Source organism: Phodopus roborovskii, unplaced genomic scaffold (assembly GCF_943737965.1).
Source record: "Phodopus roborovskii unplaced genomic scaffold, PHOROB, whole genome shotgun sequence".
Classification (NCBI taxonomy): domain Eukaryota; kingdom Metazoa; phylum Chordata; class Mammalia; order Rodentia; family Cricetidae; genus Phodopus; species Phodopus roborovskii.
This window is the reverse complement of record NW_026126480.1, coordinates 53,376,859-53,437,806: the sequence shown is the minus strand read 5'-3', so window position 1 is coordinate 53,437,806 and position 60,948 is coordinate 53,376,859. Positions and strand designations below refer to the sequence as shown.

General features: G+C 49.6%; 3 protein-coding genes across 5 annotated transcripts; all 3 read left to right on the top strand.

Moving 5' to 3' along the window:
• The first annotated feature begins 1,332 nt into the window (after nt 1-1,332).
• Grk2 (G protein-coupled receptor kinase 2) lies at nt 1,333-21,022 on the top strand. The gene is made up of 21 exons (XM_051193573.1): nt 1,333-1,679; nt 13,111-13,187; nt 15,185-15,258; nt 15,380-15,481; nt 15,583-15,657; nt 15,809-15,870; nt 16,461-16,512; nt 16,803-16,894; nt 17,252-17,351; nt 17,435-17,513; nt 17,599-17,729; nt 17,947-18,041; nt 18,110-18,217; nt 18,422-18,488; nt 18,771-18,871; nt 19,628-19,694; nt 19,772-19,867; nt 20,121-20,283; nt 20,381-20,517; nt 20,607-20,720; nt 20,799-21,022. Exons 1-21 carry the CDS (start codon nt 1,567-1,569, stop codon nt 20,961-20,963), a joined length of 2,070 nt encoding a protein of 689 aa, XP_051049530.1. The 5' UTR covers nt 1,333-1,566; the 3' UTR covers nt 20,964-21,022.
• Nucleotides 21,023-25,575: 4,553 nt separating this feature from the next.
• Ankrd13d (ankyrin repeat domain 13D) lies at nt 25,576-34,537 on the top strand. Its single transcript, XM_051193574.1, has 15 exons — nt 25,576-25,845; nt 26,395-26,530; nt 26,620-26,744; nt 27,413-27,458; nt 27,539-27,682; nt 27,849-28,038; nt 31,270-31,336; nt 31,737-31,818; nt 32,026-32,087; nt 32,183-32,313; nt 33,210-33,367; nt 33,478-33,594; nt 33,685-33,848; nt 33,929-34,020; nt 34,255-34,537. The coding sequence occupies exons 1-15, from the start codon at nt 25,756-25,758 to the stop codon at nt 34,466-34,468; spliced, it is 1,818 nt and encodes a 605-aa protein (XP_051049531.1). The 5' UTR covers nt 25,576-25,755; the 3' UTR covers nt 34,469-34,537.
• Nucleotides 34,538-35,596: 1,059 nt separating this feature from the next.
• Nucleotides 35,597-43,656, top strand: Ssh3 (slingshot protein phosphatase 3). Of its 3 annotated transcripts, none has more exons than XM_051193568.1 (14): nt 35,597-35,884; nt 36,342-36,382; nt 36,920-37,151; nt 38,804-38,919; nt 38,993-39,064; nt 39,250-39,315; nt 39,432-39,620; nt 39,707-39,800; nt 39,979-40,107; nt 40,221-40,267; nt 40,917-41,063; nt 41,305-41,505; nt 41,595-41,868; nt 42,745-43,656. In XM_051193568.1, exons 1-14 carry the CDS (start codon nt 35,819-35,821, stop codon nt 43,021-43,023), a joined length of 1,953 nt encoding a protein of 650 aa, XP_051049525.1. In that variant the 5' UTR covers nt 35,597-35,818; the 3' UTR covers nt 43,024-43,656. The 3 variants fall into 3 exon arrangements, with proteins under 3 accessions (XP_051049525.1, XP_051049524.1, XP_051049523.1); XM_051193567.1 differs by having other exon boundaries at nt 35,598-35,884; nt 36,345-36,382; nt 42,730-43,656; XM_051193566.1 differs by having other exon boundaries at nt 35,598-35,884; nt 42,730-43,656.
• Nucleotides 43,657-60,948: the final 17,292 nt, after the last annotated feature.

The window sequence follows — 60,948 nt, the reverse complement described above, 5'->3', positions numbered from 1 at the left end:
TGGGGGGCTAGACAGCTCGTGTTTGGCCTTTAATGAGCAGTAATCCCATCAGATCTGGATTTGAGAACAGCCATTCTGGTCAGAGCCTTTATCAGCAGGGCAGTGGTTATAGGGATCCTGAGATATGAACAGGTCAAAGGATTCTCAGGAGGCTGTAGGGATGAAGTAGAGAGGAGGGAGGATGAAGCAGGAGTCAGGGGAAACCAGCCTGGGTTTTGACTTGGATGTCCAGGGATATCATCCACTAATAACTGCCCCCCCCCAATTTGATTTGTATGGATCCAGAGCAGTGAAGAAGTGTAAAAGGGGTAAGGCTACTTGTTTTGCTAGCCTGTGACTGGCACAGGAATCAGTTCTAAGTGGCCAAGGCTGGATTTGAAGTGCCTTGGCAGGTTGGAAACCAGAAAGGGGCTCTAGAGATGTGTGTGTGGTTTAAATTTTCTCATTTGTTTGCTTGAGATAGGGTCACTGCCTGGATTTGACCTTACAGAAAGACACCTGTCTTTGCTTCTCAAGTGCTGGGAGGACAGAATAGGCAGGAGTTGGCTACGATAGAAGGAGGCACATAGAAGGCCACCAAGTCTGAGGACCTGAGTTCCATCCCTAGGGATCCACGTGGTTAAAAAAAGAGAGAGAACTGATTGTCAAATTGTCTGTCCTCTGACCTCCATGTGTGCATAAGTAAGAAAATAAACAATGGAATTTTTAAAAAGTTAAGCTCTCAGCAGAATATGGTTTGGTAGCACACAGCTTTAGTCCATCTCAGCACTTGGGAGGCGGAGGCAGGCAGATCTCTGTGAGTTAGTGGCCAGCCTGGTTTACATAGTGAGTTACAGGACACCAAGGACTACATGGTAATACCCTGTCTAAAACAAAAACGAACAAATAAAACAAACAAAAAACAAAACAAAACAAAAGTCTGGGGTCAGAGGTGTTTATGATGGTATGATCCTAACAGAATGTTCTGAAATCTGAGTCTGGGATCTTGGTCGGTGTGAGGATTCTTGTTATAATACACGGTCTGGGGTCAACGACCTGCTGGGAGCATGGAGTCTAGCATCCTAAGATGCTATCCCCGTTTATGGTTATGCCTTGGGGTCGTCCAGGGAGTCCTGGGTGCAAGACTCAGGTAACAGCCCAGGACTGCCTTCCGCGTCCCGGACCCGAGAGGCGCGGCCTCTAGGGGGCGCTGCCGCCCGCCTGCCGGCCGCCCGCCCGGCTCGGCCCCTCGGCGGCTCGCTGGCGCTGTGCGCGGCAGGCGGGGCCGGAGGCGGCGGCGGCAGCTCCGGGCGCGGGCGGGCGGGGAGGGCGGGTGGTGGTGGTGGTGGTGGTGGCGGCGGCGGCGGCGGCGCCCCGACTGCAGTCCCGGCGGGAGCGGAGCGCGAGCCGGGCTGGGCCCGAGCCGGCGCCATGGGGCGGCGCCGCCTGTGAGCAGGCGACGAGCGGGGACCGGACGGGGCGGCGGCGGCGCCGAGGCCGACAAGCCGCGCGGGCCGGGCCGGGCCGAGCGAGCGGGAGCGGAGCGGAGCCTCGGGCGGCGGGAGGAACAGCGCCGCCGCCGCCAAGATGGCCGACCTGGAGGCGGTGCTGGCCGATGTGAGCTACCTGATGGCCATGGAGAAGAGCAAGGCCACGCCGGCCGCGCGCGCCAGCAAGAAGATCCTGCTTCCAGAGCCCAGGTGAGGCCGCCTGTGCCGGGCCCCACGCGCCGACCACGGTACCATGCCCCGGGGACCCCTCTCTCCCTGCCGTCCCAGGCCTCGGGGACCCCCCTACTCCGGCGACCCTGTGCCCCAAGGACCCCACTATCCGGGCTGCCCCAGGACCTGGGGACCCCCATACTCCCGGATCTTCTGCCCCGGAGACCCCACTACCCGAGGCGCCCCAGGACCTGAGGACTTCCCTCTCTGCCGCCGCAGGCCCGGTGCCTGCGAGCCCAGAGCGCCCCAACTCCAAGCTCCCGGCCGCGCTCCCCCGGCCGCGCTGCCGCTTCCTGTATCTCACTGCCCCGCCTGGTCGCTGTCAGCCCCCTCTGCTGCAGCTGTTTTCCCACCCTGGGTGCTGGACTCTGCCCTCCACCCTTTGTGTCCCCTTCCCCAGATCTGCCTCTGTTTACCCAGTCTATTGCTCCTGCTCCCAGCACCACCCTCTTTGGTGTTCCACTCCCCTCTCCCCTCAGAGTGGGTAACACTTTTGTTCGGTTTGTGGGGGCGAGTCTGCAGACTTTTTTGGAGGGGACAGTGCTGTGTGGTGTGTGTACCATCCCTCGGGGCTGCGCTCAGGTGAGGGAAGTCCCTTATTCACCGTTTTCTCTACTTGTGGTGCCTTGTGGGTACTTTTGACCGGGGACAGCCCATCCTACAGCATCTGGACCATGCTGCCACCTCTCTGCAAGACAACTGATGTCATTGCACCTGGTATCAAAGTTTAAACTGTTCAGGATGTGGGCACAGAGTCGGGCAGGATGTGAGAAGTGTAGCTGGGGTTTGTCCACTATTATTGTGGCCAACAGACTTATCTTCCCATTGGAACTTCACAGGAGACCAGAGAGTGAGACAGGTGTAGTTTTGTGCCCATAGAACAAGGCGTGTATGTGTGTGTTACACACAGCTTACACTTGAATGACTTGTTTAGTGTCACCCAAGTATCCATGTTGGCACCTGGCCTCCACATCAGGGCTATCTTTTGTTCACTGTCTTGACCTGAAGGGTGACCTGGATGTCCTGCATCTGGAAAAGCAGATGTGTCTACTACCACATCAGGATAGGGTGCCTTATGGTGGGTGGGTGGGTGGTGAGGTCAGTCCCAGTAGCTTGTCATGCCAGCCCCTTTAGCAGCCAAGAATTGGGCCTGACTTCACTGCCAAACTCTTATCACAGGACATGGGGCAAGTTCTTTTCCTTTCTAGACGTTGATTTTACATCTGTGAAATGTGGGCAGTATGAAATAGAGGCCAGAGGGTGGCCCCAGTTGTTGGAGCAGGGTTGGCAGCTTATAGGGATGCTGTTGTACATTCACCATGCCCCTCCTGCAGTCGTGGCTGCTCACTGGGTTTCGGGTTGACTGAGAGTCAAGCCCAGTAGAGGAAAAATTGGTCTGTGTTTCGAAGAGGCCGTTGGGCCCCCCTTTTTTCTAAGACATTTGCAATCAGATTTCTCAAAACAGGAACTAGATGAGTGTCAGCTAGGGCTGTCTAGGAGCAGCAGCAGTTAGGACGAAATGAGTTCAGAAATGACAAAACTTTAAGGGAAGAGAAGGGGGAGGCATGCAATTAGCATCTCGGGCAATGTCTAGCTCTCCTGGGCAGCCACAACCTTGAGAGTCTTGTGCAGGTGTAAGGTCTGCAAAGTTTGAGGTGGTGCCTTTTTTGAGAACTCTCCTTATTTGGATAATCTTTCCCCAGAATGCATTTCTCCTAATGGGCCCTGCCTTGAGTCGCTTCTGCAGGTGTTTGAGAACCTTGATGAATGAGCTTTCCCTTTACTCTTTCATTTGGTGGTAGTGGTGATGTGAGAGCAATGAGAATGGAGATTTTAATAATTCATTATTTATTTTGACATCTGTCATCTGAGTTGATCCAAAAACCAACATGTGAAGTTGGCAGGGCCATGCCTGTGTGGACTAGTTGCTCAACAGTACCAGGATGGGGTGATAATCTGTGATCACAATGGAGGCAGGCTGTGAGTTTTAGGAATCAACGATACCATAGGCGTTGGTACAAGGAAATCATCAGTATTATGTTTTTGAGTCAGTCACTCAGTCTGGATGGTGAGGAACCTCTTAATTGAACATTGGTATGCTCAGGTCAGGGAAGGACCCTGAGTCACCCTGCAGTGGCTGTGGACCTAGGCATGCAAGCCTGCTATGAAGGAAAGCAGTCACCTTTGTGATACATGTTGTGCATTCTCGAGGCATATGTCTCTTGCCCTTGAAGGTGGTTATGGCTGTGTCTCACGTTTGCCCAATTTGCGAAGTGCCCTGTCTTCACAACTCTGGTATGCTGACCCAGCAGGTGGTCCTGAGGCATGTCAAACAAAAGATCTGGGATTGGATTGCAGGTCTTTGGGGTCCTGGCCATAGTACTCTCCCTGTTTGCTTTGTCTCCTCCACCCACTCCCATGCAACTAGCTGGGATAGGACAGCAGGCACCCCCTGTCTGGGAGCTGTGGGTCTGAGGTGGTGGCCTGAAAGGAGCAGGGCAGCTTCTGATACCACCAGCTGTCACGGTATACAAGACCCAATCCTTTTGCCATTGCTGAAACAGAAACAGGCTGCCCTGGCTGAGCTAGTGTATAGAAGGGTAGCTACATGCCAGGAACTCCATCATATACAGGGTCCTGCTTCCCCACTGTGAAGTCAAGGTTAAGGAGAGAAGCAGTGGGGTTCGATCCTGTGCCAGTGTGCCAATGGAAGTTGTTCCTACTTTAGGGTGGGCCATCTTGGCAGCCTGTCTGTGGCTGGTGCCCAGGGCTGTGGTTTGGCTGAGCTTGACATCACAGCTCTTCTTTCCCAGGGCTGGGGAATGGGAACTGTTGGGCATAGTGCCATTGTAACTTGGCAAAGGGACCGCCCCTTCTGTCACCTAGAGGATCTGGGGAAACAGACCCATTCTCCGACCTTCTCACAGGAGGGGGTTTTGTGTGGACAGAACATAGGGGTCCTGGCTCCTCACTCCTGCAATACTGGCCCACATGAGCCCCAGGCAAACTAACCCTGCCTCAGTTTATCTGCTTTGGTAAACCAGGAGGCTAGTCCTTCACCAGTGACCTCCTAGGGCTGTGGGGCTGTGGGGCTGTGGGACTGTGGTCTGGGCCTCACCCTGCAGAAGCTGTTGCCTCTTTCCCAGCAGCTGTGGCAGTCTTATAATTACCATCATTTGCTTAATATGACCACTGAGGCCCTGTGTAATTAATCCCAAGCAGGGCTCCTGGTTGAAGAGCCCTGCCTGGGCGGTCCCAGGAGATGTCTCTGCTCTCCCCAGTGACAGTGGCAGCCCCAGCAGCAGCATGTCAGAGCTGGGTGCCTCTTGCAGTCTTCTGGTTCTCTGGGCTATTTCCTGGTCCCTCCCCCACCATGAGCTTCCTCCACTGCTGCCCGCCCCTTGCTTGTTTCCCCCATCTCCTCAGACCCTGCTACTCTTCCTTCTCTGCCTCTTCGTTCCTGTTAACTCATTACAGCCAGGACTTCCTGCCTGGATTGGTGGGGGACAGAGTGCTGAAAAGACTTTTGCTCTTCTTCCTCCCTCTACTTCTCCATCACCAGCACAAAGCTTGCTGCTGGCAGCTTTATGCCTTACCAGAACATTCCACTCCAGTAGCAGCAACCCACCCCCTCCTGCCCCTGAAAACAAGATTATCTTTCTGCAGTCTATCCCTGCGGGCCTTTGAAGCTGCTGCTGCTCCCTGGGAATGGCTCTCTGAGATGCCTTTTCCCATCTGTCCTCTCTGGAGCAAGGCTTTCATGGATTTGCTATTAAGTTGCTCAGCTCTGCTTGCTTCTCTACTGTGCACTCAGTGAATGGATTTGAAGGGAGCATGAGCGTCAGAGGTTGGGATCTGTGCACAGGAATCTGGGCTCTGTCAGCCTGGGAATGATGTGTCCTATTAATGCACAATCCATGCTGGTAGTAAATCCTGGATGACGTCAGGCGCAAGCACACACTCTGCAGCAGCTTCTTGTACCCAGGTTGCTGTGTAGGGAGCTGAGAGCCCTGGGGGCCCCAGGAGTTCCAGCTGCCTGCACATGGCTGTTGTTCTCAAGATATTACGGAATAAACAGCAGAAGCTGAGAGCATGTGATGATTTTTGAGAAATGCACAACCTCCATCATTTCTGCTGTTTCTCCCTGGGCCCCTTTCCTACTCCCCACTTGCTCCTGAGGCCATTTCCTCTTCTGGACAGTTACACTTAGGTTATTTCGGGCCCACTTCAAATGAGATCCTAAAAGTAAGGCATTTGGCAACAGCATTTTTCTGTAACGACATCTTGTCTCGCATCACTGCTTACTGAAAAGGGTGGTTTGGTGATGCAGACGTGGGTGTTTGATGGTAAAATGGGGGTCACTTTTCTGAGGGTGGAAGTTGCCCTGGAATTGGAAAGGGAACAACCCCCTTCCAGGGATCTCCAGGCAAGGACTCCTAGAATTGTGTTTTCAAGGCACCCTAATAGGATGTCTATGCCTTATGTCCTTGTAGGCAATAAGGTATAGGGTACCTGTTTACATCTTGTTTGTGAAGGCTGGTGTCTTCCTGAACATCCTGTAGGAGAACCTGGGAGTCTGGGGCTCATTGTACATTGACCATGGGCTGAGGGTCAACCACTGTTGTCTTTTATTAGCCAAGGGTTTGTATGGACATGGTGGCCACAATTGGTCTTTTCCTCTTTGGTAGTGGCCTTGAGCTCTGAGAACATTGTCCGGCCCCAGGGAGAGTCATCAAGAAATATTAATAAGAAACCCCAGGGGACTTCCTCCTGCTGTTGCCACCTCTGTGCCAGGTTTCCTGGAAATGCTGCCAGAGAGTACTTGAGCTGCAGCCGCAGCTTGTTAACTGTCCCCTATCAAAGTGTGGCAGTTCCCAGTGTGGCTGTCTGAGACCCGCCAGCCTGGAGGCCAATAGCCTCTACACCAGCTTCTTGGGGTATCACAGCATCAATGTCACTGTCACACAAATACCAGAAACCATGAATCCAGCCAAAACTATTCTCTCCAGTCTGGCAGGCTATTGGTGAGATATGATGCCATGTCTAAAAGCCCCTGATAAAGTGGAAGGGAGGCAGCAGGGAAGGGGCTAGGTACTGCCCTGGTCCTTGAAGACCCTCCTCCAGCATCCCCATGGAGGCTGAAGGGAGGGTAGAGGAAGCCCTGTTGAGATACAGTCCTCAAAGCTAGTTTGGATGTTTCCTTCGTCACAGACTTACTGTTGGCCACTAGAACAGTGACCTTATGGACTCTTCCGACATCAGTTTTCTCACTATCAAAATGGGCATTCTTCCTGTAGGCTCTTCTTCCTAGTTTATATAGCTAAGCTCCCTGACCCTGCATGGGAGCTGTCTATGAGGATCATGCCTGATGTGCTAGGCCACTGTGCCACAGAGTGTGGAACTTGCTCTCCTACTGCAGCATGTAGTACCTCTCTTACCAGATTTCTGCTTAGATACCACTCCCTCCCTGCCCACTGTCTTCTCACCTTAGTCATTGCTGAGAGAAGGGAAGTGCCCTCTTCCTACTCCTCAAACTATGTAAGCAACCTAGCTGTTAGAAGTGCTAGGAACAGGGACTGGGGTAGGTGTGTTCCACCACCACCTGGTAGCCACCCTGGCATGAAGCATGTCTGTGTCTAGGTGCCCTCAATCCTTTGGCAGAAATCTGATGGGCTCTAGGGTGGAGTCATGAGAGTGTTTAAAGCTACTCTCAGGGCCAGAGGAGTGGTAGCCACCCTCGTTCACCTCCTGCCAATGGGCCTCTGGTCTGACCCAGGAGATTGCCTGTCTAGAGCCCCTTCCTCAAAGTACAGGACAAATGTGGCTTAGTTAGCATAGCATAGCATAGGATCATTCTATGGAGTAGTTCTAGTAGTGTAGGCAGTTAGGGGTTATGGGGTGCCAGATAATACACCTTAGGGCAACTGTGTCTTAATGTTCAGGAGGGAAGACACAGGCTAACAATGGCACAGAAAACTTGGTACTTCGGAGCACCCCCCCCCTTTTTTTTTTTTTAGATCTTTCAGACTTTCTGATATAAAAAAGAACAGTAGAAAAGTCTGTAATTTAGCTGAGTGAGCATGATGGCACATGTCTAGCACTCTGGAGGCTGAGGCAGGAAGATTGCTTGTTCAAGGTCAGCCTGGGGTACATAGCAAAACCCTATATCAGAAGACCAAAGTAGGGCTGGAGAAATGGCTCAGTAGATAAAAGAACTTGCTGTACACACTTGAGAGCCAAAATTTAGACTCCTGGCACCTACAGAAGAGTCAGACTGGCTTGTGGTTCACTTGTTATCCCAGTACTTGGATAGCAGGGTCCCTGGGGCAAGGTGGCTAGCTAGAGCAGCTAGAGCAGCTGAATCACCACACTGGGTTCTGAAAAGGTCTCTGCCTTAGTAAATGAAGTGGAGAGTTACCAGGGAGACATCTGACAGCAACCTCTGGCTTCTATAAGCACAAGCACATGTACCTGCCTCTGCATACACATGGATCAAAATTCATGTGAACATGCATACATACCACACATATGTATACATGCTAAAATAAATAAAATATCTTCTGACTTGACCTCCTGGGCAGTATAGGGAGAGCTGCTTGGAACCTGGCCAGGATGCCGTTCCAGCTGGCAGGATACAGGGGTCTCCAGTGTCTCCCACCTGGAGTAATAGTAAACTTAACTGCCTTCACTCAGCTAGGCTGACCTGGAGCTTACTATATGCTGGCCTCAGCTTCCCAAGTGCTGGACTCACAAGCATCTGCTACCATGGCCAGCATATTTGATTTTCGTAAAAACTCAGAGTGGAACTTGAGAGCCATGTACCTCTGGATGGATGGGGTTATTGGCTTGGGTGGAGATAAAGATGCCACTCAGGACATGTCACATTTCTAGGCACTGCCAGCATCAAGAACCCAGCCAAGAGACTGCTGCTGCCTCCCATGCAAGCCTGCACTTGCTTCCTGGTCAGGAATTTCATCCAGTGACACCTTTTCTAACCTGCTAGCTTCCTTAGCCTCTAACTCTGTGGGGCCAGGCTGGAAACTCTAAAATTGTCATACTAGAGGGCCTTCCATTCAAGGACTCTGCTCAGGCCTGGCCTTATGTTTGTGTTGGAGGATAGTACTTATCTTATTTTTTAAAAAACTTATGTTCTTCTTTAGGAAAAAAGTGAAGTACTGTGGGCTGGGAAGAATGCCATAGCTATGCCCTCCCTGTTGGTTACCTGGCTGTCTGAGGGTCTCTTACAAGCACTATGTTTGTTGGGTACCTTTGTACACCCATATCAGCTGCTCTGAGCCAAATAGTGAGAAATAGTGGTGGCAGCTCCCTGACCCTGGGTGGGCGTGTTTTGCCAGTTCTCAGAAAGGCAATGTGGAGTTGGGAGGGTATCCCAGTGGTACCCAGGGCCCCCATTCCCAGTGCCTTGCCCAGATCCTGGTGAGGTCTCCCTAACAGCTGAGATCTCTGCCTGTTGTCAGCATCTTCCTGTCCATACATCCCACTTGACCCTCCACTGTATGGAAGGTTGATTTGCTAATATTTTCTTCCTTTTATTGCTTCACTTCCTGTCCTGTCTGTTTACAGAAATGTTACCGAATGTAAAAATTAGGTGACAAGCAGAGCACCCAGAATTTGGGGTGGTGACAGTCTCACCCTCCTGGGCTCTCTGCCAGGTGAGATCCACCTGGTTTTGCAGGTTCCTGAGCCCTTCTGCCAGGTTTTCAGGAGGGCCACTGCCCTGCAGGATTTAAGAGATCAAGAGATCAGCCTCCCGTGTGGGGGGCTGCCTGGCCAAGCTGCCATCTGCAGGCATGGGCTGTGTCTGATATATTTCCTTATTTAAGTATTTAAGGTTTTTGTGTGTGTGTGTGTGTGTGTGTGTGTGTGTGTGTGTGTGTGTGTGTGTGTGTGTTAGGGGTTAGGGCCTCACGCTCACAGCAAACCTCCTGCCTCAGCCTCCTTAATGCTGGGATTTTGATTGAGCCACCAGCTGGACGCAGCTTTTCTTCAAGTTCCTATCATTTGTACATGTCTATGAGTGTCTCTGAGTCTTCTGAGGATGAAGAAGTATGTTGATGGTGGCTGGTCCCCAGGAGGAAAGGTTGAGCCAGTGTACATGAAGGGCATATGTAACCTTGGTGCCTCTGCCAGTTACCAAAGCTGTCCAGTGGGAGCCAGCTCTGTGGCAACAGTATGGGGGTCCCTGAGCTTGGGCAGGAGTTGCAGGCTGGAAGACCTGGTCATGAGAGCCCTGCCTGCTTCTTTTGGCCGAGCTGTGGTGTCTCCCAGCCCCCAGCCAGGCGAGGGTGTCATAGTTTCAGGATTGGGCCCTGGCAGCTCTGCATACTTCACTATCTTGAGAGGCCTTTCCTGAGGAAGGCCAACAAAGATAGATCCTGGGAGGGCTGGGCCTTGGGTCTGCTGCCTTGGCACTACTTTGTCCAGTTCTGCTTCTGACCAGAGCTGTCATCTTTCCAAAAACTTGGAAGCCCACAGTGCAAAATAAAGCTGGCAAACACCCTTTCTACACCCACAGCCCAATAGCCTCCCCAGCCCCACTTCCCCCTCACCTTATCAGAGTGTCTGCCTGGACTTCCTTACATAGTGACCCAATAAAGTCTCTACTCTGTCTTGGATCCAGCTTCCTAAGGGCCATGCCATCAGGCTGTACTCTAGATTTGAAATCCCTAGCTCCCTGTTTCTGTCCTTCCCTCATGCAGGGTTTGTTTGTTTGTTTGTTTTTTTGTTTGTTTTTGGTTTTTTTTGTTTGTTTTATTTTGTTTTGTTTTTGTTTTTGTTCTCAAGACAGGGTTTCTCAGTGTACCCTTGGCTGTCCTGGAACTCACTCTATAGACCAGGCTGGCCTCAAACACAGAGATCTGCCTGCCTCTGCCTTCCAAGTGCTGGGATTAAAGGCATGCACCACCACCATCAGGCCAAGGTTTTTGTTTTGTTTAGTTTTGTTTTACGTATATGAGTACTCTATCTACACATACACCTTTATGCAAGAAGAGGGCATCAGATACCACTAGAGTTGGTTGTGAGCCACCATGTGGTTGCTGAGAATTGAACTCAGGAAGAACAGGCTCTTAACTGCTGAGCCATCTCCCTAGCTCATGCAGTTTTTGCTGTACCTTCTTCCCTGCCCTGTGGGCCTCTTGTTGCTGGGCCAATTTTCCCTCACCTGTCTTAACACCCCACCCCCACCTACTCTGAGCTTCACCACCTGGTGACATCCTGTTTGCACTTCAGGAAGCTAGCAAAGGTCCACAATCTCCACACAGCAGCTCCCCACTACCCAGAGCTGATCTGACCACAGGCCTCTAAGACTTCAGCACCCACTGATACCACAGAAAAGGGGTCTGTACCAGGGACAGACCTGTCTAGAAGCGGGTATGGGTCTCACCATGAACAGTGCCTTGATACTAGCCTGGGTGACCAGGCCAACCTAAGCTTGACCTGCCAGGGATTCTAGGGGAGGTAGGGCCAAACTGAGAGCTGGACTGTGGCTGTGAATCCTCAGCAGCCACAGTCTCCTAGTCAGAGGCTTATTGGGGCTCTACATGTCCACAAGGACTTGACCTAGCAAGTCCCTGTGTGCCCTCATTTGGGCAGCTCTGTGTTCTCTGAAGAGGCCAGGCTACTGGAGGCCAAATGTGACCAGAGCTGGCTGTTGGGGCAGCTTAGCAGGTCTGGCATGTCAGTGGCCCAGAAGAAGAGGGTAGAGACAACAAGGAGGCATCTGAAGCATGGAATGTAGCTCAGTGAGACTTCCCTAGGTCATGCACACTGATGCACTGAGATCAACAAGATGGTGATTGTGGAGTTTGTCTCAGGCACTCTGGTGACCAGTCCTTCCCTTATGGCCCTAGGCAGGAATCATTCATGTTTTTATCAACGTGTTAGGGATACACACTGAAGCTTGAACTTTTCTTTTTTGAAATAGGGTTTTGTGTGACCCAGGCTGGCCTTGAATCCCTGATGCTTCTGAGTGCTAGGGTAAAGATGAAATATAATATAAATTCATCACTTAAAGTATTAAGGCTGGGAAGTGGTGGTGCATGCCTTCAACCCCAGCACTCAGGAGGCAGAGTCAGACGGATCTCTGTGAGTTTGAGGCCAGCCTGCTCTACAGAATGAGTTCCAGGACAGCCAGGACTAAGACAACATAGAGGAACCCTATCTTGGAAAAAATAAAAAGGAAGAAAAACATATACAGTTCAGGCTAGGTGTAGTAATATATGCTTGTAAACCCAGCACTGAAGGATTGCTACATGAGTGAGGCCATCCTCAGCTACAACAGCAGCAAGACCCTGTTCCCCTAAAACACAGAAAAAAATGAAAACAGAATTCAGTATTTTCTGTGTGTGTTCACTGCATTGTGCTGCCTTCCTCCCAGAGGATCCCATCACTTCTGAGGAAACACTACTCCTGGCTGGTGAGATGGCTCAACTGGTCAAAACAAAACAAACAAACAAACAAAAAACCTGAGTTTCACCCCTGGGATGCACACCTCACTGAAAGGAGCAAACTGATTCCTAAAAGCTGTTCCCTGATCTACACACACAAGCCAAACAAAAACCAAAAAACCCATGGCCCCTTGGGCAGTTTCCCTCAAGTTCCTAGCACCTACAAATCTGGTTTTCTGTCCATGAACCTGTCATGGAGTCATGTGGATGGGCTCATACAAACCTAAGTCCTTTTGTGATGCCATCACTACCTGGTCCTGGTCTTGAACTTGTCAAGTGTCACCATGTGGTAGTGTGTGTTGGTGCCTCCTTCCTTCTTATGGCCACACATAACAGAGCCACAGTTTGTTGATTTGCTCATTATCCAACTGATGGACAGGTCCTGGCTTTGCAGTTTGGCTGAGTTACCAGAGCCAGTGTGTGGCAGTGCGGGACACACACCTCTGCAGGCAGTAGGCACAGGTGAGACCCTGTTGTCCACCATAACCTTGGGTTCACCTGAGGTGACCTATGTGGACAGAATGAGTGAGCAGGCTAGCTGGGGGTCTGGGAGCTCCCTGGAGGGCATGATGACACTGAGTTAAAGGATGGTTCCATTCAAGCTAGACATGGTGGCACTTACCTGCAATCCCAGCACTGGAGAGATCGAAGTAGGAGGGCCTCTGGATCCAAGTCCATCCTGGGATATAGTGTGATTGTGATTCTATCTTTTAAAAAGAGGCCTCCGAGGAGACAGCTCAGTAGGTAAAAGTGTTGCTGTCATGCCTGACAACCCATACCTTCTTCTCTGACCTCTACATAGCCTGGCATGCATGCCCCCCTCATGTACAATAAATAATATGTTTTTCTTTTCAAAATGAGTTCTTGATCTAAGCTTCTGGGAAGGGCCTGTAGCTCCAGGTCTGTGTGAGCCCCTGCTCACTGTGTTCCTTTGCCTGCAGCATCCGCAGCGTCATGCAGAAGTACTTAGAGGACCGAGGAGAGGTGACCTTTGAAAAGATCTTCTCACAGAAGTTAGGTGAGTGCAGCCACCTCTCCTGCCTAAGGTCTCTCCATGAAGACTCCAGGATTAGCTTCCTGTCACCTGGTAGCTGGTTGTGCCATGTGCCCCGTCCTAAGAGGTACCCCCATCTCCCCATCTACTTGTTCCCTCCACCCCCAGTAAAGAATAATGAGTCTTTGTGCCTCTCAGCCCCTGGCTTCTGCCCAGGGAGCCCTGTGGTGGGGGTGGGGGCCCCATCAGTCTTCCCTAGGCGCCAGGGAAGTTCCTCCTTTGGGGTTTTTGTTTTTGAGAGTTGCAGCTTCCCCTTGGCGCAGCCACAGCTGCTCTGGGCCGTTGGTGGAACTGACAGGAAGAGGCGGGGCCCTTCCTGTGGTGCCTGCAGAGCTGTGGTTGGCCCCGCCCCCTCCCCTGGGCCCTATATGAGCAACCTGCCTTGGAGCTGGCCCCTCCATCCTTCCTCTGATGTGTGGGGTGTATACTCTTGTCTTAGAAGTATGTTGCCCACCTCATGTCCCAGCCCAGGGAAGGCTTAGGATCGTGTCCCAGGAAGCCACTGTAGTCATACAGGGTACAGATTTGGTCTTCCTGAGGATGGGATCTCAGTATGGAACTGAGGGTGGCCTGGAAGGATTAGGCACTGGGGGTCAGCCTTAGTTCAGCAGTAGGCCAGGAAGAACACAGCCTGGGTACAGGTCTGTGCTGTCTGGTCTTGGGCAAATTGCCTCTCCTTTCTGAGCCTCATGCTGGTCAAATCTGAGAAATAGGACTTTGAGCCCAAATGCCCATGGCAGACAGGGTGGACCTGAATCTGGTGTCAGTAAGAGCACTTTGCAATCCCACACCTCTCCTCACAGCCTTGTTCCCAAGTCACTGGAAGGTTCCCCATTAAAAGACCAGGCTACTCTTAGAAGAAATGGTGCTTTAGGTATTAGCAGTTACACCATTAACAACAGTAGGTCGGTCACCAGTGCCTCTTAAAGATGCATAGCCACTTAGCACAATCCAGGCATCCTAGCCGGGAGATGGTGGTGCTTATCTTTAATCCCAGTACTTAGGAGGCAGAGCAGGAGGATCTCTGATTTGGAGGCCAGCCTGGTCTATATAGTGAGTTCCAGGCTAGCCAGGCTACACAGAAACCCTATCTTGAAAAACAAAACAAACAATTCAGGCATCTGTGTTGGACTAGAAGCCTGAGGAGGGACCCACCCTTAGCTCTGCCCTGTCATCTGGAAGCTGCTCTGAGACCTCCACCCTTGGTCTGGTTTTCCAAGGGACCTACCGGTAGATCAAGGAGCTCTGAATTCTCATGGCAGATCTCCCTGAGCCTTAATTTCCCCAAATGGACTTGCCTTTTTAGTCAAGGAAATAAGAGAAATCATCTAGATATGAGGGAGGCAGTAAGGAGTGGGACTTTTTTGGTTGCCACCTCCCTCCTGCTACAGCCTGACCTGGCCTGGGTGGCCAGGGCATCACAATATCTCCACTAAGAACCTCACTATAAGCTGGGCAGTGGTAACACAAACCTTTAATCCTAGTACTTGGCAGGCAGATCTCTGAGTTTGAGGCCAATGTGGTCTACAGAATGAGTTACGGGACAGCCAGAAACTGAGAAACCTTGTCTCAGAAAATAAACAAACAAAAAAGAGCCTTACTGTATCTATAACCCATTGTAGGCAGTGTCACCATCTAAGGGGAACCAGGCGTTAATGCAGAGCCAGCCCCACTCCTCCCCTACCCTGCCACAGTACCAGTGTTTTCCAGCCGTCATCTACAGAGGCAGATTCTGGGGATAGTGTACAAGTACAGGTACCCTAACCTAGAATTTGCGTCTCCGGGCTGATGACGGCCTCGGTGCCCACATTGCCTAGACTCTTCCTGAGATACAGACCATCTCTCCTGCTGCCTTGGCTAATTCTGTCTGGAGTCCCCAAGCTCACTCTATCCATGGTGATGGGCAGGCCTCTTGGGGAGGGTGTTGATGACTCAACATGACCAGGCCTGATTGCTTTCAGGGTACCTGCTTTTCCGAGATTTCTGCCTGAACCACCTGGAAGAGGCCAAGCCCCTGGTGGAGTTCTATGAAGAGGTACGACAGTCAAGGTCTGCTGAAAGAAAGGTGCTTGGGCACCTTTGCTGAGTCTGTGAGGCACCTGGGATCTACTAGCCCCATGCCCCGGTTACAGACCATCTCTGGGTGTGCCTTTCAGATCAAGAAATATGAGAAGCTGGAGACAGAGGAGGAGCGTGTGGTCCGCAGCCGCGAGATCTTTGACTCCTATATCATGAAAGAACTGCTGGCCTGCTCACATGTGAGTGTCCGGGTCAGCTGTCTTTGGGGCCAGCGCATGAGCTGTTGTTGGAGGGGGAAAGGGCCTTGTATAGGACACACAGCCACGTCTGTTCCCTGCAGCCCTTTTCAAAGAATGCTACGGAGCATGTCCAGGGCCACCTGGTGAAGAGACAGGTGCCTCCAGATCTCTTCCAGGTGCGTGCTGGGCCCCTTTCCTCATCTTCCACCCTCCCCGGATCAGGGCTGCCTGTCTTAGCTAGGGCCCTGGAGCGTGGGGCTGGATGCAAGACTTGGGTGACCAGGGCCTAATAGACTTGGTCACCAACTCCCAGCTCCCTCCCCACAGCCATACATTGAAGAGATTTGTCAGAACCTGCGAGGGGATGTGTTCCAGAAGTTCATTGAGAGGTGAGTGGGAGAAAAAAGAGGGAGAAGAGATCTGAGTAGGACATTGGCAGCTGCTCTGACTCTTGACTGGCAGGTGCTTGGTCTGTCCATGCCCTATCAAAGGAACTCGTGGGAGGCTCTTTGTTCCCTTCTCTCACCCTGTCTTTTTGGGATCACCTTGCTGGTCTCTCTGTGCTATGGAGTGTCAAGGTCCAGTCAGGGCTAGGCTTGAAGTACACACTGCCTTCTGTATCTTGAACCTCCAGAGTCTAGGCAGAATGCTAGGAGCACATTTTCAGTCCAGCTACTTAGCTATAGAAGCAGGGGATGGATGGCTGAGAAGATGACTTTCTTGGGAATGAGCTCTTATCTGCAGGTGTGTGAGCAGCAGGCTTTGCACCTTGGTGGAGGTCTGACTGGAGACCATCTCTCTGGTCCCAGGAGGACTCCATGGCTCAGCTGCTGAGGCTGTGTGGCCAGAGCTGACCACAGGTCCAGGGTGTCTCTGTGTTCACTTGCCAGGACTCTGGTAGGGCAGTGGGCGGGATAGGCTCTGATGGCCTCAAAATACCTTGAAGTTTGCCTAAGTGTGTGTCCTCTCTCTTTCCCAGTGACAAGTTCACACGATTTTGCCAGTGGAAGAATGTAGAGCTCAATATCCATGTGAGTGGGCTGGTGGGCTTGGATGCTGGCACGCTGGTGCAATGTGCCAGTGTGCCTGGGACTATTGGGAAGTACAGCAACCAGGGCTCTGTCGCCAGCCTCACAGTGGCTCACAGTGGTGGCTCTGGAGGAAGGGGGGCCAGTGCTAGGATTCCAGTGGGGGAGGCTGGAGAAAGGTGAGTGTGTGGCACATCACAGGAGTAGGGGACCCTACCCTGGTGCCCAAATGCCTCTGCTGTGGGGCTGGGCCCAGGAGGCCTGCCCTCACCTCAGCTGTTGCCACCCTGCAGCTGACCATGAACGACTTCAGTGTGCATCGCATCATCGGGCGTGGGGGCTTCGGTGAGGTGTATGGGTGCCGGAAAGCAGACACAGGCAAGATGTGAGCACCCTGGTCCGCTGGCACTGGGTGGGGTGCCTGAGGGAGGAGTCAGGCTCCCAGAGAGGCCTTCTAAGGAGGAGCTATTGTGGGGATCATTGTCCCAAGCCTGTCACCCTGAATGTTCAGTCTCTTCCTTACCCCCTCCGGCCACTGTCCCTCCTTCCTGTCTTGCTTTGGCTATTGTGTCTCCTTCAGGCTCCTCAGAGACTAACCTGCCAGCACCTTTTGCCCTCTCTAAAGCATTGGCTGTGTCACGTGTCTGTCCTGCGTCTGGTCTTCATCAGCAGCCTGCTGAGGCAGCCTGGGGCTCTGCCCTGCAGGGTGTGCTGACACAGCTGACTTCCTACTCCATCATAGGTACGCCATGAAGTGTCTGGACAAGAAGCGCATCAAGATGAAGCAGGGGGAGACCCTGGCCCTGAACGAGAGGATCATGCTTTCCCTCGTCAGCACCGGGGTGAGCTGGGAGGCCAGTGGGCCCCATGGTGACCTCTGACCCAAGCCTCAGCTGGCCTTTGCTCACCTTCCCCTCCCTCCTAGGACTGCCCCTTCATCGTCTGCATGTCATATGCATTCCACACACCAGACAAGCTCAGTTTCATCCTGGATCTCATGAACGGTGAGCCCAGTACCGGCCCTAGGGGGTGGACCTAGGGCTGGACCTGGGCAGGAAGCTGAGTCTCACCTGGAGGACTGCCCCTCAGGTGGGGACCTGCACTACCATCTATCTCAGCACGGAGTCTTCTCAGAGGCCGACATGCGCTTCTACGCGGCTGAGATCATCCTGGGGCTTGAACATATGCACAACCGTTTCGTGGTATACAGGGACCTGAAGGTGAGGGGTTGCTGTCACCCACCCTTTTCTAGTCTAGGGCTGTGACAATGGGTAGCTTGCCTCCCTGCCTTGCCCTCTTCATCTCCCTGCCTGAGCCACATTCCGAGTCAAGTTGTGATAGGGAAGGGATCTTGTCCCAGAAACCTCTGGTTCCCTCCAGTTAAGGTCCAGATCAGCCTCCACCTGGCAAAACAGTTCACTGGGTTTCCCTTCACAGCCAGCCAACATTCTCCTGGATGAGCATGGCCACGTGAGAATCTCGGACCTGGGTCTCGCTTGTGACTTCTCCAAGAAGAAGCCCCATGCCAGTGTGTGAGTGTCTAGATGTTCCTTCCCTTCCCAAACTTTCTCCACTTCACTTACAACCTATGCTTCCACAGGGGCACGCACGGGTACATGGCCCCCGAAGTCCTACAGAAGGGCGTGGCTTATGACAGCAGTGCTGACTGGTTCTCCCTGGGTTGCATGCTCTTCAAGTTGTTGCGGGGGTGAGTAGGCTATCCCAGGTGGGCAAGTAGGGTGAGCCCTGAGACATTGTCCAGCAGTCCAGATAGGAAGCATGGAGGGGAGCCCTCCGTGGCCTGGGCCTTAGGGCTGGAGCCTCCCCTCACTTCTCACAAGCCTCATTCATGCAGTCTACCTCAGTTTTCCCATTCTTGTTCTTTGACATTCGCCTTTGACCTCATGTCCAGACACAGCCCCTTTCGGCAGCACAAGACCAAAGACAAGCATGAGATTGATCGCATGACATTGACAATGGTGAGTGTAAGGGTAGCAGGGAAGGTCTACAGTGGTGTCAGAACCGTAAGCTCCTGTTCTTTCTACCAGCACACTTCTCCCGCCAGTGATCCCCTCGCTAGCCTAAGGGAAAGGCTTCCTGCCCTGTAGCCTCCTGCCTCCTTTGTGTTGTCAGAGCTCACACTTGCTGGGGACCAGGAAGAGACTGGGCCTCATCTGCTGTTGCTGGCTTCTACCCCTCCCCCAGAGCCAAGGGCTCTTCCTGGGCTCGTGTTGACTTCTTCCTTCTCTTCATCCTGGAAGGCTGTTGAGCTGCCTGACTCCTTCTCCCCTGAATTGCGGTCCCTGCTGGAAGGTCTGCTGCAGAGAGATGTCAATCGGAGGCTAGGCTGTCTGGGCCGTGGGTGAGTACCCTGGCCCCTCCAGCATGTGGCCACATTCAGTCTTTGCTGTGGGCTGCCAGCCCAGCCTGCCTGGGCCTCTGGCTGTGGCTGTGGCTCCTTAGAACAATGATTGTGTCCCATCATGTGAATTCCTCCATGGTCTCAACCTCCCTTGTGAGGAGCTCACAAGGAGGTCACAGCCCACGCTATCCAGTGTCCTCAAGGTGGTGGGGCTGGCTGAGTGTGTCAATGTTGGAACCAACTGGGGGCCAGCTTTTAAAAGGCCTAGAGGAGTCTTCATGGCAAGGTGATGATGACCACAATTATAAATGGTTTTGTTTTGTTTTGTTTTGTTTTGTTTTTTGCATGAGGTGAGGGGTTATTTTTCAAGACAAGGTCTCATGTAGCTCAGAGTACCCTTACTCTGTAGCTGAGGCTGGTCTCAAACTCCTCATCTTCCTGTTCCTACTTTGTAAGTGCTGGGATTAGAGGTGTGTGCCACCACATCCAGCTTAATAGCAGTTTTTTATGTCTGCTAAGACATCTGTTAATTGCTGGATAAAGCAGGATTAAAACTCATACCAACCCCAGGATGTGGGAACTGCTTCTCCCATTTAGAGAATGAACAAACAGGCTGAGAGTTATGGAACTCACTTAAGATCATAGAGCCAAAAGGTGGTGGAGTCAGGAGTCAAGCCTGAACTAATGAACCCATAGTCTGGATCTAGCCCAACTTGGGTGGTGCAGAGCCCAGGTGACATGTATGTCTCTCCACAGGGCTCAGGAGGTAAAGGAAAGCCCCTTTTTCCGCTCACTGGACTGGCAGATGGTCTTCTTACAGAAGGTAAGAGCCTTTCCAGGGGTAGGATAGGGAACCCCATGGCCTTACCCCTGCTGATGCCCAACCCCTGCTCTTTTCAGTACCCGCCCCCACTTATCCCCCCACGTGGGGAAGTGAATGCAGCTGATGCTTTTGACATTGGCTCCTTCGATGAGGAGGACACAAAAGGAATCAAGGTACTGCACCTTGCTGAGCCCCTGAACCCCGAGCCTGGCCATCTCTAGATGGCCCCTGCCCCTCTTCTGTCCCTGTGAGACACTGGCAGAAGCCTGGTGGATTGTGGGCCATACTTCCTCATCCCCCAACCTCCCTGGGGACAGTGGTCATATGAGACCATCCCTGGCTTAGGGCCCTATGCAGGCCTATGGCTGACAATGTTCTGGCACCCTTTGTCTATCCATGTCGTCCTTCCATGTCCACCTGGTGAAGTTACTGGACAGTGACCAGGAACTGTATCGCAACTTCCCTCTCACCATCTCGGAGCGGTGGCAGCAGGAGGTGGCAGAGACTGTTTTTGACACCATCAATGCTGAGACAGATCGGCTGGAGGCACGGAAGAAAGCCAAAAACAAGCAGCTGGGCCATGAGGAGGGTGAGGACTCATGGTCACAGGGGTGCCAAGAACTGACCAAGACTGCAGCCAAAAAAAGGAGGTGGGGTGCTGAGCCTACCCCCCATCTTCTGTGCAGACTATGCTCTGGGTAAGGACTGCATCATGCATGGCTACATGTCCAAGATGGGCAACCCCTTCCTGACGCAGTGGCAGCGGCGGTACTTCTACCTGTTCCCCAACCGACTTGAGTGGCGGGGTGAAGGCGAGGCTCCGGTAAGACGGGTACTGATAGAACTTGGTATGGGCACAGGGTGGACTCGGGGCCTTTCTTCACAGCCTGTTCTGCCCCTCCCACCCTGCAGCAGAGTCTCCTGACCATGGAAGAGATCCAGTCGGTGGAAGAGACACAGATCAAAGAGCGCAAGTGTCTCCTGCTTAAGATCCGTGGTGGCAAGCAGTTTGTCCTGCAGTGTGATGTAAGTGGGGCCTGAGGTGAGGGTGCAGATGGGTGGGTGCCTGGCCAGCAGAGGCTGACAGATCCTGGACATGTACAGAGTGATCCTGAGCTGGTGCAATGGAAAAAAGAGCTGCGTGATGCCTATCGTGAGGCCCAGCAGCTGGTGCAGCGAGTGCCCAAGATGAAGAACAAGCCACGCTCACCTGTGGTGGAGCTGAGCAAAGTGCCACTGATCCAGCGTGGCAGTGCCAATGGCCTCTGACCCACCCGTCTGCTGCCCGCCTGCCCACCCGCCTTTTATAAACCTCTAATTTATTTTGTTGAATTTTTATTATTTGTTTTCCCGCAAAGCGGAAAAGGTTTTATTTTGTAATTATTGTGATTTCCTGTGGCCCCAGCCTGGCCCAGCCCCCAGGGAGGGGCTCGCTTGCCTCAGCTCCTGCTGCCACCAACCAACCCAGCCATTGTCTAATACCCCTGCCCTGACCCCTAACCCTCCGCCCCCCCCCCCCCGGGTCTTTGCTCCCAGTGACTTCCTATAGGGAAGAGGAGCAACCCTCAGCAGCCTTCTCGCCCCTCTATGGGGTGAGGCCACATGAGGTCGTGTGCCACTTCAGGCTCTGTGGACTATGCTCAGCCTGTGGCACAGCTGGGTGGCCCAGCACCCCCACCCCAGGAAGGAAGGTGCAACACAGGGGTACTACTTGAACTTTCCTACCACAGCCCTCATGCCACAGAGGGACAGGCCCCTTGCTGTCCTTCCTGTCCTCTTGCCACTGGTGAGAGAAAATCCTTGTCTCCCCAGACCTGGAGGTTCCCACAGGGACTGGCTCCTAGGTCCTTGTTCAGGAAAAGCCTCTGTGTCACTACTGCCCCATCTCCCCTTCCATGGTCACAAGGGCTGGGTCAGAAGTCTGGCAATGGCAATGGCTGCTGCTGGCCTTCATGCAAGTCCCCTCTTCTTCCCATTGTGTGCCCAGACTCAGAGGAGCACAGAAAAGGCAATTGTGGATTGGGCCAGCCTGGCCTAGCCTGAACCTAGGCCCCCAGTCCTGGGCTGAGTGAGGCTCGCCTGCCCAGGACCACAGTGGGACAGCCTGGGCAGGGAGCACAGCATAAGAGCCCAGCTGGGGCCAGTCCTCTTTGTCCTGGCTGGTCAGTGTGTCCCCACCCACACTGTCCAGCCCCCTAGCCCATGTCCTGTCAGTGCCACCACCCACAGGTGCCACCTTGCCCACCGCATGCCCCCTTGTGCCAGTCGCGCAGCCGTGTGTGGTGTCGCGCCCTCTCCCCCTGGGGCTGGGTCAGCGCACCCCCCCCCTTGTTTACTCACCCCCAGGGCATTTCTTTGCCGATTTTTGAATGTGATTTTAAAGAGTGGAAAATAAGATTATGCGTTTTTATAAAAAAAAGGTGCCTGACTCCTCGCTGTCTGACTCTTTGTAGCTGGTGACCACTTTTCAGTCACTTCTGTCTGGGGCCTGAGATGGGAAGATCTTAATAACCCATCTTTCCTACCCTGGAGGAGTAGATTCTTCTGCCCACCTCCCAAGTAAGCAGGAGTGCCCATGGTCCACATCAGCTGTCATGTTTGGAATGGCTGGGACATGCTGACCTTATCAAGTTACCCCTGCATGTCAATCACTGTCTCAGTCCCCACTTTCTCTCAGTACACATGTTTTCTCATTCATACTGCAACTTCTAGCCCCTTTGGCTGTGTCTGGCATTGGCCTCTCTTGGAGCCTCACTGTGTAACTTCTACTTGGGGACTTGAGGGGTGCCCCAACATCAATCCTAAGTCCCGAGAATGAACTTCTTTATGTGTCCTTGCTCCAGGCGTTTGGAGCTGGTAACAGAACATTGAGTACCACTGCTCATCCTGTCCAGTGCAGGGATGGGGTGCACAGAGGAGATAGTTCTAGGGAAGATTCTGTGTGGTCTTTGATGAAATGGCATTTGAGCTGGGTCTCCAGCATTGGAGTGGTCATTGGTGGAGATGTTTCTAAGATCAGGAAGGGTCAGGCACTTATGAGTGTCTCATTCAGCAAAAACGCAAAGGGACCCTGAAAGGCTAGCCTTAACTCAGCATAGGCCCAGAATACTCAGTGACTGCAGCTTGAAGATATGAACAGACTGAGGGACTGAACTTGCTTGGCTCTGGGTAGTTATCAGAGGCTAGTCTCGAACTCACTATATAGCCACACATGGCCTTGAACTCTTTATCCTCCTGCTTCCACTTCCCACGTACTGGGATTACAAGTGCTACCATGTCTGGCTAGTTCTCAAGTTTCAGGGCAGGCTACGTTTATGAAAACTGGCTCTAAAACAAATGACTAGTCACTGCAAGAAGTAAGGAGACAGGGCCATTGCTTTTATCCAGGGAAGATGGTCTTGTAATGGTGATAGTGAAGGAAGAAGTGAAAGAGACCAGAGAGGAGAAAATGGCGAGCAGTTAATAGCCAGGCCAAGCTCAGGAATGAGAAAAAGTGGTCAAACCTGGAGCATATTAGGAAGGCCATGATGTTATTCAAGAGGTAAGGTAGAGCTGGGCATAATGGCACATACCTTTAATCCTAGCTCTTGTGTGACAGAGCAGAGGGAGGTGAGTGTATGAGGTTAAGGCCAGTCTGGTCTACATAGTAAGTTCCAGGCCAGCCAAAGCTATATACGAGACCTTGTCTCAAAAGACAAGCAGTTGCGCAGTGGTGGTCCACAGAAACAGGTGGATGTCTATGAGTTAGAGGCCAGCCTGGTCTACAGAATGAGTTCTAGAACAGCCAAGACGACAACACAGAGAAACCCTGTCTCAAAACACCAACCTATCGCGGTAAATAAGGATCAGGATAAACAAATAGGCCGAATAGATGTTTATTCAGGGAGAAATAACTTACAACCTAGATAGATGAACACCAGGAAATTCAACCCGTTCCTCTCGTGGCCGAGTCACGCCAGAAAGAGAGCGCCTTTCCTGGCCCCCTCCGACCTCCTTCCACAGGTCACTCCGCCCATGGCTCCACCCCCCAATGGGCGTGGTCAGTGCCACAGAACTATCTCCCTACACCAACCAGCCGGCTGGTGTTCTTGAATGCCTTTAATCCCAGCACTTGGGAGGCAGAGGCAGGTGGATCTCTGTGTGTTGGAGGCCAGCCTGGTCTACAGAGCGAGTTCCAGTACTGGCTCCATAGCTACTGGGAAACCATGTCTCAAAAAACAACAAAAACAAAAAACCCAAGAACAACAAAAAGGAGGTAAGACAGCCCAGAGCATAGTTGGCCTGGGAGAAAAAAAGTAAAAGCGTCTGGGTTTGTCTTTTGATACCCTAATGGGGAAACAGAGTACCTAAGACCAGGGCCATTCTGAAGGTGACATTAGGTGGCAGAGGGAGAAGGGCCCAGACAAGCTCGAAGTCAGGAGAGGCCCACATGGGTGTCAGGCTTGGAAAAGAGGGTCACCGTCAGAGAAGTAAGAGCTGGTGGAGAAATGCTCAAGACTACAGCAATGCATAACCCTTCCAGGTTCAGGGTGGAGAGGAGGTGGGGACAGGACAGCACTGACCAAAGCAGAGGCCGACAGGATCTAACTTTAGCGCTCTGGGCATTCAGACATCACAGGTGACTACCTGCTCCATACAAGGTTGGTAGTGTAGATCCCAGAGAGCTATGAGCCACCTGACTACAGGGAGAGGGAGTAAAGGTGGCAATCAGGCTGCAGGAATAAGGACATCCTAGAACAGGAAGGAAGCCTTGAGTGAATGGCCTTTCTCCACCACACTGTTAACAGAGAGACTGGGCCAGCAAGATGGCTCACCAGATAAAGGCACTTGGTGCCAAACCTGACAACCTGAGTTCAAGGGTGGGAGAGAACCAACTCTCAAAAGCTATTTTTTGACCTTTACACTTATGCCCCCTCCCAAGAATGAATGGAAAATTAACCAAATGTAAATTTTTAAAATGGAGAAACAGACCAGTGGGTCGGTTTTAGGAAGTGGTTTATGGCTTCTTCAAGACCAGGATCAGCGACCCCATGGTAGGACTAAAGAGAACCAGAGGTCAGAACTAAGATGACTGCCTGCATCCTAGTTCCTGTGTGGGTGGAAGTGCCGACCTTCTTTCGAAACTCTTTCCTTCCCTATTGACAGTAAAATGCAGCTTCTGCAAAAGGGACCCACATGGTGGCAGTGTGTGCCATGGCCAATTTCCCACCAAGAAAGCCTGTGTTCTCTAACCCCAGCATTCCTATTCCTGACTCCAGTGCTGGTGGAGGGCTCCCCACTCATAGTGTGATGTCTTCCAGGCATCAGGTTCAGACAGATCCTTGGTCAAGAGACTTTGAACGGTTAGCCTTAGAGGCTGCTACTGGTTGCTCATCTCCAGAAGCTAAGCGCCTTGCCTGGAAGGGATGAGATCAAAACTTCCCATCTCACCGGCACACAAAAGGCCAGTCAGTACCAGTGGAACCCAGAAGTGGGTTGAGTGGAAGGACACGATGTGGAGGAGGGTCTGTAAGAGCAACAGACCAGAGTCCAGTGCATATGAGGTTTTGGAGCCCAATCCAGGCACCACCAAGCCTTCCCGGCCATTCCCTCTCTTTCCAGACCGCTAGGAAGGGGGTCTGCCCAGGGCATGGGGCGCCCCCTGCGGGTACGGGTGGAGATACAGCTAAGCCCCGCCCTCCGGAGTGCCCCCACGGACCCTGGCGGGTTCGAAAAGAGGTTCCGGCTGTTCCAGGGGCGCGTGTGGTTGCCCTGGAGACTGGACAACAACCCCCCCATCTCCGCCCGCCCCCAGCGCGCAGGCCTGCAGTGGTTGCCATGGCTGCCGGAGACGAGGGGGCGCAGAGCCTGAAGCCACGCCCTGTCCCTTGTAGCCCCGCCCCAGCCCTCGCCACGCCCTCCCTGCCTCCCTCGCTGTTACTGCTGCCGCTGCTGCTAGGGGTCCGCGGGGCTGTGGCCGGTGCAGCTGAGGTGCGGTTCGGAGCGAAGGCACCGGGGCAGTGCCAGACGCACGCCAAGAAGGGCTGGGTCATTTACTCGGGATGCGGTGCTGAGGCCCAGCATGGCTGGCTTGGGCCCCACCTTCCCGCTGCACCGGCTAGTCTGGGCAAACCGGCACCGCGAACTGGAGGCCGCGCTGCACAGCCGCCAGGTGAGGCCCCGCAATGGATCCGGTTGGTCCCCGTGCCGAGGTGCGGAATCCATCCTGCAGCTCACTTGTCCCTGCTCTGCTTTGCTGCCTTATCCTGACTCCTTAGCTCCAGCCCTATCTGAAGCCCAGGTCACCTGCCCTTTAGCTGCATCTCCCTGCCTTGGGCCTAGCTCTGCTCCTTACCCACCACTTCATATTGCATTAAGCTCCGGATTCACCCTCCATCTCTGAGCTAGATTGAGGACAAGAACCTTGCTCTTGGTCCTCAAACCAGTCCTTACTCTTGACATCCCTCACTAGACCCTGCCACTAGCCCCCCCCCCCAACTCTGTGGGTAGCATCGGGCAGGAGAAATGTGGAGACCCTTGCCATTGGCTCTCACTGCCCCCTTTACCCCGACATCCTCCAGTCCACATAGGCCACCCTCTATCTTCTCGCTGACCCGGTTACTCTCACTTATTTCCCATAGTAACTCTAGCCCTTTTCAATCTAGTGACCTCCTTGCTTTGGCTCTCTCTTGCCTTGTGTTGAGTGTCCCATCTCCCTCAGCACGACATTGAACAGGAGGATCCCCGAGGGCGGACCCCCCTGGAGCTGGCTGTGTCCTTGGGGAACCTGGAGTCTGTGAGAGTCCTCCTTCGACATAATGCCAACGTGGGCAAAGAGAGCCACCAGGGCTGGGCAGGTACTATGCAGGGCAGGGGTTGGTGGGTGGGGTTGAGTAGTCAAGTCTGGGTCACTAAGAGGGCTTCTCCAGCAGTCGATTGTTCCCAGTCCTGCAGGAGGCAGTCAGCACTGGCGACCCTGAGATGGTGCAGTTGGTACTCCAGTATCGGGACTTCCAGAGGGCCACACAGAGGTTGGCTGGCATTCCAGAGCTGCTCAACAAACTCCGTCAGGTATGGTAGGGTACAGGGAGCAGTAAGAAAGTGGGGTATCATAACAGGGGCCACCCTGGTCCCTGTGACAGGCCTGGCATTTGAAGAGTAAGTACCTAGGCTATGCAGTGTGTTTTCCCACTGTCTATGCCTTTACCTGTGCCAAAGGTCATGTAAGAAATAGAGGACCCCAGGCCCATGCACCATTCACCAGCACTAAGGGTCCCTGATGCCTGGGATCTCTTGGGCAGAATGGTAGGCCTTAGGTAGATTTCCAGAGGGTGACTGGGTGGACAGTCTGGACCCTGGAATGCCTACTTCTGTATACTCTATTCTTTGTTAAGCATGCAAAGGACAGAAACACAGTTGTGCCTGGGAGGGTCCTTGTGTCCCCTTTACAGATAAGGACTCAGAGACACAGATAAGACAGAGGCCCTTGGAGGGCCCCACAGTGGCCCATGGGTCATGTTGCCTGCCCCTAGGCCACCAGTGCTTATAGCTTCTTTATATGTAGATCATTTTAGGGCCTACTTGGGCCCTCTCCTTGGCAGGATTTGACTGGAGTGGGAGTGTAGCTGGGCAGCCCAATTTGCAGGCTCCCAAAGAGTAGTGGAAGACTGTGAGCCACAAGGTCTATTAGCCTGTGAAACCAGACCATAGTCCCTAACAGGCAGTTTGGTCTCGCTTAGGCCCCCGATTTCTACGTGGAAATGAAGTGGGAGTTCACCAGCTGGGGTGAGTTGGGATAATTGGGCTGCTAGGATTGGGAGCGGGCTATTGGGGAAGATTCCCGATGACTTTGAGACTCCTTGCAGTACCCCTTGTATCCAAGATGTGCCCAAGCGATGTGTACCGCGTGTGGAAGCGGGGTGAGAGCCTGCGGGTAGATACTAGTCTATTGGGCTTTGAGCACATGACCTGGCAGCGTGGCCGGAGGAGCTTCATCTTCAGAGGTCAGGGTGAGCTCTGGGGCACCTGCTGCCGGGATCTCCCGTGACCTTCTACCTGCACTTTCTAAAGTGGAGATAAGCTGAGGGTAGAGGGTGACCCAGGGGCTGAGGATTGCTCACTGGCAGGGCCTGGCACTGACATGCTCCCCTTCTATGACACCCCTGTGGCTGACAGAGGCAGGAGCCTTGGTGATGGAAGTGGACCATGACCGGCAGGTGGTGCACACAGAGACACTAGGTCCGGCTCTTCAAGAACCAGAAGCACTGCTGGCTGCCATGCGGCCCAGTGAGGAACACGTGGCCAGTCGCCTCACCTCTCCTATTGTCTCCACCCACCTGGATACCCGAAATGTGGCCTTTGAGAGGTCAGCTGGGGCCTGGCTCACTATGGGTGGGGATGGAGGAGAGATAGACAAACACATTTTATTACTTTATTTAATTATTTTTTTTGGTTTTTTTTTTTTGTTTTTTTTTTTTTTCCAGATAGGGTTTCTCTGTGTAACAGCCCTGGCTGTCCTGGACCTCACTCTGTAGAACAGGCTGGCCTTGAACTCACAGAGATCATCCTGCCTCTGCCTCCCAAGTACTGGGATTAAAGATGTATGCCACCACCGCCTAGCTGAAATACATATTTCTTAAAAGTTAGGGTCTCTCTGTGTAGCCCAGGCTGGTCTTGAACTAGAGACCAGCCTCAAATCCTCAGTACTGGGATTATAGGTGTGTATCACCATACTGAGTGTAAACCACCATTAATAAAAGCAGAACTATCCTTAAGGCTCCTGACACCATGGGAGGCTAATCCTCCCTTCAGGAGAAGGTGCTTAGATTGGGATATAGGAGTTACTATAGTTTTTATTAACAGACATATGCCATCATCACAGTCAATTATTTGAAATTTTTATTATCTCAAGAAGTAATTCAGGGCCAGGAATATGACTCAGTGGTTAAGAGCGCTGGCTGTTTTTCCAGAGACCCAGTTCCAGTTCCCAGTACCCACATGCAGCTCACAACTGTCTGTAACTCCAGTTCCAAGTGATCCAACAGCCTCATACACATATACATGCAGGCAAAAATGCTAATGCACATGAAATAAAAATAAATGAAAAATTAAAAAGAAAAAAAACCCTCTTTAGCAGCAATCTCCCTTCACTCGGCCCTAAGTATCCACTAATCTATTCTCTCTTGCTATTTGCACATGAATGGAATTTGAAAATATATTGCTTTTTGTGTATTGATTTCTTTTACTGAATGATATTTTCAAAGTCCATCCAAACTGTAACCATAGCATGTAACCCTTCATTACTTTTTTTTTTCTTTTTGAGTCAGGTTTTTTTTATGTGTGTGTGTATAGCCCTGGCTGGCCTGGAACTCACTCTGTAGACCAAGCTGGCTTCAAACTCAGAGATCTGTGAGCTGTCTAGTGTGGGTTCTAGAGTGAAACACAGTTGATCTTTCTGCCTCAGTCTCCTGAGTGCCTGGGGCTTATAGTTGCATACCACTGCACCTGCTCAGATTGTAATATAGTCATTAGTTTTTAAAAAGTTAGATCTATGTATTTTATTTTATGTGAGAGCATACTACATGTATGTATGTGTAACATATATGTACCTAGTACCCATGGAGGTCAGAGGAGGACATTGGATCCCCTGAAACTGGAATTAAGGCTGATTGAGCTATCATGTAGGTGTTGGGAATGGAACCTGGGTCCTCTAAAAGAGCAATATGTGCTTATAAGCACTAAGCCATCTCTGCAGTCCCCATCTTTAAAGTTTGGCTTTGCCCATTGTAAATATGAAAATATAATTCTATGTTGCTCACATATTCTCAAACATTGCTGCACTCATTATTTCCATTAGGTTTTCAGTAAATTCCTTCATGTTAAAAAAAAAAAGACTTCTTTGTATGAGCACTTCCTTGCATAAATGTGTGTGTACCATGTGTGTACACTGCCTGAGCAGGCCCGACACAGGTATCAGATTCCTTGGAGCTGAAGTAACAGGCCTGTATAAGCTGACTGATATGGATACAGGGTTCAAATTCTAGTCCTGTAGTAGAGCGGGAAGTACTCTTATCACTGAGCCATCTATCCAGCCCCAATACTTTAATGATTAAAAAAAATATTATCTACATTTTCAGCTGGGCGGTGGTGGCACACTAGCCTTTAATCCCAGCACTCAGGAGGCAGAGGCAGGCAGATCTCTGTGAGTTCGAGACCAGCCTGGTCTACAAGAGCTAGTTCCTGGACAGTCTCTGAAAAACCCTGTTGTGGAAAAAAAAAAAATGCAGTTTTTCATGTTTCTTTTCGATATAAATGTCTTTATTTCTTTTGCTTGCCAAAGTTTTTTTCAACTAGGACTTCCAGTATAATGTTAATTAAAAGTGGCAAAAACATTGATGTCTCAGCCTAAAAAAAAAAAATTCAGTCTCATCATCATCTAATTATGAGGTTTGAGGGACACTCTTTATCAAATGAAGAAATTTCCTTCTATTTCTAATTTGTTGAGTGTTTTTTGGTTTTGTTTTTTGTTTGTTTGTTTGCTTGTTTGTTTTGAGCAGGATTTCTCTGTAGCTTTGGAGCCTGTCCTGGAACTCATTCTGTAGACCAGCCTGGTCTTGAACTCACAGAGATCCACCTGTCTCTGCCTCCCGAGCACCGGGTTTAAAGGTGTGCACCACCACCGCCCAGTGTTGTTAGATTTTGTTGGCTAATAATTTGCTGAGGATTTTGTTTATACATTTGTAAGAAAGTCTGTAGCCAGCCTACTTGCTTCCCTTACTTCTTTTTTGTTCCCTCTCTTTTTCTGTGCTGGTGTTCAAACCCTGGGCTTCCATGTGCACCAGGCAAGCACTCTGAGCTATACCAGAGTTTGCAGTGTCCTTTTCATGTCTCTGGTTTTGATATCTGGGCAAATTTTGATAATAAGAGTTGGTAAATTCCTAACATTAATTCTTTAAATGGTTGGTAGAATTTCACAGTAAAGCCATTCAGTCCTGTGCTTTTCTCTGTGGCAGATGGTGGTGAAGAGAACAAAAATTGTCTCCTCACCTGCTACAGGCACCTTATTTATATTACTTCTTCTTATGTCAGTTTTATCAGTTTGGGCCTCATAAGGAATTTTCCCATTTCATCTAACTGACTATTATTATACTTTTGTGTGTATGTGTGCACACTCAGGAGCTAGAGGCAGGTGGATCTCTGTGAATTCAAGACCAGCCTGATCTAAAGAGTGAGTTCCAGGACAGCCAGGGATAGATAGAGAGACCTTGTCTCAAACAACAATACGAAGAAACAAACCATCATCCTAGATGCCTTACCTCTCAATAGTAAATGCTTCTGCATTCATGCAGTCTTTAGCTGAGCCCCAACACCATTATCATACCTAATAAAATGAAGAATTACTCTTGCACCTCTGGTCCTTGGCCCTGTGCAAATGTTCTAGCTGCCCAGTCCTTCTAGTCCAGGCCCCTCCACGTGTCCCTGTGGGCAGGGACCTTGTCAGTTGAGTAGTCAGGGCCACCAGCTAGGTGAAGGGGCTTTTGTTGTATACTGGGGGAGGAGGCACACATCCTCACTGCTCCTGTCTGTTCTGTTGCAGGAACAAATGTGGTATCTGGGGATGGCGGTCGGAGAAGATGGAGACTGTTAGTGGCTACGAGGCCAAGGCAGGAGGGCTACCGGGCTAGGGGACTTGGGGATAGCCTTGTGGGACCTGGGGACTGAGCTCCTTCACCCATTCATGTTGTGAAGGGAGAGGTGGAATTGATTTTTGACCCCAGAAGCCTCATCAATCAAAGTGCCTTTCTATAGCCAGAGACCTAGCGCCTGCTGACTCCTACCAGGCTCCGAGATGAAACAATGGGTGGTTTATGTTTTGTTTTTCTTGGCTCTCTGACTGTTTGTACCTGTTAGTGACTCCTGAGGTTCAGAGCCTGCCCCCTGCTCTCCTGTGGGGAAATTTTGTGTGTCTATGGGAACAGGAAAACTTGATCCTGGGCCGATGAGGCTGAATGTGAAGAGCAGGCTCTGAACCCTGAGTCCCTCCTGTCTCCCCCTGACCCTCAGGTGTACAGTGCCACCAACGTAGAGCTGGTGACACGCACAAGAACAGAGCATCTCTCTGATCAGGACAAGTTAAGGAACAAAGGTAAACCCAGGTGCGACTGCCTGCTGCCCAGTCACCCTGTGGCCTGGGGCCAGGGCTCAACAACCCCAGGCAGGACAGGGTGGGAGGCCTCCCTCTTCCTTCCAGATCCTCTCCTACCTAGCCAGGAGGGTTCCAGGCAGAGAATGGCAGGACACAGCCTGGAGAGTTGCCTAAAGTTCCCTCATGGCCCCCACTACTTCTTCTCAGGGGGGAAGACTCCGTTCCAGTCCTTCCTGGGGATGGCTCAGCAGCACTCCTCCCACAGCGGGGTGAGCTTGGCTGGGGAAGGGCTGGGCCAAGCCTGGGTGGATGGGGCACTTTCAGTTCATACTAAGGGCTAAGTCCTGCCCTGGGGTCTACTCAGGCCCCAGTGCAGCAGGCCGCCAGCCCCACCAACCCCACAGCAATTTCCCCCGAGGAGTACTTTGACCCCAGCTTCAGTCTGGAATCAAGAAACATTGGCCGTCCCATTGAGATGTCCAGCAAAGTCCAGAGGTGAGGTCTGAGGGCGGTTTGGGGAGTCCCACCAGAAGACCTTGAGCAGTGGCAGAGTTCTGTCATGCATGGAGTGTATCACAGTGTGGGATCTGCTCACCTAGTAGGTTTTTCTCTGGACCAATTTTAGAGGGTGGGAACCATGTCTGTCTTAACCATGGTCTGAACTAGCATGCACCTGAACCCAGGGAGTTGGTCATATTTGGGTGACATCACCAATGTGTTTGTTTGTTTGTTTTGGGCTACAACAGATCCCACTTTGCAGCCCTGGCTTGTAGCTCATTATGTAGCTCAGGCTCAAAACTGTCCAAGTGGTGGCTGGCTTGTTTTCAGCTCAGAGAGCATGTGCCAGGGACCAGAGCATGACAGAGTGGGGAGGGCCCATGGCTATGCTGTCCAGTGGTTTATATCACAAGGAAATAATCCTCCCTTCTGGGAGTCTGTTTTCTTCTTCAGAAAAACAGTCAACCAGAATTACTCCATGCAGCCTCATGTGTCTCTACTCAGACAGTGATTGGAGGTGGGATTTAAAGCCAGAGTCCCGACCTCTGATCTGTGCTCAGCACTCAGGCACAGTGCTTTTGTGTTTGTGTGTCCAGCACAGTACAGTGTATAGTGCTGACTAGCTTTGGACAAAGACCAGGTTGGGGACAAGGCCCAGAGATAAGCCCACAGGTTGGCTCCTGCTCCTCTTCCTGCAGGTCAAAAGAATGGCACAAAGCCATCATCACCAGATGGGCCAGGGGCTGAGCCATCTCAGGCTTCAGAGCCAGTGTTGAGTTCATAGGGGTGACAGTCAATAGGAGCTGGACAGGGAGAGGGGTACCACAGGCAGGTGACTAGAAAGGGTGAGGCATCAGGGGTCCCTGACCCACTTGCTCTGGTCGGCTGGATAGGTTCAAGGCAACACTATGGCTAAGTGAGGAGCACCCACTGTCCTTGGGTGACCAGGTGACACCTATCATTGATCTGATGGCCATCAGCAATGCCCATTTTGCCAAGCTTCGGGATTTCATCACTCTTCGTCTCCCACCAGGCTTCCCTGTCAAGATTGGTGAGAAGGCAACCAAGGGGCAACCAGGACTTGGGCATGATGTTCTCCGTAGGTTTGGGGTTCTCAGCTGCAGGGGGAAAGCAGCTCAAACCTGGCTCCTCTCCTCTCAGAGATCCCCCTCTTCCACGTGCTCAATGCCAGAATCACCTTCAGTAACCTGTGTGGCTGTGATGAGCCTGTGAGCTCGGTGTGGGTCCCAGCCCCCAGCTCAGCCATCTCTACTTCAGGTATGGCTATAGCTACAGGAGAGTTAGGTGGCTGTGCAGCTCTCCGGTCAGCTTTGGGGCTGAATGTGAGCCCTCTGTTACCCTGCCCAGGAAGCCCTTTTCCATGTGAGGTGGACCCCACTGTGTTCGAGGTACCCGAGGGGTACAGTGTGCTAGGTGCTGATCGCAGTGAGCCCCTTCGAGATGAGGATGATGATCTGCTGCAGTTTGCCATCCAGCAGAGCCTGCTTGAGGCAGGCACAGAGGCAGAGCAGGTGGGATGCAAGTAGAAGGTGGGTCATGACCTCTACAGCCACAGGCCTGAGGTGACAGTTCTGTGCACTGGCCGCTGCAGGTGACTGTGTGGGAAGCCCTGACCAACACACGGCCTGGCATTCTCCCTCCTCCCCAAGTCACAGTGTTTGAAGAGCAGCTTCAGCTGGAGCAGTGAGTCCCCCAGGAACTGGGTGGGTCCTTGGCTGACTGGAGAGGGAGGGGGAGCAAGGCAGTTCTGCTCTGAGGGCTCCACACCTCCACAAGACAGAATGAACGCTGCGCACTACCAGGAGCAGGGAGGGCCAAAAGAGTCTCCCTGACATCTTGTCCCTCACAATGCCATGCTCTTGTCTCCTCTCCAAGCCTTCTCATTGGTCTGTTCTCCCCTCAACCCTTGCCCCGAAGGGCCCTCCAGGAAAGCCTACAGCTGTCCACAGAGTCTAGGGGTCCAGAATCTCCTCAGAGGACACCTCCATCCCCTGCACCCCCAAGCTTCGAGGAGCAGCTTCGCCTGGCCCTGGAGTTGTCTTCAAGGGAACAGGAGGAGCAGGAGCGACGTGGTCAGCAGGAGGAAGAGGACTTACAGCGGATCCTGCGGCTGTCACTCACAGAGCACTGAGCTTCTGGCCCTGGAAAGGCTCTCCAGGGTCATACCTTCTGCCTGTTTGTATTTATTTGTTTGTTTATTTATTTATTTATAAACTGCTGCTGAGCTTGGGGTCGGGGCCCTGGATGTAGGCTGGCAGAGAGGCCAAGGTGAAAATAAAGAGACCATCAACAGTAAGCTTGCTGTCCTCCATGGGCTGCAACCAAGGGGACACTGGATGGGGCAGCTATTGAAGGATGGTGACCTCAGCTCTAGCTTTGGATCCTCTATTTCTACAGCTGTAAAATAGGGCTATCCCGCACAGAGCAGGTATTCAGGGGATTCTGAGATTCCCCTAAGTGCTACCTCACCTACCCCACTCCCAGGTGCCTGCCACCCAGCTTGGTCTCCCCAGAACCTAGCCCGTGCTCCTGCTGGGGGAGAAAAAGGCCCGGGGCTTCCTATTCTACCCACTGGAGAACGCTCCTTCCTTCATCCCTGAAGCTTAAGCACAGGTTCCTATCCGGATTCAAATATCTTCTATCAGAGTGACTAAGTAAGCCACACTCCCACCTCCCTGTGCGAAGTAGCTGTGGGAGAGGCTCAGCCCTGTCCTGTTCACTGCTGGAGTGGACCTGAAATGCCTATGGGCTTTGTAGGCTATTGCTAAGACCCAAATTCATTTCCTCAGAAGCTTGCTGGCCTCCTAGATTTCCTCAGAGTGGAGGAAAGAAAGCCAAGCAAAAAGGAGAACAAGTTTGGAATGGAATGGTAGATTTAAAGCCCCAGTTGCTCCAAGCATGGTGTCAGAAACCTTCATTCCTAGCAATTGAGAGGCAGACACAGATGGATTTTTGCGAGTTCCAGGCCAGCTTGGTCCATAAAGTGAGTTGCAGCCATGTCAGGGTTACAGAGTGAGACCCTGTCTCAAAAAACAAACAAAAAACCTATTGTCCTTGCTCCTTCCTTCTCAGAAGCCAGAGCATAAGCCAGTGGAGGTCCATAGCTAGTCAGATGAGTTTACTACGTGTATCAAGAGGGCTGGGAGCCTCCCGTGGGTATAGACCAAAGAAAGCTAGGGGCGAAAGTGAACTCTGAGCCCCTCACCTGAGCGCCCTTGGCCCCACCCTCAGCCCCGCCTCTAGCGTGGACGGGGCGGGGCGAGCTGAGCCGAGACTGGAGGGGTGGGGCCGCGGCCGCTCGGTGCGAGCTCTGTGAGGCCCGACTGGGCACGAGTCGGGCCCTTTAAGGGCTGCTCCCGAGGAGGTGCCAAGCCCTAGTGACTCCAATCTCTTCTTCCTGGTCCTGCGAAGGCAGGGACTGACCATAGGGCTGTGGGAGGGGTCGTGCCGGGCTCTCGTCTGGCGACTGGGGCCTGGCCTTATGGCTCTGGTCACAGTGAGTCGCTCGCCGCCGGCTAGTGGCCACTCCACGCCTGTGGGACCCACGGTGAGTTTAGCTTGGTTCTGCCCTTTCGCAGTTGGCTGCCAGCTGGGCCTGAGGGAGCACCTCCTGCCCCTGGCAGCCGGCCTCACGCCTGGGAGTAGGAGGAGAGGGACCTTGAGTCTCACGTTCCAGGGCACTTGGGAGGTTCTGAGGCTCCCGGGATCTCGCTCGACCTAGGTAGATGCGAAGTCCTGAGAGCCAACCCAGTCCGCAGAGGGCCAGATCCTCCCACACTCTGAACCCCCAGCCCTTGCAGCCCCGCTGTGTGCCCAGACTTAGGCAGGGACTCCCCTGAGGCCTGTGGAGGGGGAGCGGCTTCAGAGAGAAGAGCAGAAGAGGGTTTTTTTTTTTTTTTTTTTAAATCCACCTAGGGTTCCCCTGAGGGGAGAGGAGAAGAGGGATTTGGGTGCTTCCTGTCCTGGGGGCTGATCTTTCACTCTGCCCCGGGCTGCTTTCTCAGCAGGACCGAGTGGTCAGGCGCAGAGGCCGGCTGCAGCGCAGGTGAGTCCCTTCTCCGGACATATGCTTCCTTATAGCCTGTAGCCTGGCCGCTGCCATTGTGGATTCCAGGCGTCTTGCCTCAACCAAGGATCCATTGGTGTATTCTGATAAACTCATGCTTAGGTGGGACCAGGTGCTGAGGGCAGAACTGGCAGGCATCGCATCCCTGGCTTGTGGAGAACCAGCAGGGCTACCTTGGCCCTGGTCAGTGGATTATTTCACACATTACCTGGACCTTGGCTCAGGTCAATGATCACAGGACCAGGGGCAGGATGGGACCTGAAGCTGTATAGGTGCCTAGCAAGCTTGGAGTACCTGAGCCCAAAAAAGGGACACATCCCCAGATGTGAGCCCAAGGCTGGCTGACCCTCTGACCACTATCAGGGTCCTGGTTAAAAATCCAAACTGTGCCTCACTCCAGGAGAGCTGACTCAGGAGAGCAGGCCAGCAATCCATTTCAGCAATCCCCTCAGGGGACTCACCCTTGTTAAAGTTTGAAAGCCTATGGCCAGAACCATTTCCCTGTCACTCTGCTAGGCAGAGTTTTGCAGTGCTCCGAGGAGCTGTCCTGGGACTTCAGAATGGAGGAGATGGTAAGGATGGGGTTGAGGCTGATTCTGAGTCCATGGAGGAACCCTTGGGTGAGAAGCAACCCACTGCCGACCAGACCGACAACGGGCAAGAGTTCCAGAGTCCCTGGAAACAAGTGCAAAGGCAGCATCTGCACCTCATGGTGGAGCTGCTGAGGCCACAGGATGACATCCGCCTGGTAAGGGAATTTGCAGAGCTTGTGTCTATCTAGGGGTAATGCTGTGAGACTAGGTGTAATCTAGGTGGTTGGAAGGGGGATTACCCAATCCTGGAGAACTCTGGCACTTCAGCTAGAGGCATTTTAGCCGGGCAAGGTCATGTCTGTCTCCAAAGGGCTGTGAAAAGACAAGGGAGGTTTGTCATTTACGAGCCAAGAGGTGGGGGTTACATGAGGGAGGTTTCTGTTAATCCACAGGAGGCCCCTGTTGATACTAGTGAGTTTCGCAGAGATGGACTCATACTCCCAGGGTTTATGAAGCATGTTGGCAGCTGGTGTGCCAGCCAGGCAAACAGAGCACCCGCAAAGGAATGGGGTCTACTGGAGCCTATCCTAAGAGCCAGCTCCTGAAAGAGTGTGGAGGCAGATACTTGCTGTTGGCAGCAAAGCATGAAAAGCAAGATGCAGGTTTTGGTAAAGCAGGGTTTAGAACAGAATGTTGTTCTTTTTTTTTTTTTTTTTTTTTTTTTTTTTTTAATGTTCTTTGCTTTTTTGCCTGCATATATGTCTGTGTGAGGATGTCAGAAGCCCTGGAATTGGAGTTACAGACAGGTGTGAGCTGCCATGTGGACTTCAGGAATTGAGCTCCAGTCCTCTGGAAGAGCAGCCAGATAGTGCTCTTAACCACTAAGCCATCCCTCCAGTCCCAGGAGTACTGTTCTAACCCATTATAAAATAATGTATGTTGCATGTATGAGGCCCAACATCATCCCTTTGGTAGAAGGCATATCTTAAATAAAATATTGGCGAGTGGCAGGGTTTTTAAAAACCACCTTGCAAGGCTGGAGGGATGGCCCAGGGATTAAGAGCTCTGATTGCTCTTCCAGAGAAACCAGGTTCCATTCCCAGCACCCACATGGCAGCTCACAACTATCTCTAACTCCAGTCCCAGGATAGCTGACACTCTTGTATCTCTGGTACCAGGCATGCATGTGGGGCACAAATATACATGCAGACGAAGCATCCTTACAAATAAAATAATTTTTAAAGGATTTATTTATTTATTATGTATACAGCATTCTATCTACATGTATCCCTGCAGGCCAGAAGAGGGCAGCAGATCTCATTACAGATGGTTGTCAGCCACCATGTGGTTGCTGGGAATTGAACTCAGGACCCCTGGAAGAGCAGCCACTCTTAACCTCTGAGCCATCTCTCCAGCCCACAAATAAAATAATTTTTAAAAAGATAAAACCTCTTTGCTAGGCAGAAACAAAAGTGAGGCTGCCTCTAACAGTGCTATCCTCCCCTCCTTTTTGGGGGGTGAGAGGGGTGGTGTTTCAAGACAGGGTTTCCCTGTGTAACAGCCCTAGCCATCCTGGAACTTGCTTTGTAGACTCAGAGACTTGCCTCTCGAGTGCTGGGATTAAAGTTGTATGCCACCACACCCAGCCTCCTTCCTTTTCTTACACTCCCCATTTGAGGCTTTTAAAGACAGTTTGTTGAGCCATAAATTGCAAAACTTGAGCATCACTATGTTGTCAAGTAGCCACTAATGTCCTGTTTGGGAGTTGGGGGGGACAGGGGCTAGCAAGGGACAAGGTATGTCTATGTGGAGTGAAGGGGTAGAGCCAGGAGTACCTATGATTCTGGAGCTTCTTCCATTTTCGCAGGCAGCCCAGTTGGAGGCAGCCCGGCCCCCACGACTCCGATACCTGCTGGTAGTGTCCACAGGAGAGTGTCTGAGTCAGGAGACCATCCTTCTGGGTGTGGACTTTCCTGATAGCAGGTAGGAGCAGAGAGAAGAGGGTTGGGGCAAAGATGTGAGGTGCTGAGGGACAATGCCTCTCTTGTCCCGTCAGCTCCCACAGTTGCACCCTGGGCCTGGTCTTGCCCCTCTGGAGTGATGCCCAGGTGTACCTGGACGGCGATGGGTAAGAGGTGGCAAGAGGGGGCGGGGTGGGGGAAGCACGAATTGAAGAACAGTGGGACTAGGGCTGAGACTCTTCTTTACTGTGTGATCTTGGGAAACTCTAGGCCTCAGCCTCCTCCCATCTGACAAATGAACAGGTTCTCTGGAGCCTGGTATTTGGTTCTACCCTCCCTGGGTCTCCTGCAGGGGCTTCAGTGTGACATCTGGTGGTCAGAGCCGAATCTTCAAGCCAGTCTCCATCCAGACCATGTGGTAAGTCCTGCAGTAGCCTAGCCTTAGGCCAACCTTTTCTTGGGAGATAGCCTCCAGGCCCAGGAGAGGGAACCAAGTAAAATGGTGTGTGTCTTAGGCTATCTTTCTTGTCCCAGGGCCACGCTGCAGGTGTTACACCAGGCATGTGAGGCGGCTCTAGGCAGTGGCTTTGTGCCTGGTGGCAGTGCCCTTGTCTGGGCCACACACTACCAGGAGAAACTGAACTCTGACCAGGGTTGCCTCAATGAGTGGATGGCCATGGCTGACCTGGAGTCCCTGCGACCACCCATTGCTGAGCCTGGACAGTCAGTGCTGGGGAGTGAAAAGGGGGTGGGGGGTGAGTACCACAGTGAAGTGAAGGGATGGCCTCTTACTGAAGGATCACTACCAGGGCCTCGGAACAAGAGCAGATGGAGCAGGCGATCCTGGATGAGTTGTGGCAGGTGTTGGACACCAGTGACCTAGAGAGTGTTACTTCCAAAGAGGTGGGCAGGGTAGCTGGGCCCAGGGCTTGAGACTCACCTTTCTCCCCTTCCTTTCCTCCAGCCCAGAGGCATTCCCCAATCCCTGACTTTAGCTCTGTGTAGATGGGACAGGGTACCGTCCTCAGAGGCTTCACAGGTATGGGGATCTGAACTCTCTTCCCTTGCACGACTCCCATAGATCCGCCAGGCTCTGGAGCTGCGTCTGGGATGCCCTCTTCAACAGTACCGTGACTTTATTGACAACCAGATGTTGCTGCTCATGGCCCAGCAAGACCGGGCCTCACGCATCTTCCCCCACCTCTACTTGGTGAGTACAGGCGTTGGAGGTGGGGACCAGATCACCCATGCAGCTGCTATGATGGGTCCTGTAGCTGGAGGCAAGCCACAGGAGCCCAGTGCTCTTCCGCTCCCACTCCACAGGGCTCTGAGTGGAATGCTGCCAATCTGGAGGAACTTCAGAGAAACAGGTAAGGTTCCCCAGCCTTCTCTCAGCCCATCATTCTCTCAACCTTCCTATGGGGTTGCCTGGCCAGTTTCTGGAACCTTGGATCACCCCAAGAACTGCTGCATCTGCTTTTAACCCAGTCATGGGGATGGATGTTGCACTCACTTGAGCTCTAAGGCACAACAGCATGGCCATCTGCCCCACTAAGCACACCCGATGGTGGAGAGATGAGAACAAGGGTTCTGGTGGGCACTTGCCAAGCAGAAGAGATTCCTCTTCACCTGGCCACCTCTTCAGGCAGAAGAAAATGCCTTTTTCTAGTAGGGATGTGGTTACCACTTCTGAAAAGAACCTGCCATCCCCCATTGTGGGCTGGGAGACCTGCTGTAGCCCTCATTAGCTGTTGCTGAGAGCCCCCTAAACTCAGCTTAGCTGGAGAGCTAACTGCAGTCTGAATCATGGACTAGGATTAGTGTTGACTCCTCATCAGGGAAGCTCATTCCCAACAGAGTAAAACAGTATGTCCAAGGTCAGTGAGCTGATGGCTGGTTCAGTTCTTTTCCCACTCCAAGTGTTGCCCTCCCTTGACTCAGAACCAAGAACCAAACAGAAATGGCCAGTGAGCTTGATTCCTTTGCCACACCAGCCTGCTTTTGGACCCTCTGGTACAGGGTAAGCCACATCCTGAACATGGCCCGGGAGATTGACAACTTCTTCCCTGAGCGCTTCACCTATCACAACGTTCGTGTCTGGGATGAGGAATCAGCGCAGCTGCTGCCCCACTGGAAGGAGACACACCGATTCATTGAGCATGCCAGGTTGGGCTCCTCCCAGCTTCTGCCACCCCCCCCCCAGCTCACATAGAGCTGGCTAAGCCCCAGCTTCCAGGGGGGACTGGTACCCTCCTCCTGCTCATCTTGCCCTTGGTTCTGTTCCCTTCATTGCCCTCTCTATTGACACTTCCTCCTCTCTACTGGGTCCTAGCCCTTACCTGCCCTTGGCAGTCTCCAGACTGCTGGGGTTGAGGGAGAATGGGCTGACCCTAACCCACCTCCATAGAGCACAGGGCACTCGGGTGCTGGTCCACTGTAAGATGGGTGTCAGCCGTTCTGCTGCCACGGTGCTGGCCTATGCCATGAAACAGTATGGCTGGGGCCTGGAGCAAGCCCTAACCCATGTGCAGGAGCTCCGGCCCATCGTGCGCCCCAACCCCGGCTTCCTGCGTCAGCTACAGACCTACCAGGGCATTCTGACTGCCAGGTATGGGGGAGGGGACAAGGGAGAAGATGTGTATACTGGGGGGTGGCTGCTGTGTCACTCAAAGCTGACTCAGAGCCACCTCCTCACAGCCGGCAGAGCCATGTCTGGGAGCAGAAAGTGGGTGTGGTCTCCCCAGAGGAGTCCCTGGCACCTGAAGTTTCTACACCATTGCCACCTCTTCCACCAGAACCGGGGGGCAGTGGGGAGGTGATGGTTATGGGTTCTGAGGAAAGCCAGGAGACTCCCAAAGAAGAGCTTGGGCTGAGGCCCCGCATCAACCTCCGAGGAGTCATGCGCTCCATCAGTCTCCTGGAGCCATCCTCAGAGCCAGAGAGTACCCCAGAGGCTGGAGACCTGCCAGAGGTAAGGCTGGGCTGGAGACTCTGCCTGCAGCGGCCTTGCAGAAGAGAATATGGGAGCCTACCACCGCTCTGACCACTTTACACCTTTCTGCACCAGGCAGCTCAAGACTATCCTGAGTACCTAAGGGTGGGGACCACCTTTGGGCTCCTCCTTTTATGCCAGGCCAGGCAAGAGCAGTGGTCCCAGGGTCTAAGTAGTGGCAGTTCAGCCTGACAGACTGGCTCATTTCCTAAAGGCTTGGCTCCTAGCTTTGGAGTGAGTGAGCATCTTCCCAGGACCATGAGCTCCACTGCCAGCTGATGGCTGGAAAGGTTAGGTAAGAGCATTCCTCAAGTCCCTCCTGTATGCTGAGGAGCCACACAGCAGAGGACCTAGCAGAGAAGAGCCTGTACCCACACAGTCACCTACTGACTAAGTGGACAAATGAGCATGGTGTGTGCTGAGAGTTGTTGGGCACAAGCTGGGACAGGAAGCCAGGCCCTACATGTGACATGAAGTCACATGGCTGACCCAAAAGAAGGAATCTGTGCAGACAGAATGTTTCGGTGCTGGGCATTGGACTGATAGGGAGGAGTGGGGTTAATGGTGGGTTATTGTCAAAAGTAAGTGTCCTATGAGCCCTGGGACCTGTCAGGGTTTTAGCTGTGGTTCATGAGATTGAATGTACGAAGGCAGAGGGGTGAGAGGAGAAGGTGGTTGAAGTCAGGCTCAGTGGGCTAAGAAGGCTTCTAGGGCCCAGGAGAAAGCTCAAGCAAGTGCGGCCAAGAGAAGAGGGGTTGGGTGCTCTTTCCCCTTGGGATGTGTACACCTTCCCATTCCTGGCTCTGAGCTCCCTGGGGCTCTTTTTCTTCTCCCACCCAGGTTTTCTCTTCCCAGGGATCTTCAGATGAAGAGCCTCTTCATCCCTTCCCTCAGCTTTCAACAGCCAAAGGTGGTCGACGGGTTCACAGGGGGCCTTGGCCTGCCCTGAAGTCTCGCCAGTCTGTGGTTGCCCTTCATAGTGCTGCCCTGGTGGCTAGCAGGACCCGGGCCTTCCAGGAGCAGGGGCAAGGACAAGAGCTGGGGGAGGCTGCAATGTCATCTTCTACACCTAGACTCCGGAGAGTGGTGAGGCAGGCCAGTGTAGATGACAGCAGGGAGGAGGGTGGGACCTAAGCCTTTATGCCCTGCCCCTAGACACTAAGCAGACAGGCCACAGCTCCTCAGATGCGCCCTCTGCACCTGCACACTCCCTATAGCTAGCTCCTCCCCAGCATTCCCTAGACCTTTGTCACTTCCTGCAGCCACCTTAGGTCTCAGGTAGCCCATGTCTACCTGTCGAGGGCTCAAGACTTTTTCTACATAGCGTATATGGGTAGAACCATTCCAGGTGCCTTTAAGGGTAATAACCCTAGTTTCATTTTCTATTCTATCCCTAACACTTTATGGAATTGAGCCCAGAAATTGTTAAGGCAAGTTTTCTGGTTCATGTCCCCCTTACCCTCAACTTTTGGCCACTCTGTCCTGCTCTTCCCACCTCTAGCTACAGGCAGCTAGGCCAAGGGACCAGTGGCCACAAAGGAAGATAGCACTTTCAGTCCCCAGCCCCACAGGCTCCGAGGGGGCTCAGAGCCCACCCACACACAACTGTCTCTGCTGCTGCCGAGTTCTCCCATGGCCCTCACTGGGTCACGGGGCACTGGGCTAAAGAGAGTCTTCTTGTTCTTGAAGATCTCTGGCCAGTCAAGTTTTTCATACTCATATAGTATCTGGCTTTGTACTGAGAAATAAAAGACATTTTCATATTAAGTTTTTTTCCATTTGGTGACAAAGCCATCTGTCATTCCATCAGATCCTTCTCTGTTTACACACCGCGCTTAGCCTCTCCTACCCCTTCCTTCCAGCTTTCTCATGTCTCTCAGGTGTCCTGTGACAGACCTGTTTTGGTTGAGTAGTGTGTTGGGGGATGGGAAGGGGTAGCCAGTGCTATCTCCTCATCTCTAGGGCACCGCCTGGGTAAATGTTAGCTATCCTGCCCATTAACAGGGGCAGGGACACGAGCCTATATGGGCAGCAGGTTTGTGGTTGTGCTGGGACAGCGAAAGGGAGTTAACTACGAGGGAATAGGAACTGCTGCTGCCTACCTAGACAAGACCAAGCTTGTCCTTAGGGCCCAACTTCCTTTGGGGCATTTGATGCTAGTTCTTGAGGATGTTTGGGTTCTAAGAATCACCTTCCCACCTGGGCACACCTTTAATTCCAGCACTTGGGAGGCAGAGGCAGGATGATCTGTATGAGTTAAGGCCAGCCTGGTCTACAGAGCAAGTTCTAGTACAACTAGGGTTACACAGAGAAACAGTGCCTCGAAAAACCAAAAACAAAAAGAAAGGAGTGAGTGCTTCTGCCCTTGTCATTCCCATCCTAGTGTTTTATGACACTATGACATACTACTCTGGTTCAATGCCAGAACTGACTCCAGACATGAGTATCACAGCATGTCCAGTTTCATCAAAGTCTTTCCCAAACCCTTGGGGGATTCCCAGTCCTGCCCTAACCCTACAGTGGGTGAGGAGACCTGAGTCTCAGCCCTGGCCTCATCAGTTCCAAGTCACTGTACCCAGAGTCTGCTTCTTTTTGTAAAACAATGCAAGCTTCTGAGTGCTCTCTGGAATAGGAGTCATTTAACCCATCTGGTGGCATGTATGAGGTACAGAGAAGCCAGTTCACTACTGACCCAAAGCACTGAGCAAATATGGGGCTGCCTTCCCTCCAGCAGCTAACCAGGAGGACAGCCTTCTTCCTGCTAGCTCAGCTCACAAAGCAGGGACACAGTCATGAACTCAGCTTTTCTAAGCCTCTATTCACCAGGACCCTAAGAAATAAGGATTCAACTTTGGGGAAACAAAGACAAAAAAGAAAACTGTTTACATTAAAAAAAATACAGACAAGTAATTAAGGTATGTGTATATAAAACTTAAATTGCTAGAGAACTTAACAGAAAATGAGTTTATTCTCTGTCAGACTCATTTAGTGCCTGGCTCATCTTCACAAGCAATGACTCTTCATAGCTTCTGAGGTCCTCCAACCATGCCCCATGGTTCTGCAGTCAAACCTACTAGGATGCATTTTCTTTGGAAACGTAGGTAATAGCATTTAAAGTATTTTCATTACATTTCTATGCTTTGTGTGTGTGCATGTCCACGTATACGCCACAGCTTGTGGGTGGAGGACAAAAGGGCAACTGGGAGGAAGGAGCCAGTTCTCCCAACGTTAGTTTCCGGGGACCAAACTCAGGTATTGAGTCTTGATGGCAGGTGCCTGGGTCCACTGAGTCCTCTCACTGGCCCTAGACAACAGCACATTAGAGTTCTAGGTCCAGTGGTGGCGGCAGCAGTGGCACGCCTTTACAAAAGGCAGCAACAGGCGGTTCTCTGCCAGTGCAAATACAGTCTGGTCTACAGAGTTCCAGGACAGTCAGGGCTACACAAAGAAACCCCTATCTCGAAACAACAACAACTAAAAATTCTATAGAGCATTTTGAAATAATTTCAAACCACAGATTTCACCTAACGTTCAGATAAAAATGTGCCCCAATTGTAAAATACCCAGCCTACAGATCTCTTGTGAATTTGAGCCAACCTAGCCTACAGAGTGAGTTCCAGGACAGCCAAGATTACACACAGGGAAACCCCGTCTCAAAAAACCAAAAAGAAAAAACAAAAAATAAAAGAGCAACAACAACAAAAACCCAGCCATAGCTTGCTCAGTGGTAAAGGGTTGAGTTCAACACCAAGCATCAACATACAAAAAATTAAATTACCTTACATATTCAATTTTATAGAATCTGTTATGTATTTAAGTGACCATTAAATTTATTTTTGGAGACAGGATTTCTCTTCATAACCCTGGTTGTCCTCAGGCTCACTCTGTAGACCAGGTTGGCCTTGAACTCAGAGATCTGCCTGCCTCTACCTACCTAGTTTTGGGATTAAAGGTTTGTTCCACTTGCTGGGTTACATAAGCGACCATTTATTGATAAGCAGTCTGTTTACATTTTTTAAAAATCCCATTCCAAGTAACATTTCATTAAGTACTCTTTTCTGTATTTTTGTTTGCGAAACTATTGTTTGCTACTAAATCTGTAGGACATATTTCTAAAATTGCTAAAGCAAAGACTGCATTTTTAATTTCATGAGACATTGCCTAATTTCCTTCCAGGAAGTTGCACCTATTTACAGTAAATGGGAATGTCTACCTCCTTAAAGGGCCATCCAGCCTACACACCCAAGTCACCTTCCAGTACTCTCAAAAGGGACAAAGGGCAGGCCTTAACAACCACCAGTGTTTAGAACCAAGACTCAGAGGACATTCCTGAGTATCTAAGAGACCCTCAATCAGATTTTGGGTTTCTAGATTTCAGTCCAGGAGCCTAACATCTGTTTCTCAGAGGTCAATTGACTGATTTTACACTGATACTCAAGCAGTGGAGAATCTCCTGGAAACATGCAACTCCCACAGGCAGGGTCAGAAAGATCCTGCACCCATTCAGTTCCCACCAGATATCACAGCCCAACTTGAACACTTGGGTAACGACAGCTCTCGTCTCTTAAGGTAGCCCCCCATCTTGTGCTAGTTCCCATCTTCAAAGCCCCTTTCCGGTCAGGAGCCAGGACGCCTCATTAGGCAGTTTAAAAACAACGAAATCAAACCCTCCTCACAGCTTGCGCTTCCGCCCCTACTCTGCACCATAGACGTCTACGACCTATCAGGCTTTGGCGGCCTCGCCTCAGGCCGCGGTAATAGCTCATTAGAACCAACCGCGACGCTCGGGCGCCATCTTGTGGCCATTTCTCACGCCTCTGACCGGCAGACTGAAAACTACATTCCCCAGCGGGCCTAGAGCAACTGCGCATGAGCAAAGACTGTCCTCTCGTTTCCATGGGAACCTGGACAATTGTTCTCTGAGGGGTTAGAATGTTTCTCCTTTAGAAGCTAAGAGCTCCACTACTGGCTCTGCAGACCATTACGGAAACAAAGTGGTGAACTTGCCTTGTCTCCCATGAACGTCGCGGTCAAATTCTCCTGGGTATCCCTGCGTCCACGCTCTCCCGGGGCCTCAGCGGCTCGAGGAGCCCGGCGAGTCCGGTGTTTCGCTCTGGCCTGTAAGGTGCTGCTCCTCTGAGCCAGTTTCTAAATCTTGTGGCCCTCAGCGAGCGCCTGCGTGCCGCACACAGGTACTTCTCTGGCACTAGCGGGCGGTGGTAGTGGGCGCTGAGTGTTTGTAGAAGTAAAATCCTGCCTGGGAGCCTAGTGCTTGGACCTGATTCTGCCTCCAAAGAGTTGGGACCCCAGGCCGACCCCCAGCTTCAGTATTCTTCCTTGTTCCCGCCCAACACAATGGGATTTGCCCTGGAATAGAAAACAAATCCCTTCATTTTGTTGAACCCAAGTTCCTGTCTCTTTAAAATAAGAAAGGAACTTTTAAGCAGGATGTGGTGCATGCCTTTGGATGAAAGTGGATCTCTGTGAGTTCAAGGCCAGCCTGATGTATATGTCGAGTACAGGCCAACCAAGGTTACATAGTGAGAATTTGTCTTATAAATAAATAAACAAACTAATTTTAAAAAGAGCTTAAAGCAAATAATCCCCAAGGTTTTTCTAGCCATGCATTTACCTCCATCTAGAGTCACTGCCCCTCACCAAGTGCAAGAAGAAAAAAACGGTGGTGGGAGGGGGTTGAGATGATTTAAGAACCTCAGTTTGGGATGTGATCCCGTCAAACCTGGGTTTGTGATTTGGGTACAGACTTATTACACCTCTTGAGCTACAGTTTTCATGGGCACAAATAAGAGTAATGATAGTGCCAACTGATGGGTTTTGTTTTAAGATTTATTTATGTGTGTGGGAGTTTTGCCTGTATGTTTGCATACCAGGGGCATACCTGGTGCTGATGGAGGTCGGAAATTGTGTCAGGTCCTCTGGAACTGAAGTTAAGGATGGTTATAACCCCCCAACACACACATACTAATGTGGGTGATAGGAATCAAATCTGGTCCTCTGCAAGAGCAACAAATGCGCTTAAGTGCTGAGTTAGATCTGCTATCTCAGATTGTTTTGTTTTTCAGAGACAGGGTTTCTCTGTAGCTTGGCTGTCCTGGAAGTCACTCTGTAGACCAGGCTGACCTCAAACTCACAGAGATCCACCTGCCTCTGCCTCTGCGTCCAGAGTGCTGTGCTAGGATTGAAAGCATGCACCACCACTGCTTGAGACCCCTAATTTTTAAACTAACTTCTTTTATTTCTGGGCATACCCATTCTTTTTGGGTCGAATCATGTATGTACAGACTGATTGTAAAGAGGAAGCCTGAGTCTACTCACTCAAGGTTCGCTGATGAAGGCCAGTGCACTCACTGGCACAGGATGTAAGGATGACCCAAGTTCCAACATCAAGGTAGTGGGGAAGATACTCTTCCTTCCTGATGATTTTTAGAGGATGGAGAGATGACTCAGAGGTTAAGAGCATCAAGAGCATTATCAAGAGCATTAACTGCTCTTCCAGGGGTCCTAAGTTCAGTTCTCAGCAACTGCATAGCTGCTCACAGCCATCTAAAATGAAATCTGATGCCCTCTTCTGGTGTGCAGGCAAACGTGAATATAACACTGTATACTTAATAAATAAATAAATTTTTACAAAGAAGATTCTTAGAGGATGTAAGTACTTACATGTTATGTGAAAGCTACTGGATATACTTAAAATATGTTTACAATATTTATTTTTACTTTATGTGTATGAGTTTTTAGATTGTGGATATCTGTAAACAACATGCATGCAGTGCCCACAGAGGTCAGAAGAGGGCATCAAAACCTCTAGAATTGGAGTTAACAGACAGTTGTGAACTGCTAAATCATCTCTCCAGCCCTGAATAATCTTTATACTTTAATCTGGGTCCTCCATAGCTTCACAAAGAATGTCCATTCATCTAACAAACATTTCTTTATGTGAAAGCTATTCCATGAAATTTGCTTGTAGATTTATTCATTTTACTTTAAATGAATGTGTGTGTGTGTGTGTGTGTGTGTGTGTGTGTTTTACATGTATATATGTGTGCATGCATGTTGCCCGTGGAGGTCAGAAGAGGGCACCAGATCCTCCTGGAACTGAAATTAGGGATGCCTGTGAGCTACCATGTGTGTGCTGAGAATCAAACCTGGGTCCTTTGCAAGAGCAACAAATGCTCTAAGCCACTGAGCCATCTCTTCAGCCCCATGAACATTTTTGTTTTTTGTTTTTTTGAGACACGGTTTCTCTGTGTATCCCTGGCTGTCCAGGAACTCACTCTGTAAATCAGGCTGGCCGCCTTGAACTCAGAGGTCATCCTTTATTTGCCTTCTGAGTGCTGGGACTGAAGATATGTGCCACCATCACCCTACTGTCATGAACATTTTAAAATACCTATTATGTATGTGGTACTATGTGGGGTACTCTGCCAAATGTGATGATATATATAATAAAATCTTTCTCCTAGGAAACATGGGATCTGACAGGGAAGTAATTATGAGTCCAAACACATAATTTAAGTAGAAATTAATGTAGCATTCAAGGTCTAGGTCACTGCTCTGAAGATTCCAAAGAAGGAAAGACTGTTCCCAAATCATGCTATACCTAGAAAAAGAGGAGAGTACATATGAACCTCCTAACATATGTGTAAAGTGTATAAGGAAAAGATTATGAAAAAGTCTTCTAGGGACCCTTTTACAGCCTGTGACACATAGAGAACCATCTGTACTCCTGACTAGATAATCGTAGAAAACAGATTCTGGTGTTTGCTTTACTCTCTGCTAGATGTATGGTTGACACATAATATTTATCAGTGAATAGTTGTCTGTAAAGGGAACCAGGCGGGGGTCTATAAATTATCCTTCATCTTCATACAGCCATTCCTATAGATGAAGGTCGTGACCATGCAGATGATTATGGGGCAAGAGCCAGAAGGTTGGCATATTTTGTACAGTACCAGTCAACTGAGAAAACAAATGAATAAAGTCTCTTAAATGTATAGAAAGGTCTATGAACCTCCTTTCCTGGAGGTTAAAGGAAGAGCTATGAGTGGAGGAATGAAACTTAGACCATGAAGCAATCTTTTTTTGGGGGGGGGAGTTTTTGAGATAAGGTTTCTCTGTGTAGCTTTGGAGCCTGATCTGGAACTCACTTTATAGACCAGGCTGGCCTTAAACTCACAGAGATATGTGTGCCTCTGTCTCCGGAGTGCTGGGATTAAAGGTGTGCGCCACCACTGCCAGGCTCCATGAAGCAATCTTAAAGAACAATGGTGGATATCCCTTTGATTTATATTCATACTAGACTCTTTTCCTATAACCAGCTCTTCCACAGGGACATTTCTCTTCTCTCTATAACCCCTTTGGTTTTGGGAAGCTGTATCTGTCATACTGCTGCAGATGACCAGACTGCTGCAAAAAGGGTTACATTACCACCTGCAGCTCCATCTTCAGGATGATTTGGGGGATCCTGTTTTTCTCCAGTCCTACCCAGAAGTTACTCCTTCAGAGACAGGTGTCCAGGAATTCAGGGCAGTGGTGTCTCTTCAGGAAGGCACAAATAGATAAGACTGAGCTGGGTGGTGGTGACAGGTGCCTTTAATCTCAGCAGTCTGGGAGGCAGAGGCAGGTGGATATCTGTGAGCTCGAGGCCAGCCTAGTCTACACGGCGATTTCCAGGACAGGCATTACTACACAGGGAAACCCTGCGTTGAAAAACCAAAAACCATAAAACAACAAAACAAAACCAAAAAAGAGATAACCCTGAAAGGAGAAAGGCTCAAGGACAGGCTCTTTAATTTATCAAAGGTCTGAATTCTCCTAGTCCTCTTGCTTGAGGTGGAGGCAAAGTCACCTTCAAACAGGGGAATGGTATAAAAGAGGGGCAAGTGAACAATCAGTTGCCTTTTTAGTCCCTAGATATGGATGGTTCTGGGCTTCAGGGGGCTACAAGTGCTTACTTCCCTGAAGAAATAAACCAAGGAGAGCTCTGACCCTCCGGATGGCCCTGCTGTCGCTCTACACATGCTCCTACTCCACTGGCTGCAAGTAAGTGGTAGCAGGGGGTGTGACATTCCTTTGCAGCTAAGTGTCCAGTGGAGCCTGCTAACTTGGGCCTGATGGTTAAGAAGTCAGAATAATCTCATGTTTACCAGGGAAGGTTGAGCCAGTTGGTTTCAACAGTATGATGTTCTTTTACCATTTGTAAAGCACTGCCAGTTACAGGAGATCTCAACTGATCTCAGCAGCAGCATGTTCTTGTGAGATAGCTTCACTTTCAACCTGAAGGTTTGAGTTCTTAGGGTATAGATCAAAGAGCAAAATGATGGCACTGAGACCAGTTATTTTTCTTGCCTGTTATCACTAAGGGGGATGTCATCTGTTTACTGGGGTGGCCACGGTCCACAGTTAGCTGGATTCTGGAAAGCAACTCTCTTCCCAGTTCAGGTAGAATTTCCTGCCTCTTTTCCACAACCTTCCAGTATCCATTATCAGATATATTAGAAGAGTCTCTCATTCCCATGTCTCATTAGATAGAAACCAGCTCCCATAGGGACAGTCCCATTTAAGAGTCATAGCCTCTTTCCTCGGCTCTGCCAGGTTTATCTTCTGGCAGGTGGGTACGTACGGGGATAGCTGAGATACTCAGGGGATAGTGTATCTGGCCAGAGGATCAAGAATAGGAGATCTTGCTGGGCCATGGTGGCGCATACCTTTAGTCCCAGCACTCCAGAGGCAGAGGCAGGTGGCCCTCTTGTGAGTTCAAGGCCAGCCTGGTCTACAAAGTGAGTTCTGGAACAGCCAGAGCTGTTTCACAGAGAAACTTCATCGGGGAGAGGGGAAGAGGCAATACCCCTTTCTGGGCCCCAGCATCCAGTCTTAAGTGTGTCCATATTGAAGTGTGCTTCAGGGATGATGTCTCTGGTTCTTATTCTCTGACAAAGGAGAAGTGACTCAGGTCAGAGGGGAGGGCAGGGCAGGACACCAGGAACTTTGAGCCATCCTGGAACTGAAGGCCAGGGGACTAAGGCAGCTTGGGCTTCAAGGCTTTCGACAATGGATTGCCAGGCCAGGCAAAGGCTGCTCTGAGCAAGGGACTATCCTTGGAAGAAGGATTCTTTTTCTATTTGAACCCCTGTTGGAGTATGAGGGCCTGTAACAATCCACTTTCCACATAATCAAATCAGATTCTGATGGTCTGCATCCCTGTTTCCATGCCTTCACTGCTGTTCCTAGGCTCAGGAAGGGTTGTGTAGTTCCATCAGCCAACAGACTGGGTTCAGCTTTTCCAAACATTACATTACTTTCATGTCACTCCAAGTCTAGTGCCTTCAGTGGTATTCTCCATGGCCTGACAAATGCCATGCTGACTTTTTTTTTTTTTTTATTTCATGAACCAGGGCCTTTCTCCAACTGGCACCAGCTGCCTTTCTGGCTTTATCTTCCTACTCTGTGACTTTCATCCCCCCCCCCTAATTTTTTTTTAACATCCCATTTCTCCCTCCTCTCCTCCCAGTCCCTCCTCCCACCCCAACTCCTGGACCATTTCTTCTCCATTTCTCTTCAGAAAAGCGCAGGCCACCCATGGATATCAACCAAACATGGCATATCAAGTTGCAGTAAGAGTAGCCATCCCCCACTTATTGAGGCTTGGCGAGATAACCCAATACGAGGGAAAGGGTCCCAAAAGCAGGCAAAAGGGTCAGAGACAGCTTCTGCTCCCCCTGTTAGAGGAGGCCCACAAGAGGACAGCTACACAGCTGTCCTATGTATGTAGAGGGCCTAGGCCAGTCCCATGCAGGCTCCTTGATTGTCGGATAAGTCTCTGTGAACCACTATGAGCCCAAGTTAGTTGATTCTGTGGGTTTTCTTGTCATGTCCTTGACTTGACCCCTCTGGCTCCTCCTACAATCCTTCCTTTTTGTTTTTTGTTTTTTGTTTTTTTTTTTTTTTTTTTTTTTTTTTGGTTTTTCAAGACAGGGTTTCTCTGTAGCTTTGGAAGCTGTCCTGGAACTAGCTCTTGTCTTGTAGACCAGGCTGTCCTGGAACTCATAGAGATCTGGCTACCTCTGCCTCTAAGTGCTGGGATTAAAGGTGTGCACCACCACCACCACCACCACCACCACCACTGGGCTCAATCCTTCCTTCTTACTCTTCCACAGGATTCCCTGAGGTCACCAAATGTTTGGCTGTAGGTTCCTGCATCTGATTCCATCAGTTGCTGGATAAAGCCTCTCTGATGACTATTGGGCTAGGTACCAATCTATCAATCTATGAGTATAGCAGAATATATTAGGAAAATCATTTCATTGCCTTTTTTTTTTTTTTTTTTTTTTTTTTTTTGCCATGCAGTCTTTTACTTGCTTAGAGTTACACAAAGATATTATATCTTTGTGAAGGGGGTTTTGTGAAGGGGGTTGTTTCCCTGATTTCTTTCTCAGCCAATTTATCATTTGTATATAGGAGGGTTACTGATTTTTTTGAATTAATCTTGTATTCTGCCACTTTGCTGAAGGTGTTTATCAGCTGTAGGAGTTCCCTGGTAGAGTTTTTGAGGTCTCTTACTTATACTATCATATCATCTACTAATAGCATGTGCCACCATTGCCCAGCAATAAATAAATAAATTTAAGAAATTAATGTAAAAATAAATAAAAAAGAATTTTGGTAAAAAACATGCATAACATAAAATTTACTATTTTACTCCTTTTTGTGAAATGCGTTTTTGCTGTATAGCTTAGGCTGTCCTCAAACTCATCCTGATTCAGTCTTCTGTGTATTGAGATTATAACATGTACTACTGTATTCAATTTACTTTACTTATTTTAAAATATATAATTGGGCCAGGTCTGGGGAAACACACCTTTAATCCTAGCGCTCAGGAGGCAGAGGCAGGCAGATCTCTGTGAGTTCAAGGCCAGTCTGGTCTACAGATCGAGTTCCAGGACAGCCAGGGTTTTGTAGAGAGACCCTGTTTCAGACATAAAGTATATAGTTGTTTGGTGACTGAAACAATGCCTCAGTGGTTAAGAGTGGTTAATAAGTTTCAGAGGACCTGGCTTCAATTCCCAGTACCCACATGGTGGCTCACAATCCTCTGTAACTCCAGTCTCAAGGGATCTGATGCTGTCTTCGGACTTCTCTGGGCACCAGGCATGCATGTGGTACACAGACATACATGTAGGCAAAACACCCATGCACATAAAATACATAAATAAAAATTTAAAGCCTATATTTGTAGCATCAAATACATTCACAGGGCTGCAGCTTTAGCTCAATGACAGAACACTTGCCCAGTGAGTACAAATGAGATCATTGATTCAGTCACCATACTGTACACACATTTGTAGTGTTATGTAACCCTCAACACTATCCATTTCCAGAACCTTTTCATTACCAAAGAGAAACTCACCCTGATGTACAATATGCTTTCTGGGAATTTACCTCTTTTGGTACTGCATGTAAATGAGGTCTCATCTTATTTGGGCTTTTGTGTGTGGTTTAATTCATTTAGCATAATGTGTTCAGGTTTTAGCCAAGTTGTACCATGGCCCAGAATTTTATCCCTTCTTATGGTAATAATAGTCCTTTTATGTATATACACAGTTTATTCTTCCATTCTCTCATGTTCATAGCATTTGGATTCTTTTTGTTTGTTTGTTTGTTTTTTATTTATTTATTTATTTATTTATTATTTTTGTCTTTTGAGACAGTGTTTCTCTGTATTGCTTTGGAGGCTGTCCTGGAACAAGATCTGTAGCTCAGGCTGGACTCAAATTCACAGAGATCCATCTGCCTCTGCATCCTGAGTGCTGGGATAAAAGGTTTGTGCCTCCAATGCCCAGCATTTGGTTTCTTTTAACTGGTGTGAACGATGCTACTGTGGGCATTGGTTTGTGTCTACTTAAGTCCCTACTTTTAGTTAGTCTGGGTACATACCTAAGATTGGAACTGCTGGATCATAAAGTCATTCTGTTTAACTTTTATAAGGAACTGACAAACTGTTTTCCATACCAATCAAGAAATAATGAAGTAAGTTTAGACTATAGACTATAATTACAATAAACAAATTTAAACAAACAAAAATCCCCTCTAATAATATCTGAAGTATCTCCATTATCAAAACCTTGTCTCTTTTATTGTTTCTACCAAGTGATAAATTGAAACCATGTGGATATCCTGTTCCCCAATAACCTATCAACCATTGATTTTATTTTATTTTGTGTGTGTGTGTGTGTGTGTGTGTGTGTGTGTGTGTGTGTGTGTAGGGGATCAAATCAAAGGCCTCATGTGTTCTCTGTTTTTAAGCTGAACCTCCATTCTCAGAGATTAAGAACACTGGCTGTTCTTCCAAAGATCCTGAGTTCAATTCCCAACAATCACATGTTGCCTCACAGCCATCTATAATGAGATCTGGTGCATTCTTGTAGCCTGCAGGCATACATGCAGGAGGAATACTATATGCATAATAAATAAATAAATCTTTAAAAAAAGCTGGATGGTGGCGGCACATGCCTTTAATCCCAGCACTTGGGAGGCAGATGTAGGTGGATCTCTGTGAGTTTGAGACCAGCCTGGTCTACAAAGCAAGTTCTATGACAGCTAGGGCTGTTACACAGAGAAACCCTGTCTCAAAAAAAAAAAAAAAAAAAAAAAAAAAGTTTCATCTCCAATCCCTCAACCACTAGTTTAGCATCAGATGATAAATTATTTATTTCATTATATTATTTAAGTTATATCATTTTTCTATATTATTCATTTGATGTATTTTTTAGTAAAAAAAGATTTTTCCTTGTCACATTTATCATTGTAGACTCAATGTGTTCCATCATCGCCATCAGTATTGTTTTTGAGGACTTACTTATTTTATGTGTATATGTAATCCCTGAATATATGTGTGTGCACCACATATATTCTGAGGCCAGAAGAGAGTGCCAGATCCCCTGGAACTGGAATTACAGAAGTTTTGACCTTGGGATGTGGGTGCTGGTAACTGTACCTGGATCTTCTGCAAGAACAGCAACCATTGAGCCATCTCTCCAGCCACATATTATTCTTTCTGGTCCTCAGATTATCCTGTATTTGGGCAGTAAGAGCTCCTAGAGCTGGCCCTTATTTATTATTTATCATATATATTATATTAGATGTTATTATTTATTATTTACTATTTATTATTTATTTAGAGCTGTTGTTATTTGTTCTTTGTTTTTTGAGACAAGGTTTCTCTGTGTAGCCCTGGCTATCATGGAACTGTCTCTGTAGACCAGGCTGGTCTCAAACTCGATATCCACCTACCTCTGCCTCCCTAGTGTTGGGATTAAAGGCATGAACCACCAAACCTGGCTTCAGTAATTAAGTTTTTAAAATAAATTATTATTCAGCCATCAAAATAAGATCATTATTCAGCCATCAAAATAAATTACTTGTGGGCTATACCATAAGTGAATCTTTTTTTTTTTTTAAACGAGTGAATCTTGAAATCCTTGTGCTAAATCAAAGACTATATACTGCATGATTCTATTTATTTATTTTCATTAATTTTTTTTATGTCTATGGTGTTTTGTGTGTGTGTGTATGCATACAGTGCCCACAAAGGCCAGAAGAGGAATCAGATCCTGGCTTTTTTTTTTTTAAGATTTATTTGTTTTTCTTTTATGTGTGTGGTGTGAGTGTTTTGCCTGCATGCATGTATGTGAAGTACCTGTGTGCCTGGTGCCCTGCATGTCAGAAGAGGGCATCAGATCCCCAGATTGGAGATACAGGTGGTTGTGAGCTGCCCTGTGGGTGCTGGGAATTGAAGCCAAGTCCTCTGCAAGAGCAGCCAGTGCTCTAAACTGATGAGCCATCTCTCCAGCCCTGCATGATTCTTTCTGTGTGAATTGTTCAGAACGGGCAGATCCACAGAGATTGAAAATATGTTGGCTGTTGCCGGGGAACTTGAAACTGCCTGCCAGTAGTTACAGAGTTTCTCTATGGAGTGGTTGGAATGTTGTTGAACGAAGTAATCATGTTAAAAATATGGCCCTCTGGTTAAGCGCATATACTGTTCTTCCATAGACCCCCAAGTTCAGTTCCCAACACTGCTGTCAGATGGCTCACAACCACCTGTAACTCCAGCACCAGAGGCCTGCACCAGAGTGCAGAGGCCTGCACTCACATGCACATACAAAATCCCTGCCACACACACATAATTAAAATAAAAATAACATCTTAAAAAAGAAAAAAGTCTCTGAACCTTGAACTCTACTTCTGTTAATGAGATTTATACATACATACATACATACATATATATTTACACAAAGAGGAGCTGGGGACATAGCCAGCCAGTAAACTGTAAGCATGTAAGCATGCAGGACTAAGCTGGAACTCCAAAGCCTAGGTAAAACCACATTTTTGTAATCTGGATCTGGGGAGGCAGGGACAGGTGGTTCCAAGTTCAGGGCCAGTAGACCTTGTCTCAAAAATCAAGGAGTGACACACATGAGGTTGTCCTCCTGCCTCCACATGTATGCACACACACATATAAGCACACCGCACGCGCATGCACATGCAAGTGCGTACACACGTAAACAAATGAAGTTAGCAAGCCAAAAGTTGCTAAGAAGAGTAAAACTAGCTAGGCGTGGTGACTCAAGCCTGTAATCCCAGCACTCAGGAGGCAGAGGCAGGAGGATCACTGAGTTTAAGGCTAGCCAAATCTACAGAGTGAGTTCCAATACAACCAGGGCTACACAGAGAAACCTGTCTCAAAAACCAAAAGAAAAGCAAGAAAATTAAAACTAGCTGGGCAGAGTGACACACACCTTTAATCCCAGCATTTGGGAGAGACAGGTGGGTCCCTGAGTTCAAGTCCAGCCTTGTCTACAGAACAAGTTTAAGGACAGCAAAGGCTACAGAGAAACCTGTCTCAAAAAAAAAAAACTATAAAAACTGCATTTTTTTTTTTTTAATAGAGGGAGCCAGGCATGGTGGTGCATGCTTTTTATCCCAGTACTTGGGAGGCAGAGGAAAGAGGATGTCTATGAGTTTGAGGCCAGCTTTGTCTACATAGTGAATTCTGGGTCAGCCAAGGCTACATAGTAAGCTTCTATCTAAAAAAGTTATATTGATATTATTAATAGTAAATGCAAAAAGGCAAGATTGCAGTGGCATCTTGTCTTGCCATTGAACTTGTGGTTGTGGCCACACCCTTTGGGCATGGTTTCAGGTGTATCCATGACCCATTATAAGGTAAAGGAGAGGCTGCCTAGAGCTCTCTTGGGTTTGGAGAGCATCAGAAGGGCAGAAACTGTGTCTTCTGGAGCAGGAAGACCTCAATGGTTATTTACTCTCATCTATGTAAGTGCTTCCCTAATAAATACCTATTTATCATTTATCTTGGGTTTGGTGGACTCACTTAAACCCCTCCTTCAACTGACCAAATTATTAAACAAATGACAAATGACAATTATTAGAAATAAAAACTTGAAAATTAACCTGAAATTAATATTAGATCTAAATGTGAATGCCAAAACAATAAAATACCTAGAAAAAGACAGAGGAGAAAATATTTGTTCTTTGGGAGTGGGCAATTATTCCTAAAGGTATAAAAAGGAGTTTAGAACTGGTGAGATCGTTCAGAGGGAAAAGGCCCTTGCTGCCAAGTATGGCTATGTAAGTTCAATTCCCCAATGGTAGAAGGAGATTGGACTTCATAAAGTTTTCCTCTGACATGTCTTCTGTGTACACCTGCACACATAGAAATCATGCCCTGCCCTCTGACAGAACATTAACTCAGCTGGAGAGCCATCTGTCCAGCCCCAATAAAGACATTTTTACTTTATTTTTATTTTATTTTTTGGTTTTTGAGATAGGGTTTCTCTTTGTAATAGCCCTGGCTGTCCTGGAACTTGTTCTGTATACCAGGCTGGCCTCAAACTCTCAGACATCTGCCTGCCTCTGCTTCTCAAGTGCTGGGATTAAAGGTGTGTGCCACTACCACCCAGCAACAGTTTTTGAAAGAATGATTGAAACTTAAAAGGCTGGCACCATGAAATGTGGGTGAAGATATAAGACTCCTAAATCCTGGGGATGAGTAAGGACTTCACACATGCTAGGTGTGAAGAACCATTGAGTTGCCCCCCTAAAACTATCCTATATGCTGATGGGAATATAAAATGGTAGATTCATTTGGGGAGATGAATTTACTATTTATTCTAAAATTAAATATACATGGGCTGGAAAGATTGGTTAATGGTTAGGAGCACTGGCTGCTCTTCTAGAGGACCTGTACCCACAATACAGTTCATGTCCTCTGTAATTCCATTTCCAGGGGATTTGATGCCCTAGTCTGGCCTCCATAGACACCAGATGTGCACACAGTGCACATGCAGGCAAAACATTCACACACCTGAAATAAAATAAATCTTTAAAAATAAATAAATAGGACTGGAGAGATGGCTTAGCCATTAAAGGCTAGGCTTACAACCAGAAATATAAAAATAAATAAATAAAATAAAATGCCCATATGGTATACAACCCAGTAATCTGACTTCTTGGCATTTACCCAAGAGAATTAGAAAATAGATTCAAAGACTTGTACATGACTGTTTATAACAGCTTTATTCATCAGGGTCCAAAACTAGAAATAACTGAAAATGTCCACCAGCTGATAAATGGCTAATTCATTTGGGCTTATTCACTTGATGGAATATTACTCAGCCATAAAAATAAATGAGTTCAGCTTGACTCACTTGTGACCTGCCTCTCCCCCAGGCCTATGGCCTGTGGCCATGGGGACAGTCATCAAGTATTCCTCCTGCAGAACAAAGGCCTCACTCATCCTCTGGGTAACTGCTTGGTGAAGCACAAACCTTTCTATCTTCTGATCTCACTCATATCTGCTCCCTGGCTGTCCTCAGGAAGGGGCAGTGTGGCCTGAGCCTTTCTTCTCTCTTTTCCTCTCTGCTCCCTTCACTTTGCTAGTTTAGTTTTTATAACCCTCCTCTTCTGGCTAACTCCCTATCTCTTTTTACCTGTAACTCATTTCTCTGTTCTCACTGCTCTTCACTCCACACACAGTAAATGAAGTACCTGATAGACAGCAGGGTGGCTGAATCTCATGGGGATTACTATTTTTTAAATATTTAAAACAGTTTTATTGGGGGGACATGATGTGTAGTTCAGAGGACTACTTTGTGGAAAGTTCTCACCTATGGGGTTCCAGGAATCAGATTCTGGTTGCCAGGCTGGAACCTTTATCTGCCCAGCTGTCTGACTAGCCCTTTCACAGATACCATAAAGAAAAATATACCAGACTTGCTCATAGTGGCATTTAGGAGAAGTTCTAGGAAAGACAAGATATGCCTTTGGTTATAGAAACCAAATTGCGTGGGATGATGAAAAGGTTAGACACAAAGAAAAATAAGAAGCTTTCAGGGCAAATGGAATGTTCTAAATCATTGTGAGATTGGTGGTTACTGTGGTGTGTACGTTTATCAGCAATGTGTACTTAAAATCCAATTTTGGGGGGCTAGGTATGTGTCTGATCCCACTTGCCTAGTTTTCACAAGACCCTGGGCTTGATCTCAACACTGGCAAAAACAAACAAACAAACAAAACAACAACAAAAATTCCTTCAGTGTTGTTACAGATAAATTATTATACCTCAATAAAGATGATTTTTTAAAATGCACATTACTATCACCAATTCCAAACTCTACCCTGGAAGATTTTTCTCTTACCTTTCCATTTCATAATTTTTTCTCCATTTTTTTTTCACAGCATGTTTCCCAACATCTGTGTATTCTTTTTTTTTAATTTTATTTTTTTAAACTTAGGTCCTAGAAGTCTCTTCATATAACACCTTTAACATAGTTATATAGTTCAAGAGCCAAACTGTATAAAATATTCTTAGAAAGGCTTGGCTTTTCACTTCCCCCACCCCATACCCACTGTCCCATCCCCCCCCCATCCCCCCTCCTTCTACCTACCCCAACACTTCTATTCATCCTTCCTGGATTTTTTTTTTTTTTTTCCCAAATCAATACATAGTTTACTTCTTTT

Excerpts from the sequence above, each read along its gene's own strand:
- Grk2 (XM_051193573.1), top strand. The coding sequence starts at position 1,567 with ATGGCCGACCTGGAGGCGGTGCTGGCCGATGTGAGCTACCTGATGGCC. Across the intron at positions 15,871-16,460 it reads TTCCAGAAGTTCATTGAGAG|TGACAAGTTCACACGATTTT; the intron begins GTGAGTGGGAGA and ends TCTCTTTCCCAG. Across the intron at positions 18,489-18,770 it reads ATCGCATGACATTGACAATG|GCTGTTGAGCTGCCTGACTC; the intron begins GTGAGTGTAAGG and ends TCATCCTGGAAG.
- Ankrd13d (XM_051193574.1), top strand. The coding sequence starts at position 25,756 with ATGGCTGGCTTGGGCCCCACCTTCCCGCTGCACCGGCTAGTCTGGGCA. Across the intron at positions 31,337-31,736 it reads TTAGTGGCTACGAGGCCAAG|GTGTACAGTGCCACCAACGT; the intron begins GCAGGAGGGCTA and ends CCTGACCCTCAG. Across the intron at positions 31,819-32,025 it reads GGACAAGTTAAGGAACAAAG|GGGGGAAGACTCCGTTCCAG; the intron begins GTAAACCCAGGT and ends ACTTCTTCTCAG.
- Ssh3 (XM_051193566.1), top strand. The coding sequence starts at position 35,819 with ATGGCTCTGGTCACAGTGAGTCGCTCGCCGCCGGCTAGTGGCCACTCC. Across the intron at positions 35,885-36,341 it reads CCACGCCTGTGGGACCCACG|CAGGACCGAGTGGTCAGGCG; the intron begins GTGAGTTTAGCT and ends CTGCTTTCTCAG. Across the intron at positions 40,268-40,916 it reads GAGGAACTTCAGAGAAACAG|GGTAAGCCACATCCTGAACA; the intron begins GTAAGGTTCCCC and ends CCTCTGGTACAG.